At 42.5% G+C, this 72,089-nt stretch overlaps 1 protein-coding gene and 1 pseudogene across 3 annotated transcripts in view; one reads left to right on the forward strand and one right to left on the reverse strand.

The window, feature by feature from the left end:
• Nucleotides 1–19,594: 19,594 nt before the first annotated feature.
• LOC147636753 (uncharacterized) lies at nt 19,595–50,788 on the forward strand. 2 transcript variants are annotated; one of them, XM_086800273.1, is made up of 9 exons: nt 19,595–20,698; nt 31,643–31,860; nt 31,955–32,081; nt 32,344–32,412; nt 32,527–32,676; nt 32,958–33,050; nt 33,138–33,439; nt 34,809–36,495; nt 49,645–50,788. In XM_086800273.1, exons 1-9 carry the CDS (start codon nt 19,733–19,735, stop codon nt 50,326–50,328), a joined length of 4,296 nt encoding a protein of 1,431 aa, XP_086656399.1. In that variant the 5' UTR covers nt 19,595–19,732; the 3' UTR covers nt 50,329–50,788. The 2 variants fall into 2 exon arrangements, with proteins under 2 accessions (XP_086656399.1, XP_086656400.1); XM_086800274.1 differs by having other exon boundaries at nt 19,601–20,698; nt 32,350–32,412.
• Nucleotides 50,789–66,805: 16,017 nt separating this feature from the next.
• The window catches only part of LOC147636754 (uncharacterized), a 23,628-nt pseudogene continuing 18,344 nt past the window's right edge, over nt 66,806–72,089 (reverse strand). The window contains exons 2-8 of the transcript XR_015266201.1: nt 68,445–68,631; nt 68,233–68,366; nt 67,976–68,088; nt 67,748–67,863; nt 67,471–67,643; nt 67,310–67,389; nt 66,806–67,211 (exon numbers count right to left, since the gene is read on the reverse strand). The product of XR_015266201.1 is annotated as an uncharacterized LOC147636754 (transcript). The remainder of the gene's footprint in view (nt 67,212–67,309; nt 67,390–67,470; nt 67,644–67,747; nt 67,864–67,975; nt 68,089–68,232; nt 68,367–68,444; nt 68,632–72,089) is intronic.

Raw genomic sequence — 72,089 nt, forward strand, 5'->3', positions numbered from 1 at the left:
GAGAATCGTCAAGAGCATGTGAGCAACACTTGGAGCAAGGGTTTAACCTTTTGAGAGAAAATGAATTGTATGTCAATCTTGAAAAGAGTTCTTTCTTTCAAAAAGAGATTGAATACTTAGGCCATATAGTGTCAGCTGAAGGAATCCGTGTGGATCCTAAGAAGATTGAGTGTATAGCCTCTTGGCCTACACCTCGAGACATTCATGACCTTAGATCTTTTCTAGGTCTATGTAGTTACTATAGGAAGTTTGTCAAGAATTTCGCTTATATTGCACATCCTTTGACGGAACTTCTCAAGAAAACTACATTTTTCCATTGGAACGAAAGTCAAGATAAATCTTTTCTAGTACTCAAGGATGTATTAACTCATGCACCAGTTCTTACACTACCTGACTTTCAAAGACCATTCTTTGTGGTAGTAACTGATGCTAGTGGCAAAGGTTTTGGTGCTGTGCTTATGCAAGACAACCATCCTATTGCCTATGAAAGTCCAAAGCTAAAACCTGCTGAAACAAATTATAGTACATATGACAAGGAATTAGCAGCAGTTGTGCATGCCTTGAAGATTTGGAAGCATTACCTAATGGGTTCATAATTTCTTATCAAGACTGATCAACAAAGCATTAGGCATTTGCTTTCGCAACCCCTTATTTCAGCACATCAAATGGGCATCTTTCATACAAAGTTTCCAACCCATGATTCAATACCAACCTGGAAAGGAAAATGTTGTTGCCGATGCTTTAAGTAGAAGACCACATATCAACAACGTTTCCGCTATTGAAAGTGAACCATTTGTACTTATGAAAGAAACTTATGAAGTAGATCCAGATTTTTCTAAGATATGGATCAAATTGCGTGAAAACAATTGGACACCTCAAATAAATTATTCTCATAATGATGGCTATCTTTTCTTTGCGAAAAGATTATGTGTTACTCAACCCTATAGACAACTTGTCTTGGAAGAGATGCACCAACCACCATTCATGGGACATAGAGGAGTTTCCCGAGAATTCTTTTGGCCTCATTTGAAAAATGATGTAGCAAAATTTGTAGCTAAGTGTAACATTTATCAAGCAATTAAAAGCTACAAAGGCAGAGCTTTGGGATTGCTTATGCCTTTACCCATTCCAGACCGACCATGGGAACAAGTGTCTATGGACTTCATTACAGGCTTTCCTACTACTTCCAGTCATCATGACATGATTTGGACAATAGTGGACAGGTTTAGTAAGCAAGCCTATTTCATTCCATGTAAAAAGACACTGACTTGCTGCGACCATATTTGTCAAGCAAATCTTTGTTCATCATGGTCTACCCAAAGCGATAGTTTATGATAGAGATTCCAAATTTTGTAGTCACTTTTGGATTGCTCTTTTCTCAAACTTAGGAACTAAGTTAGATTTTTCTACGGCTTTTCATCCTGAATCAAATGGACAGACCGAAGTCACGAATAGCACTATCTTGGATATGCTTAGAGCCTATGTTTCCCAGCAACCTAGTTCATGGGATAAATACATACATCTACTCCAATTTTCTTATAATAATACTCCTCATTCTGCTATACTGGTCGAGCACCATTTGAGATTATCTATGGTAGAGCTTTGCCTATTCCTGCTACTAAACTCTCCCATAAGATTGAAGCTGCTGACCAATATACTGGAGACTTTGATGGCATTTTATCTGAAGTGCGTGATTGTATTGCAAGAGCTCAAGAGAAGTATACATTTCAAGCAAATAGGAAGCGTAAAGATTTTTCATTCCAAGAAGGTGATTATGTACTTTTGAGAATTGAGAAGAGACGATCGAAGAGTGTGGAAAAATTCCCTGCAGTTAAACTTGCACCTAGATACTATGGACCATTTAAAATTATTGAAAAGATTAATGATGTGGCCTATAGACTAGAGTTGCCATCTAATCGGAATATCCACAACTCTTTCCATATTCATCTCTTGAAACCCTTTCGAGGAACACTTCCTTCTCACCCAATTTATGAGGAACCACCTCTTGTTGAAGGAGAGGAAGAAGTCTTAGTTCTTGATCCTATTATTGACCAAGAGACGACAACAACAAGAACTGGGAACCAATACATCAAATATCTTTTGACATTCAAAAACCATCCTCAAGAAGATGCAAAATGGATGCCCGAGAAATTTTTCCGAGCTTATCCTGAGATCCTTCGTTCTTTTCAAACCCAGCAAACCTGCAATTGAGGGCAATTGCAAACTCAAGCAAGAGAGATGTCATGAGAATATATTTTAAGTCCTCTTTAAGAATATATTTTAAGTCCTCTTTAAGAATATTATTTTCCCTTCTTGAGTAATTTGGGGACGCCTAGGTTACTCTTGCGTCATGCCGGCTAGGTTAATATCATGGGTGACACCACTATAAATATTAATACGTGCGGTATATGATGTATGCTTGGGGTCGTCTATGATTATTTCAGTTAGGTTTGTAGTATGGCAGGGTGATTCCTGGGGTACTTACGCCTAGTAGTCATGAGTTGGTGATGGTTTGTGCCTGTTTAATATTTGTGGGATTAATTTAATTACTAATTAGGCTTATATTTTCAGGTGATGAAGATTACGAGGATTGATGAATAATGTCGAGGAGAATGTTTCTTATGCGCATCATATTTATTTTTACAAGCGTAGCTTGTAACCTTAGTAGTTGATTTTTCCATTTTGATACATTGGAAAAAATACATTTATAATGTTGAATTTATTAAAGCCTAAAGGCTTTACCCTAGCCCCAATTTTTGGGACACTCTATTTTTGTTGTGGAAGAGTATCATGCTCTCTAAAAGCACACTTTGTATATTTTTGGGGACTATGGCCTATTTTTGGTTGAAAGCTAATAAAAATACTCTTGTGTGGGGGAAGGCCACGCACAAGGGGAGGGAAGATTGCACCCAGCATGTTTGTCTTGGAGCTAAGTATTATATTTGCTATGCTTTTGTTCAATTTATTTGATTTTGTTGAAACCTGCAAAGCATGTGTTTTCATGGTTGAATTTATGTGTTGAATTTCTCAAGTGTTCCACAAGCTATCCTAGAGAACGATTCCGTTTTCATGATTGCACTTTCTGTCAAATGTAACATCACCCCACATATTCGTTCAGCTAAAATAGCATAATAGGCTTGGGATATTCTAGCTGGTTTGTATGCAGGTCGTAACGAGGCAAAAATCTCTTACCTGCGTAAAGAGCTAGAATCGAAGATTATGCAGAAAGATGATGACATGAATGTTTTTCTTGCTGAGATTAAAGATCTCAAAGGAACAATTGATTTCTGCAGAGGTGAGATTATTCCTTATCATTCTCTTGTGCAGACTGTTCTTGATGCTTTACCTAAGTCATATCAGACTTTTGCTTCCACGTGGAGACTTGTACTGAGGGGATAGACCTGATGTTGTCAAGTATGATACTTTAGTCAACAAGCTCTTGCAAGAAGCGCAGTCCAGAGGCAAAACAGGGCTAGGCAGCGTGCAGTTGATCAGGCATTTATTGTTGCCCAGCAAAGAAGAAGTGGTAAGGCAGCCCCTTCCACTGTTTCTTCTCCTATTAATAGGTCTGCAACTTCTTCTCCTTCCATAGGTAGCAACAATAGGTCTGAGAAGGCTCTTGATAAAGGCAAGAAAAAGATCAGGTGCAACTATTGTAAGGTAACTGATCATGTCATTAAGAATTGCCCTAAGCTAAAGGCTAAAGAGGCAAAGAAGAAAGAGTCAAATGCAGCCACAATAGCAGATGCTTCTACAAATGCAGATTCTGCAAATGTTGTGCAGGATACAGAATGGGCGTTTAGCGTGTATTGCCAGTTTGACCCATTTGTACATGATGCATGTTTGGCAGTTTCTGTTGACTTTGATGTATGGTATTTTGACAGTGGTGCTACAAAGCACATTACCTCGCATCGTGATATGTTCACTTGTCTTGAGGCTGTCCCTAATGGGAATACTGTCACATGTGCCAATAATACTTCTTACCCAGTGAAGGGCGTTGGTAAAATTATGCTTACCTACTGCAAATGGTAGCGCTTTCACACTTTCAGATGCTTTGTATGTGCCAGGGATAAAGAAGAATCTATTGTTTGTCTCTGCGCTTGCTAGACTTTGACTTGTAGTCAAATTTGTGGATGATAGATGTACTGTTCATGATTTGACTTATGGTGATACGATTATTATATCTGGCACCTTATTTCGTGGGCTGTATAGGCTCAATTCTTATGACAAGTGTGTGGAAGATTCAGCAAATGCAATTTCTGATGAAAAGGCAGTTTCAGATGCAAAACTATGGCATGCTCGTTTTGGTCATCTGAACTTTGCTAGTTTGCTGCGTTTGCAGAAATTTGATATGGTTGCTTCATTGCCCCCTCTTGAGGCACCATTGAAACATGTTTGTGAAGGCTGTATTTTAGGCAAAATACAACGTTCTGCGTTTCCAAAGGATGGTTCTGTGCGGGCCACTCACAAATTGCAACTTGTACATAGTGATGTATGTGGGCCTATGCAAACTCTGTCATTTGGTAAACACTTGTACTTTGTGACTTTCATTGATGATTACTCAAGGCATGCATGGGTATATCCACTGAAGGCAAAGTCCGAAGTGTTTTTGTGCTTCAAACAGTTTTTGCTTATGGTTGAAAATGTATCCAATTGTACTGTGGGCACCCTCCATTCTGATCGAGGGGGGGAGTACATGTCTAAAGAGTTTGATGCATTTCTGGCTAGTCTTGGGATAAAACACCAATGTACAGTGTCGTATACACCTCAGCAAAATGGTGTTGCTGAGAGAAAAAACAGGTCACAGATGGCATGATGTATGGTCAAGAGCCAAGCTTTGCCACATGCGTTTTGGCTTGAGGCTGCTGCATATATACTCAACAGGTGTCCCACTAAGGCCTTGTAGTCTATTACTCTATACGAAGCTTGGCATGGCAGGAAGCCTTCTATTGGTCACTTGCGTGTCTTTGGTTGCTTGGCCTATGCTTTAGTGCCTGTGCAACAATGTAGAAAATTGGATGATAAGGCTGTCAAATGCATTTTTGTTGGTTACAGTGCTGAGAGCAAGGGTTACAGATTGTATCATCCGCAGTCAAAGCGTATCTTGATTAGTCGAGATGTTGTTTTTGTGGAAGATGCTGTGCACCCTTTGTTATCATGTACCAAAGAGACAGGTGCGAGCTCACGAGATGTATTTGATACGTTGTTGCCTCTCTTTACAGGTGGGAATTCAAATGTAAGTCCTAATGAGGCAAATATTCAGCCTATGCAGATTTTAAACGACATCATAGATCAGCCTATTTCTGATGCAGATTTACAGGATGTAATTCATGAGGATAGGGCTGAAAATGAGCAAGCTAGAGGTATGCCTAAATGGCTGGTGCAAACCTTGCGTGATAGTAAAATTGATGCACCTGACTAGTCGTACTCGTTCAGGTTTTCAGCATGCCTCTTATGCATCAGATTGTTATGCTTTGGCTGTGTCTAGTATGTGTGAAGAGGAGGAACCTCTTTCATTTGATGAGGCACAAAAATCAGAAAATTGGTTGGCTGCAATGCAAAGTGAATATGATGCTATAATGAAGAATGGTACATGGTCTTTGTGTGATTTGCCTATTGGTAAAAAGGTCATTGGATGTAAGTGGGTTTTTAAGTTGAAATGAAAGCTAGATGGCAGTGTTGATCGCTATAAGGCTAGACTTGTCGCAAAGGGTTATGCTCAAGAACAGGGCATTGATTTTGATGAGACCTTTGCTCCCACTTGTCGTATGACTACCATTCGTAGCATTTGTGCATTGGCAGCTCATAATGGTTGGAATGTACATCAGTTGGACATAAAGACTGCGTTCTTGAATGGAGATTTGCATGAGGAGGTGTATGTATCGCAGCCTCGTGGTTTTGTTCAAAGAGGGCAGGAAAACAAAGTGTGCAGGTTGAAAAAGGCTTTGTATGGTTTAAAGCAAGGTATGAAAAGATACATGCATATTTGACTGCACATGGTTTTCAGAATAGTCCAACAGAAAGCACTTTGTATGTTAAATGTGTGGATGATGTACATCTAATCGTTGCTCTCTATGTCGATGACATGCTGCTCACAGGACCAAATGAGAGTCATATTGCTGATTTTAAGGCTGATTTGAATGCCTATTTTGAAATGTCATATTTGGGGCATTTGCATCATTATTTGGGGATACAATTTAAGCAGTGTGATGGAGGTATTGCTTTGTAGACAAAGTATATTGAGACATTGTTGCGGAGATTTGGCCTTGAAGACTGCAAGCCTGTTGCTACTCCAATGGAGACAGGTTTGAAGTTGAGTCTTCATGATGCTGGAGATCACTTTGATGTCACACTCTATCAGACAGCTGTTGGTTGCCTCATTTATGTATGCCTATATATATGTGTGTGAACACCACCATCACTCCCACCAGGGGGGATTTGTTGCCATATATATAGGCAGTGATGTGTGTGAACACACTTAGGACCGCCGGGGCACTTTTTCCCTCTTTAGGAGGTTTTTTTCCCCAGCTTGTATATACGCCCATCATTCTAGGGCTAACTTATATTTTGTACATTGACACAATCTAATACATTGTGTGTTGTGTGCATTCTTGCTTCTTCTTCTCCAAGCTTTGTGTGCTTTCCTGCAACCCTAATTCCAACATCTAATAGTCAAGAGAATTAGACTAAGCACATTATTGGGCATTCTCTAGTGCTAACATTGGCTTTACTCTATCTCTATGTATAAAAAGTATGGTCTCCATGCAATAGTCCTTTCCATGCAAGGTACATTGTTATAGCTCATAGATCCACTAATGAAAAGAATTATGTGTTGCCAACCCATGATTGTGCTTTGACCATCACCCAAACATCTCTTGTAACTTGCAACCAAAAGCTAGTGTTGACTTTGTCAAGATCTTGACAAAGTTAACAAGGGAGTGATGTAATCTAACTTTATGGGTGAGTAGTCCATTGATGTCCTCTCCACTAACTATCATAACTGCAACTAGTTTTCTTATATTTTATTTAAGTGGTGTTAAGTTAAGAAGGGAGTGATGCAACCTAATTTTATGGGTGAGCAGTCCATTGATGTCCTCCACCGACTATCATAACGGCAACCATTTTTCTTAAATTTTATTTAAGTGGCGTTTATTAGAAAGTGTGGTTATATGAGTCTTTACCTCATAATGTTAATAGTAAATACTTGTTTGTGTATATACTAGGTGTTTTATGCTTACCACATAAGTACATGTAGTGAATGAGATATACATGTACAACTAACCATGCTTCAACATACTCCTTTAAATCCATGATTTTATGAGCTATCACATCTTAATAGAAAATTTACAAATTTATGTCTAATATTCCCCCCTAATTAACTATCTTTATAAGTTATAGTCATTAACTTCCTAACAAATATCCACTTTATACATGATACATTGTGATACAATAGTGGAATCATCTCTCATGATAATAGTGACAGTGCATAGGAATCTCAAAAACATGAGAATATCATGCGAGAGAACACAACAATGAGAATACCATGTGAGAGAACATAAGTGCAATCAATTTACAACTAGAATATTTCAATACACAAAAAATATCCTCAAGATTTAACACAAAAGTGATAAAAAATGAACCAAAATTTACAGTAGACATACAAAAGATGATTTGCAAGCTTTAGGCATGTGCTTTGTGATTGTTGATGCTTAAATGGCTTCTGAATTTCTTTGGCATAAAAGGTTGCAATGCTAAAGAATAAAGGAATTTTTGGTTATACCACAATCCACAAAGAAGAAGTGTGTTGATTTGTGAAATAATGGCATTTATGGGTCCTTTTTTTAAGGATCCCAAATTACCCTATTTTAGTCTATTATACATCTCTTTTATTGTTTCATCTTGAGCATGAGTTATAGTGTTCATGTAAAAAGTGCATGTGTATTCAGAGTCTTTCTCACATGGTATTAGAGTCAAGGTTGTGGAGCTTTGTCTTGGATACACATCTTCTCTGCTAGTTACTATCCAAAAAATAATATTGGAAGGAATGGCACAAAGGATACATCCACCAATAGTTAGCACTAAAGGAATCTCAACAAAGTTTTGTCACATGCAAGAAGCCTTTTAGTATGAAAAACAGAAGGAACCGTCATTATTAAAAGAATGAGAAGATGCAATACCAATGTATCATGCACTTGTGTTTATGAAAAAGAATGAGAAGATGCAATACCAATGTATCATGCACTTGTGTTTATGAAAAAGAAAGGCATGATAATATTCTTTTGAGAAATCTGCTACAAAAGCTTTTAACTTTTATGATAAGCTTAATCATTTGTACAATAAAATTTTGGATTAGCAAAATTAGCTTTGAGACTTTAGTAGAAAGTAGTCCAAGGTTCTCTTTCTACTAGCATTATCTCTATATCTTAAAATGGATAACAACGATAACCCACAAGCACCTAAGCGGGCAGTAGGCACCTAAATGATCTTGGATAGGCTTGGAAATTGCACCAAGAACCAAATGGCCTTCTATTTAGTCCTAGTCAAGCGAAGTGGTTAATTCGGTATATTTAAACTAGTTGTAGGAGGGTGGTTGACTTGGACTGACCTTCAGTATGACCAACCTTTGACACCATATATACACTACATTAACCAACTTCAATCAATGAAAGTTCAAGTTATGGTGAATTTTGTTCTCTTATGAGTTGTGGGAGATCATTATTTATATATTCATATGTGGGGTACGATACATAGACCAGTAGTCTATATATCATTTATGCCACATGGCATGCTAACTTGGAAACTACACTACCACATTAGAAGTCATATAGAACAAAAGATACACTACCACATTAGCACTCCTATAGAACAACAGCTTGCCAAAAAAAAACTTGCATGTTACAGTCTATCATCGATGTGCGACATGGACAAAGGTACATTCCATAATAAAGGTGCCTTGGTAAAAAGTTTCAATCTTATATCCTTTAAAACCAAATTAATACGGTTTAAGCCATTGTTGCAAGATAGAAATATATGTTCCACTGCATTGGTCTTGAATACTTCATTGTCTAACCAATCAAAAGTCTCTTTTGCACTAAGAATCTAAATTTTATACATAAGGAAGGAAGCGTGAGCTTTATGATGAGAACCTTTTAAGTTCTTGCACAATATACTCAAACGACACCTTAGCCCTAGTGATGCCAATAGCATGAGACAAAGATATCTAATATAGTGTCCAAACACTTCATTGGGAATAACTAGGGGAATTTTTAATTGAGAGCTTCCATGAGATTTTAAATTTATAGTTTTTTTTTCAAGACATATTCACATTAGGTTATGGTAGAGCATATAATCGATTATTCTCTCTCTCTCTCTCTCTCTCTCTCTCTCTCTCTCTCTCTCTCTCTCTCTCTCTCTCTCTCTCTCTCTCTCTCTCTCTCTCTCTCTCTCTCCAAATCACACACCATATTGCATGTTGGCTTGCAACAAGTGTTGTGATAAAACTTTGCATGGTGGGGGCTTTCATCTATCTTTCATTATTCAAATCTCGCACCACATAAAGCCTTGGCCAACCCAACGTGCTCAAAAAGATGCCCAGGGTCCTTGAAAAGATGTTTAAGGCTCGCAACATCCCACTCCCATCAGGTGGGCATGAGTCTACATTCAGTCTAGCTTGTGCCATCACACATGAATATGGTTAAAACGATTGTAAAAATAAGTATGTTCCAATGTTAAAGAAACAAGGTTTGGGAAGCCCTTAAACCTTTTTTTTAAAGGAAAACTAACACAACACACATAAGTCAACATTATATTTCAAACTTTTTTTCAAGTGTAGAATTTTAGAATTTTGACATAAAAAATGGACTCCATGCGTTGGTTTTTGAGGGCTTCCTAGACTTTTAAAAAAATATTTTAAATCCATAAAAACTCATCGAAAGATACCATATATTGGGCCTTTTGAATCCATTTTCGATGCCAAAATTTTGAAATTCCACACTTGAAAAAAAGTTTATAATGTAATTATGACTTATGTGTGTTGAAAAAAGGTATGGGAAGCCCTCAAAAGTTTGGTGATATCAAATATTAAAGAAACAAGGTTTGGGAAGCCCTTAGACCTTCTTTTAAATAAAGGAAAACTCACACAACACACATATACACACAAGTCATCATCATATTATAAACTTTTTTTCAAGTGTAGAATTTCACATAAAAAATAGACTCAAAAGGCCCAAATATGGTAAAAACGACTCAATGACTTTTATGGATTTCAAATATTTTTTAAAAAAGTCTAGGAAGCCCTCATAAGCTTTTGAGGGCCCCTCATAAGCTTTTGAGGGCTTCTCATACTTTTTTTTTCAAGCTAGCTTTTGAGGCCTTCCCATACTTAATATTTGTGCCATTGGAGATACCCGTTATTCATTGGCGATATTCCCCTCTGTAACTTCATGATTGTGCCATTGGAGATACCCATTATTCATTGGAGACATTCCCCTTTGTAGCTTCACCATTATGCCATGAGAGATACCCATTATGTCATTGGAGACACTCCCCTCTTCTTCTCTTTCCCTCTCTCTATCTTTACCATTTTAAAATTATATGTTTAAAAAAGAAATCTTATCCTTACTAAAGTACCTCAATTGCCTTAGTTTTGTTTATGTAACCACCTCACAAGTACATATAAATTAACTTCCTAAAAGTTTTTAGCATATCATACCACCACACTTTTTTTCCCTTTGAACTCGATTTATTTACATGATCATATTATTACTTTTTTATTTTTTTATATGCTTTCACTATCCAATTTTGTTGTCTTGTATTCCTATGACTCTTTTTAGTTAATAATACATCATTTTTTTTCTAGGAAAAAGATCCTTCTATTAGTTACTGGAAAACAGCCAACGAAGGGCTAAAAACAACCACGAATGGGCTATATACAAACTCACTTCATGTACAAGGCAGGGATCAAGTAATCAAAGGAGGGGAAAAAGATGGTCTCCTCCAGCTAACAGCTCTATGAGAAGAAGGCTATCTCATACATGGGGAGGGGGGGACCAACCACATCAGTGGTCTATAATACTAAGTAAGGTCACCACCTCTATGAGTGAGAAATGGGCCAGGCTGCCAAAGCCTCAAGAAAGATTCTTGCCACTTTCGCATGCGGTTGGATCCACTTTCGCATGTGGTTGGATCCACTTTCGCATGCGGTTGGATCCACCCTGCAACTTCCCCCATTGGCTGATATCGAGCCAAAGGCTCCTAATAGACTCTGCCTACTGGCAAAGTGTGGGTTCCCTCAATGGCTTGTTGGCTGCATCGATCCCACCATATATGCTAGGCTGCAATGCTGTTGCAAATCTCCCATCTCTGGCTTGAACCATCCTGCCGAAATGCTGTAGTGGTTTGTAGGTGGGGCAGTGAGACTGGTATTGCCGAAATGCAGTGATGAGAGACCTAAAGAGCTAGCCCTCTACCATCCTCCTCATAAGCCCTGAACACCCCAACCTCTGTGCCCCAAGCGACGATGCCCCATGTGATGATCCAAGTCGAGACCCTATCCATAGTGAAGATGCGGAGGATCCACGGCCAAACCTGTTGTGCCTTCGGGTAATCACAAAGACAATGTCGCTGAAACTCTTGGGGGTTGCCACACCTCGAGCAAGCAGCTGGCCAACCTCCAATTGCCAACCAAGTGCCGATCACCAAGCTCATGTGTGCCAACAACCAAGTGCCGATCACCAAGCTCATGTGTGCCGATCACCAAGCTCATGTGTGCCAACAACCAAAGAAAGAGGGTGATCTTTCTAGGCTGAAAACTGTCCCAAAGCCTCTTCCAAAAATCTAAGAGGAAACGCTGTGAGAGGCCTTGTGGCTACCAGTGAGTTTGCTGTTGGTGACGAGGTACCATAAATCTATGGCATCTGGAGCGTGCAGCCTAACCACACTATATATACAAAGAATAGGGCATCCAGAGTCTCCTCCCAATCAGGAGGGTCATGCCAAGTCCACTCCCTGGGTCCCATTAAAGGCGCGTGAGAGGTCGGCACTCCCATATCTATAGTGGCGAGAATCTCTCCCTTGCCACCTTGGCCGGTGGTGGGTCTATGTACTACTCACGTGCCTGAAATCCAATCACCCTCACCCTCTATAGGGTTCAGCCACTTAAATCCTCTAATGGAAGCTTGGATCTCTCTAACTTGCCATGGGATCCAATAGAAAAGGTGAGCAGACTAGTGCCCTCATCCGCTCCATGGATAGCCATAATATCATGCTTGGTAAACACACCAAGCCATACTGAGGGAGTCGGGTCTGGGATAGGAGTCAGCCACTCCTACGGAATAGCTAAGTCGATGTCAATGTTAAGCCGGTCTCTACCTCGGATCTCTCTCTTGCACCTCCGGGGTAACTGCCTGTGTGTGATCGAGTCTCCAAGGGACTTGGCAGGTCCTGTGCTCAATGCTCCCCATGATACATGAGCCCGGGCCCCCAACATGTCACCTATGGGGATAATGGGGCACCAGTGAGAAGAGATTGAAAAAAATGCGTGGCAATGGCTCTCACATGGGGGGATTAGAAATAATAGCTCCATCTCTTGGCTACGTAACCTGCAAATGCCGTCTCTCCTCTTGTGGGGCCGGCTATCTTGAAGATATCCCCTTTGCCTCTGTCCAGCATAGGTCTAGAAGGAAGCTCTGGCATGGTACCTGAACTCCACCCTCCTCTCCTCTACGGATCTAATCTCCATATGCGGGCGGCGACTATCTGAATCTCAATCCATGGGCTACTCTCCTGAAGCCATTATAAAGAAGTCACACCCCTCCTCATAATCCTCTCCTACTCCTGAAATCCCTCCAATCTGTTGTGGGCTGCCTCTTGTAAGAAACTGCTAATCTCCCCCAAGCCCACATCCACTGTGCATACAACAGAGCCTGAAATAAAGTCTAGTCCCGCCTATATTTGCTATATTCTGCTGCAAATCTTAGGGTCCTGAATGGGGCTGTCTGGAATCATAGAGCTCACATGCATGTCCTACCTCGAAGGGTCCTCCAAGGACATAATAACTGAGGTGTGATATGAAAAAGTGATGCTTGCCAAGATACCAATCATGCCCCCCACGGCTATAAGCCCACTCATCAACACAAAACTTGTCTAGTCTAGAGAAGTTGGGACCGATGCTCCTCCTATTCGATTGCGAGAAGCTAAGGCTCCCAGGGCTGCTCCCAAACTCTGGAAGATACCAAGGGTCATGTCCCCTAAGTGCCAGTATCATCTCCTCCTAGGTAGAGTACTATGCTCCTGAGACTATGGCCGAGCCTCCTCCAAGTCTGTCCTCTATTCATGTTAAAATCTCCACCCATGCACCAAAAGTCTGCTTGTTGGAAAAGGACCTGCCGAACTGTGATCCAAAAGAGGACTCTACGTGCACTGACGTTCATGACATAAACATTTAGGAAGCCAACACAATCCTCACCAATCAAAATGGTAACCCACTGTGCTTGCCCCAGAACTATGACTCCTGAGTGTATCACTGCCAATAAAAGCTGCTTCACTGAGACAGACATACAAACTCCTCCTTACGTCCCTGACAAGCCGAAGGATGGAGATTAGAAAGTGTGACTCCTTCCTGGTAAAATCTTTCTACAGGGGGCGACGGGTGCGCCCCTTGGAAAGGTGATGCTCATGGAGGAAACGAATGTTTATAGGTCCCCCAACTATAGCTCTTGGAAGCTCTCCTCTAAGGACGCCTCATCTCTAACAACATTGAGGCACCCCTAAACCCTGAAAGTTCCATGAGACTATCCACATATCACTCTCTGTGGGAGGCAAAACTAGAGGAACTGCCCTCTACTCGAAGAGTCTTGGGCGAGGGTTTAGACGGGGAATAATCACAATCCATCCTGGGACGAAGGCACAGCGGGGATCCTATCCTCCATGTGATGCCACTCTATTCAAGCGCAAGAGTATGCATACTCCAAACTCCATTGATCACAATGGAGGTACCTGTATGTAAGAAGGTGGGAGAGGTATTGCTGAAATATGCATGAACATAAAAAGCAGTACCTCCAAGCTAGAGGCCACCATCTCCCCATTCTGATCTCTGTGGCTTGATCCTCCAAGCTCAATTCTAGCCAGCAGCCATAGGTGGGTGAGTACGTTGGTGATACGAAGGTCGTGAAGATGGTGGGAGAGCTCAACTGCCTATCCCTCGATGGCAAACAGTCACCGAATCTGAGTTCCACTCCGTCCCTGGGACTGCACCCAAGGAAAAAGAGAAGATTATCACGTCATTTTTTGGCGTAGAGATGCTCTATTAAATGCTCAAAACAGTTCTTTGACAAAACTCTTGTAATCTACCAGCTTGGCGTGCACAACGGCAGCGCTCAACTCTAGTGGTCAGCTGACGGCCCGAGCGCGGCCAACCATCCACCATTCTCTAGTCATTGGGTCATCCGCAGTCGAGCTTTGGTGCCTCGCTGCCTAAAAACGTGCCTCTCTCCCCACCCCCTAGTGTGGATCTGATCACGAAATGAGGGGGGAGAGAACCATGGAATGCGGTCTCTTGGACTGACGTCGAGGGTAAGCTCAGGCTAAATGTCCCATCTGCTTACAAATGAAGCATTGGTGTGGAAGGCTTGAATACTCCACTCACTGAAGGATAGGTTCGCCCCCACAAACATGGAATAGATATAGCATGAGGTACAAAATCCGACGAGGCAACACAGATGTGAAGGGATGGAATCCTGATTGCTTGCGTGAGAGCCGAGGCAGCAGTGGGGGGGATTCCATCTGTCTCCCGATGGCACCACCGATCAGATGTGAAGGGATGGAATCCTAACTGTTTGCGTGAGAGCCGAGGCAGCAGTGGGGGGGATTCCATCTGTCTCCCGATGGCACCACCGATCAGATGTGAAGGGATGGAATCCTAACTGTTTGCGTGAGAGAAGCTTCCTAAGGCCCGGGAAGCAGACTATCACACCGGGAATCCCGACGACAGACTAACAAGTGGATCAAACATAGGGTCGAAGCTATGCTACCACACCGTGCAAAGAAGGTTTGGGCCATATGTAATGCTACGGAGCTCAGCTGCATGACTCGGTCTCACATTGTTGGCGTGTTGAACTCAACTTGATAATAGCCACATCCCAGAGGATGAATGTATGTAATCTTTGTAGGCCCACCGATGAGGCTGGCCTGTAAAAGATCCTTGAGCTATCCGCGTGTTGGGCGGCTACCGACAATCTTGCATACCAGAGTGGATGCCTCCAATGATGCAACATTCGTAAGCAAGAAGCTGGAGATCCGCTTACGAAAAGGATAAGCAAATAACGGCGGCCTCGGTTGGGGATGACGGAGCGACTGCCATGGAGTCCTCCTGAGGGTGAAGATTGGAATGAAGCTAAGACTTGCCGAAGGAGAAGAAAGAAATCCCAGAGCTAACAGAACTGCGTGCAGCAGGCAATAAAGGGCATGAGGGGACGGAGAAGAGGCTACAAGGGGAAGGAAGGTGAGACGCGGCCGCGAGCGGAAGACGGGAGAGCAATAGAATGGCAAAAGGGAGGGGGGGTGTGGCAAAAGGGAGAGGGGGAGGGGCGGGTTGAGCAGAAAACAAGAGGGATGGGGCTAGGGCGGGGGTTGCGGGGGGGACGGAGGGCACAGGTGGAGGGATGGGGGGAGGGGGGGGAGAAACTGAGGTGGAGAGGCGGGAGGGGGGCGGGTAGAAGGGGGAGGGGGGGGTGGGCGCAGGCAGAGAAGACGAGGGGGAGCCAGGGGGACGCGTGAAGGCGGGGCAGAGAGGCGGAGAGAGAAAACTGGGGGGGCAAGAGCAGCGACGCGGAGAAGGCGGAGGGAAGCGTGAAGTGTAGGGACGTACACAGGGGATCATGCTATTCCATAATACAGCATTTTGTTAATTATATAATTATTTTATTGGGATAAAAACTACTTATGCATTAAACAATAGATCAAATAGGGGGGGTCTTCTTTTTCCCCAAAGGTAACCTTCTTTGTACAATGTAAGAGAATATGTAAGATACTAGAATACTAAGATACTAGAATACAAAAGAAAAGTAAGAACAATAAAATCATATTTGTCTTGTGAATAGGGTTTTAGATTATTAAAAGAAACAGTCTCTCCAATTGTAAGATAAGAGAATACACAAGAAAAGGAAGAACAATAAAATCATATTTATCTTGTGAATAGGGTTTTTCCAAAATAAGATTATGAAAAGAAATAGTCTCCCCATATCACTCCATGAGAGTGATTAGGCTAGTAGTATATGTAATAGGTAGAGATACAAATTTGCTTTAAACAAGTAACGGAAGGGGGGAGGGGGGTCCTTCTTTTTCCCCAAAGGTAAGCTTCTTTGTACAATGCAAGAGAATATGTAAGATAAGATATACACAAGAAAAGTAAGAACAATAAAATCATATTTGTCTTGTGAATAGGGTTTTTCCAAAATAAGATTATTAAAAGAAATACTCTCCCCAATTGTTTAGAAGGACACTTGTCAAGAGATGACAAAACACCTCTCGTAGAGGCTCATCCAAATATGCAATACCAAATGGGTTCTCCAGGATATCCACATTTGGCTCATAAGAAAAAACTGCAAGGAAGAGGAATCCTGCAAGGATCTCCAAAGCTTGTTTCAACAATGCAAGGGAATATGTAAGATAAGAGAATACATAAGAAAAGCAAGAATAATAAAGTCTTGTGAATAGGGTTTTTCCAAAAGAATATAATCAAAAGAAATAGTCTTCCCAATTGTTTAGAAAGTTACTTGTTAAGAGATGACAAAACATCCCTCAAGTTACCTGTTAAGAGATGACAAAACACCCCTCATTGAGGCTAATCCAAATATGCAATACCGAATTGGTTCTTCAGGATATCTACATCTGGCTCATAAGAAAAACGTGCAAGGATCTCCAAAGCTTACTAAGCCAAGATATAGAGTACAACTCTCCTAATAACATATGATAAATATCAGCACTAGAAGGCTGCAAACGGTATACCATTTGACCAATTGTAATCCTTGATAGGATTTGAGTCAATTCATTCTTACATGTGGGGACCTCATTAGATCCCATTTTGCTCTCTCTCTCTCTCTCTCTCTCTCTCTCTCTCTCTCTCTCTCTCTCTCTCCAGGAGGTCTACAGCAGCATCTACATGCACTCAATGATTTCTGCACACAGAGGGGTCTTACTGTGAACCTTGGGAAAACCAAGGTTACGGTCTTTCATACATCGAGACGACAGGGCAGGAGTCAGCTGACATTCACTCTCGCAGGACGCCAGGTGGAGGTGGTGACATCATACGTGTACCTAGGGGTTACCTTCTCTGCAGAAGCAGCAGCCACACGCTTCACCATGGGTTCAGCAGCCAGAGCTAGATTGACACGGGGATATGCAGCATTGGCTATGCTAGAGAGACAGTGCCACCACGCGCATTTTCAGGATCCCCGGACGAAGGGGTGGCTATTTGACACATTAGTCACACCGGCACTGATGTATGGAGCAGCGGTATGGGCGCCAGGACTTGCTACCCATTGGTGCACACGGATAGAGAGACCACAAGCCCTCATGATGGCACGCATGATACGCAGCAAACTGTCAGTACCTCATGACATTATCCGAGCAGAGTTTGCTGCGCCCCCTATGATGGTAGAGGCCATATTCCAGACTATATGCCTGCTAGACAGATTCAGAGAGATGCCACAGGACAGATTGTCATACAGAGCTTTTGAGGCATCTAGACAGCTAGCTGAGGCAGGAGATAGAGGATCATGGTATGCAGAGGTCACACATTGGTTCTCACAGCATGGCCTAGACATGGATCATCTACCACCATATGACAGGGATGCACCACATATTCGTCTCTCTCATAGTGAGAGGAACAGAGTATTGAGACACGACCTATGGCAGCTCAGAGACATGGATATCGCCTACACAGCCTCTTCCACCAAAGATGCTATACTACAGAGAGTATCACTGATGATGGATTTATAGAGAGGCCTAGATACATGGAGGGCTTTTTACCACACGGCTCTCGAGTGGCTATTGGTGGTCAGCTTAGAGTTTCATCACATCGATTGGAGATCGAGACTAGCAGAGCAGCATGGATCCCCCGAGAGGAGAGGGTATGCAGATTGTGCAGAGAGGAGGTGGAGAGTGAGGAGCATTATGTATGCAGATGCAGAGCATATACAGCCATCAGAGAGAGATATCCCATTTTGTTCAGAGAGCCACATTCCCTACGCTAGATCTTTGAGGCAGCAGACCCAGGGAGATTCATTCTAGACATACAACGTCACAGAGAGACATCATTACAGGCTCAGACAGCTCCAGAGGGGGAACGACAGACACAGATTACTACATTTTTTTAGAGATCCATCCCACTCCCAGCCCCTACACGGTAGGGAATTACTCTCCAGAGAGCAGAGACACTCAGAGCCTGTAGGAGACAGAGGACACCTCGCTTTCGGACACCACGCCTATACCAGAGAGAGATGACAGAGATCAGAGCTCAGTTTCACAGAGAGGATGCAGAGCGACTGGCTCGCTTCAGAGCAGACCTAGGCATGTTCTTCAGGGAGCTGTGGACACCCCCTTCATTGATGTATACCATTTTATACCCCCAGTATGATACAGGATGGAGCTAGCTAGGTTGCATATCATGATTGTATACTCCATGCGTATAGCTTTGCATTCTCCTAGTAGTAGAGCTCCATCCCTCAGCTTTTTAGTTCAGTACTTCTTCATTTTGTTGGGATGACAGAGGATACTCCATACAGGTACACCGATTTGTCTCATATTCCGAGTTCGGTCTTTTGGAAGACGTTAATAAAATCTTTCTTTCTTTCTCTCTCTCAACCTTTCTTATGGTTTTCTTCCATTATGGATTCACACATTGCAGGAATACATAGTCTGCTTTTTTTTTTTTTGTAGAGATTCACCATATGACTCTTCACTTGTGGATTTGAGTAGATAGGTGTGGATGACTCACATTTATCACTAGATGTGGATGAAATCCGCACGTAACATACAACATTGTAAAGATTATGCATACTAGGTTTAGGGAGTCGATGAATTTGCTTTTTCTCCTTTGGTCTGACTAGTAGCCATCATATATAGGACATGGATGCATCCATGTAACGATGTTATCAAGGCTCATCACACGAGAAAACTCGCCTAGTGACTAGATGTCTCAAGATGGAGACTTGGTATTAATCACCCACCATAGAGTTCATGTAAAGTAGAAAGAGTTAGAGGCTCGGAGTCACATGACAATGTTTTCACCTAGGTTTCTTGCCCCACTCGTCAACAACGGGGACAAGAAGAACTCATCTGTATTCGTTTTCCTCATCATTGACCTAAATAGTTGAACTCATATGTGCATCATCAACATAAGAGGTCGAAATAAATTCTATTGTGTACATAAAAACTCTAATAAGAAAACCTCCTTTCTCCACTGACAATCAAAGCCTTGCCTGTGTAAGCTACTTTATTAACGAAGTGCCGTTACACACTCCACATGTAGGCCGCCCACAAACAATTTCTTTTGCCCAAGTGTACACCCTAAAGATGGACCAAAAAATAAATGAAAGGAGGTGACAAATAATATCTTGTGCTGCCCAGAAAAGACCAGCAGAAAACGATAGGAGAAGAATGACTTGTATCTGGCGTTTTCGGCGCTGCGCTACCGCTCTCTCCCCGCCATGGCCTCTCCCCTTCCCTCGCGCAGATGTTTCCAGAATGCGCCCGGGAAGGGATAAATTTAGGTTCCCGTAGTCGTAGCTTGCTACCAGAAGAACCTGCGAAAATGGCCATGGCGATGGGCGAAGACGATGAGTTCGGTGATCTCTACGCAGACGTGGCTATGCCTGGCGTCGATGTCCATACCGGATTCGGCTCTGTGTGTCGGTTTTATGAGGACGAATCAGACGCTTCAGCATGCGACCCTAGTCCAGCCAGGAAGGCACTCCTAGACTCTTACGAGGAGCTGCAGCCAGGAGCCCTGATCGCAGAGGGTTATGTAGATTCTAACGAGGAGCGCGGCCAGCAATCAGGTGCACAGTCTCAAAGTAAATTTAAAGCTTTTGTTTCACCTGTGGATGTCAATGGCAGAATTGATGGGAGAGAGTTGGAAGAAGAGGAAGCTTTCGGTTCTCTTGATGGTAGAGAGCATCACATGCGGAAAGAGGCAGAAGCTCCGTTTATCCACTCTACTAAAAGCTTGGCAGGAAGTCCAGGTTCTGAAGATATTGCCTTCCATGGAATCTCTACAGCCCCCAATAAGGCTCAATATGTTTTAAAGCAGGAGCCCCTAGAAGAAAAAGATGGTATTAGGCAAGGCCTTACAGCAGGTTTACAAGCAGAAGATGTGGACACGGACAGCGAAGATGATTTGCGTATTGTACTCAATCCTCTACACCAGAGCTTACAAAGAGCAGTCAGTGGAGGCATGGGCGAAGATAGCGAAGATGGAGAGGATTTAATCATACTGGCAGGCAACGAAGCAGCTGATGATCAGGATTGGCGGGAGGGGACATTTACGCCAGTTGAAGATAAAGCTCAAGCTCTTACTGTGGGAGGAGAGAAGCATGGAACACTTGGAGGTGAAAAGGGACAGAGTGGGAAGGGTGCTGGGGTGCATCAAGGAGCTCCAGGCATTGGCTATGGGGGTCATGCATATCACCACCATTATCGAGTATATATTTTTCTCCATCTAGTGAGAGGAAACTTTCACCTGCTGTATACTTGTAATGAAAAGAGAAGTGTAGGGTTTGTTGAATTTGAGTGTACTGTTTTTTGAGGCCTTTTATGCCTGCACTGCTTTCATTTTTGAAATCTTGTGTTAGAGATTCCAGGTTACGAAGATTCACAAACCCCCAAGCTGTTTTTTACTTGCATAATGTACATCCACAGTTTGGGCTTAATTGGTGCCTTTGTTGGCACGATCACAGGATCACCACGCAGTACAAGCAAGTGTTTGCTTGGGTAATAGAAAGGTGTTTGCTTGGGTAATAGAAAGGTGTCTTCATCCTTGTTATCTATGATGTTTTCTCCTGGCTCGTATCAATTCCCCCCCTTATCTTTTCTTGCAAACCATTCGGGATTGAGGTCCACAAAACGGGTGTTTACACACATTACACTTCCGTTACTGGTGTTTCCTTCTCCGTTTTTTGACTCAGGGGCCACATGGTTTTCTGTAGGATTCTTGGTGCATTGCATGAGGATGATGGCGGTGATAAGTAGATGGGAATAACTATTTCTCCAAATTAGGAAATGATTGTCATTGATTACATTTTCTATTTATCTACGTATCTTCACCTTTTTCTCTCCATGTACTCTTAGGCCAGGGTCAACAGGGTTTACCTGATTGATGTACCCACTAAGTTGGCGCTCCCTTAGTGGTGCAAAAGTTCACCAGATGGGTTTGCAAGTTCTCAAGCAAGTGGACCCATTGACACATTGAGCCCACCAAAATGGCTTTGTCAAACTGTAGAGCGTATTTGTGTTTTGGTCACCCATTTAGTGGACATCTGACAAGTTAATGCAAGCTTTGTGTCCAGCCTTCAATGTTTAGGTTGCTTTTGGGCTGAAAAACTGCGCTTAAGAGCCATCAGGCCAGAGGTCCGAGTTCAAATCCCTGAAATCGGGTTTATACCTGTCTATCAAATCCACATGTATCAAGGAACTAGCTCAATTGAAGCTGTTGTTCCTCTAGCATATTATCGTGGAAGCAAGACATAAAAAATAGAACCTTCTTAGGGTCTTGAAGAACATAAACCATACTTCAATCCTCCAACTCCTCATGGAATTGGAAACTTGAAATCACCGAGACAAGTATTTGCTAGCTGCAACATAATACCCATCCTTTTTAAGATCTGGTAAATCCTCGTACATAGGGGATATCATACCTCCCTCTCACAGACTCCTAACTATTAGGCACCACAGTTGTGTCCCCTTCAAGCTATCAAAGTCTCAAGGAATCAGGGTTTTAACCTAACTTATACCAAACACTATCTAGCTATTGTCAAAACTATATGCTTGATAGTATCATAGGCAAACACGATGGTAGGGATGTACCTCTCCCAATAAAACGATCTCCTAGAGCCGTATGCACAAAGCATAACCTTCACAACTTGATTCCACCCTCTCCATGTGCCCATTAGACTAAGGATGATTAGAAGAACCACAAGTCTGTTGAATCTTCGGATGACCTGTTGGAGGAGCATCACGATGATCATAAGATATCTTTTCCCTAATCTTAGCACAATCCGACATAGATTGTATCATCATGAAACAACAGCTGGTTTTGAAAAAAGATACTAATTACCTTCCACCCTAAAATGTCATCTCCAGCCCATTTTACTCCATTTTATGCCTCTAGATATTTATCTGATGTAATTAGGTATTTTCCCCATATTTTTCAGCTATTTTATAGCTTAGTTTTAGGATTTTCTAGGCATTTTATCATTTGTCCAAACTAGTAGCTTTTTTGCTACAGCCCACTGGCTCTACAGATATGTATATAAGCATGGACATGTTAGCATTATTCATCTCCTGGTAGTGTGCCCAAGTTGTGTATCAGGGGTGCCTAGATTTATCCCGGGCAGCACCTTATTTTTTCCTCATGTTTAGGCCCTTGGTTGTAGGGTTGGCCACCCATTATCACATGTTTATTTTTGTCCAGTCGTGAGACTTTTTTCTAGAGCAAGTCGGCTAGCTTATCTTGGGGCTATATAAGGCTTGCCTCCTTCTCATTTGTACTCACTCTGACAGGGGCTTCTAGGCCCGGGTCCTCCCTTAGGGGAGTAGTTCATCATGCCCACACATACGGGGACCACCCCTTGCACAGGGCTGATTGTAGGCCCGGGTCCTCCCTTAGGGGAGTAGTTCATCATGCCCACACATACGGGGACCACCCCTTGCACAGGGCTGATTGTATCATTGCTTCTTCATCATTATGCAGATTTGTTTTTTTTCTCTCTGTGCCTATGTCTCACGCTTTCTGCTGCGTACTTTTGACAGGACATTGTTCATTCATAATTCATTCAATACATTTCAGATCTTGGTTGTCTACTCTCTCTTTTGTGATCTCTACTTGCTTCCGCTTCATATTCACATATTCTCACATGGAATCAAAGATCTCGTGGTTCCACAGTTCAGCAAGGAGAGTTTTTAGCTTACGTTTTTTCTCCTCTGCTCCTTGGTGGCTGTGTTTTGGAGATCTACTTCAAGCACAAATCAATGTTTTTTCTGGCACTGATTTGGGGCTGTTTTTTTGCCTCTTGCACAGCACTTCATTGCTGCCTTTTTTCTCTTACAGCAGCACCTTGCTGGGTTTTCCTCTATATCAACCTTTTTTTGTGTTTTTTTTTTCCAGCCCTCTCTTCTTGCTGTGCTTTGTACTCTTTGCCTACCCCGGACTAATGGTAGCACTGTGCACTTGCTCCATTAGCCTCTCCCTCCCTTACTTCATCGCGCATCGGGTTGGCTTCCGTCTTCACGTGTGTGCTTGGTCTCGGGTAGGAGTACAGTTCTGCATCTTTCTTTCACCTCACCTAGCGTCTAGGGAGGAGTGGGCAACCCCCGCGTACCTATTTGCAGCCTTTCCGCTGTAAGTTTCAAGAGGAGGATTCCATGGCTTCTACACCGACTTCATCCATTCCTCAACTTTTCAAGGAATCCATCTTAGATGGAACCAATTATCTTGATTGGACACTAGAGATGAAGACTCTCCTTCGGTATCATCGGCTATGGGGTATTGTTTCTGGTACTGATGCCTCTCCTGATACTACTTCTCCTTATGTTGAGATTGATGCTTGGGTTGACAAAGATGTAAGGGCTCATGCCCTTATCATCTCCAACATAAAACCCTCTATTGCTCATCAATTTGATGATAATGATGAGGAAACTGTAGAAGAATTGTCCGATACCATCCAGAGGAGGTATCACCGTGAGAACTCTGCCCAGAAGGCAGCCTTTGAGAATCAACTCTCCAACGTGAAGATTGCCAATACTGCTATGCCATGGAGGATCAACGCCTTACCCCGGTCTCACTACGGTTCCTTGCTCTTCCTCGGTCCTATTGGAAGCTTTTAGCTTCCATAGGGGCATCCTTTGGCCAGGTTCTAGAGGTACCAGTCCTTCCGAGCTCTCCCGCCTAAGCTTCTGATTGTCGCAAGAAGAAGAGAGAAGGTGGTTCTACGAAGAACCCCCCCCCAATCAAACCTCTTCATCCACCAACCAAACTAAAAAATTCTCTTCCACCAAGGAGACTGTCTTCATCGCTATTGATGAGCTTCCCTCTGACTCTCCTGTTCCTTCCACCTCACCTCTTATGGATTGAGTGGTTGATAATGGGTGTACTACTCACATGACTCCTGACAAGACCATTCTTCATGACATTCATCCCAGCTCTTCGACGGTGTTTATTGGTGATGCTTCCAACTTGGAGGCCTCTTCAGTTGGTAATGTGCGATTTAACTTTTCCCCGGGCCAGCCTTCTACCATTCGAGATGTGCTTCATGTTCCCAAGCTCTCTAGCAATCTCCTCTTAGTTTTTCGGATTGTGGAGAAAGAATGTGATGTCTACTTTGACAGTTCCGTCCTTGAGATCATCGACACTAGCACCTTGGAGATTGTGGCCACAGGTATCTTGGAAGGTGGTCTTTGTCGGTTGAAGGACTTTGATGGCTCTTTGAATGAGTTCCAATCTCATGTCTTTATCGGTTGAAGGACTTTGATCCTTGGTGATTTCTTGCGATGTTCACTTTGTTGAGCCCTCATATGATTCTCGCTCTCATCCCGAGCTTACCATCGAGGTCCTTCCTCCTTCCTCAGCCACCCCAACTCCACCACCAACTTGTCCACCATCAACTTCTTTATCCCCTGCCTCTCCACCCCCACTTCCTCCTACCCCGGCTTCTCCTTCTCCTGTTGCTTCTGTGCAACGGAGGATTGCCCCTAAGATTCCACGATGACTAGAAACCACTATTCGTGATTCTCATCTCTCTGATATGGAACTTCATCAGCTTGTTGATTCTTTAGCACAATCTTTGACACGAGCACGGAGATTATAGCAGCTTCATCATTCTTGTAACCTCGCCGTAATGAGTACAATGATATAGTCATATGAGCCTACCACAACTAAAGAGGCTCTTGCTCTTCTTGAGTGGCGGGCAGCCATAGAGGCCGAGATTGATTCCATTGAGAGGAATTTTACATGGGAGCTTATGGACCGGCCTCTGCATTGACAAGTTATTGGGGTCAAGTGGGTCTTCAAGACCAAGTTTCATACTGATGGATCTTTGAACAAACACAAAGCGAGATTGGTTGTGAAGGGATACTCTCAGATTGAGGGTGTGGATTATGAGGAAACTTTTGCTCCTATTGCCAGATACACCACCATCTGGACAGTTCTTGCTCTTTCTACTCATGAGCATTGGCCAGTTTACCAAATGGATGTAAGTTTGCCTTTCTTAATGGTGACTTACATGAGGAGGTGTATGTTGAACAACCTCAAGGTTTTCACGTTTTCGGACATGAGGGTAAGGTGTACAGATTGCACAAAGCCCTTTTTAGTTTGAAACAAGCACCTAAGGCGTGGTGTGATAAGACTGATGCATTCTTTCTTTCCCTTGGATTATAGAGATGCTTTGTAGACATCTTTGCTCAAGATGTTTGATTGTCTTATATGTTGATGATTTATTGATCACTGGCTCACATTTTGCCAAGATTGAACAGCTCCTAGCTCTCACCTTTGAGATGACTGATTTAGGACTTCTCCACTACTTTCCTGGGATGGAGGTCTATCAGTCTTTTGATGGAGTGTTTCTTAGCCAGTACAGATATTTGGAGCAGCTCGTGGAGACATTTGGGATGACCGAGTGCCATCCAATTTCTTGTCCGATGGATTCTAACTCGAAGCTCTCCTGTGATGATCCCTCTGAGGATACTGCTCAGTATTCCGCTTTCTACTCCTCTTTGATTGCTAGTGGTAGGCTCAGCACCATTACCTGGGAGGAGCTTGTGCCCATGGTCTTGGACTAGGAGGAACGATTCACGAACCCTCCTCACAGCGGAGGTTCAGAGGCCTTAACTGGCCAATGGCCGAAAGGCCGGAATAACAACAAGGGCAAAGGGAAGGCTTCACTGGAGAAGTCTTCTGAGAAGAAGCTTGACACAGAACGAGAGAAACTGAAGGTCGAGAGGTCCTGGAATGATTGTGGCGAGAAAGGCCACTATTGGAGGAAGTGTCCTAAGCGGGCTAGGAAGAGTGCTGATTCTTCAGCCTCAGCTACACAGACTCTTGCATTTGTGCACTTAGAGATGATGGACTTTGATGCTTCATCGTCTTCGAGCGAGGAGGCAGTTGGCTTCACCGCAAAGGATACCCGGGAATGGATTCTTGACAGTGGTGCTTCCAGGCACATGACTCCGTCCCGTGACTTCTTTTTGGATTTGAAACGGCAGTCAGGTCGCATTTTCATTGGTGACAACTCCACCATTCCGATACACAGTGAGGGCCGGATGGAGATTATTCTCGACGGCAAGGGGGGCAAGCATGCCTCCCGTGTTCTTTACGTCCCTGCTCTTGGTTTTCATCTTCTGTCAGTGCATGAAGTATGCAAGACTGGCTTTCGGGTTGGAATTTGAGGAGCATTAAGTTGCTCTACGGGACCGTGAGACTGGCCAGGTTGTTTGGGAAGGCGGTGTGGAGAATGGTATCTACAAGCTCTCTACACTCTCCTCGTTGACAGGTTCTCAGATCGGAGACTTGTGGCACTTTCGTTTTGGCTACTTAAATGTGGATGCACTGCGGCAAGCTTTCCGGGACCAGATGGTGGTTGGCTTGCCAGATGTTGGCAGCAGGCAAGGACGTTGCAGTTCTTGCATACGTGGTAAGCAGCATAGGGAATCCTTTCCGAAGCAGGCTTCCAAGCGGGCTTCAAAACCATTGGAGTTGATTCACACTGACTTGTGTGGACCTCAACAGACACCATCATTGGGAGGATCTCTCTATTTCATGCTGCTTGTTGATGACTGTACCAGATTCACATGGGTCTACTTTCTTTCACAGAAGGACCAAGCTTTTGCACGGTTCAAGAATTGGCACGTGATGGTGGAAAAAGAGTCTGGATTGTAGGTAAATACATATTCCGAAGAAGCAGAGGGGGAAGCTTGATTCCAAATCCCGCAAGCTTATATTTGTGGGGTATAATTCTCTTTCCAAGGGATACAGATTGTATGATCCAGAGAGGAATGAGATTGTTGTCAGCCGGGATGTAGTCTTTGATGAGCATGTTCCAGTATCCACTGTCGAGGAGCCGCCACTTCTTGGAGATCCAGAAGAGTCTGATGATGATTCCTAGACCATTGTTCCAGTTGATCAACCTCAGTCAGTACAAGAGGTTGAGCCCGCAGCAGCTGGAGAATAGCCCCCGCAACGGTAGGAGGCTCCACGATCTGTTCGAGTACCCAGGTGGTTGATGGACACCCTTCGGGAGTCAAGTGTCACAGAGCTACCCTCCGAGTGGACCACAGAGGACGGCCCTCGAAGATCGCACAGAGTCCGCGACAAAAGCAATACAGCGGAGCTTCTTCAGGTAAACTATACTTTGATGTCTCGTATTATGCGGGACAAGGAGCCCACTTCTGTTAAGGAAGCTCTTTCATAGGATACTTGGAGGAAAGCCATGCAAGTGGAACTTGATGCCATTGAGAAGAACAACACATGGGAGTGAGGCTGTCGAAACGGTCAGTCATTGGTGTCAAATGGGTCTTTAAGACCAAATATGCGTCAGATGGGTCGGTGGACAAACACAGCCAGACTTGTGGCTAAAGGTTATGCTCAGCGGCCAGGCATCGACTACGAGGATACCTTTGCACCGACAGCACGGATGACCACGATTCAGACCGTTCTAGCCCTTGCTTCTTCTTAGAGGTGGCCCGTGTATCAAATGGATGTAAAATCTGTGTTCCTTAATGGTGACTTGCAGGAGGTGTATGTTGAGCAGCCTCTAGGCTTTGTTGTTCGAGGATCAGAAGGGATGGTTTACAGGTTACGTAAGGCCTTGTATGGTTTACAGGTTACGTAAGGCCTTGTATGGTCTTAAGCAGGCTCCCAGGGCTTGGAATCAGAAGATTGATGCCTTCTTTGTTTGGACTGGTTTTCAGAGATCGGTTGCAGATCCCAACCTGTATCTCTTTCGGGAACGCGGCATGGTTACGATTATCATCCTTTATGTGGATGATCTCATCCTCACCGACGGTCATGTGGAGCACATTGGCGTGATGAAGGCTGCCTTGTCAAAGGAGTTTGAGATGACCGACCTAGACTTACTCCACTTCTTTTTGGGATGGATCTGGCAGACCCAGAGGGGGTTCTTTGTCTCTCAGCAGCGGTATGTTCATGAGTTGCTTGAGGCCTTTGGGATGGAGAACTGCAAGCCTATTACTTCGCTAATGGACCCAAATACAAAGTTAACCGTTAATGATCCTTGTGAGCCAGTTGATGCCTCGCAGTATTGGAAGTTGGTTGGTTCATTGATCTGGTTGCTGAACACCAGATTGGACTTGAGCTTCTCCGTGGGGCTGTTAAGCTCTTTTATGCAGACGCCATTGAAGTCTCATTGGGACGCAGGATTGCGGATCTTGCGGTATCTGCAGAGTAGGACTCTTTTACACAGGAGGGGATGGAGTCAGACTCCAAGGTTGGAGTGACTCAGATTGGGGAGGAGATCTAGACACAAGGAGATCTACTTTAGGTTACAGTTTTCCCCTCCGCTCAGGAGCGGTTTCTTGGAGCAGTAAGAGGCAGCCAACTATTGCCCTATCTTCGACAGAGGCAGAGTACCGGGTTGCTTGTGCTCCTGTCTTTATCAGACACTAGGGCCTTTGTTGTGGGTGTGTCCGCCCTTTGTAGGTGTTTTCTCATTTTTCCTCACTCCCCGTATTTTTTCCCCATTTTTTCCTATTTTTCCCATGGTGTGGGAGAGAGTTTTTTGCACCCCGGCTGATCCAGATGTTGGCCAACTCCTGGTTAGAGGATCTCGATGCTGGCCGACTACCCTTTCTGGTCCCCGACCTCTCTTGCTTGCTGGCCGACTGCTGGATTGGGCTGGTCGTAGACATGTAGGCCCAGTTGTAGGGTTGAGCTGTTAGGGTTAGGGTTTTGGAAGGCACACTAACAGAAAACGTGAGAGTGAGAGAGAGGAACACGTTTGCTCATATATTGATAATGATAAAATGAAGTACAATAGCCACATATAAAAGATGTGACCTAAAGTGTGTTCACATGGTCCGGTCATAAATAGTGCCAGGTGGACCAAATCACTTATAAACCTTTATAAGTGAAACTAAGCTAAACTGGGAGAAAAAACCTCCACTAACTGAAGTAAAAAGTGCCCCAGTAACCTACTGATGATCACTAGCACTCCCCTGGGTGCATACACAGCATAAAACCCAACAAACCCCCCTGGAGTGATATGTGATCACTGTACATCATCCACCAAAAGGAAACAAATTCAAAGCAGTGCGGAATGTCCACCCTTCCATGAGACTTCATTAGCATGCTAGGAACTCTCACCAGGGTATCCTACTATCCACCCTTCCATGAAGCCCTTCCACATGTACTGAGTCATGCTAGGAACTCACACCAGGATATGAATCCTTCCATGGAGCCCTTCCACATGTAACCAATCATGCTAGGAGCTCACACCAGGATCTCAATCCTTCCATGGAGTCCTTCCACATGTACTAAACCATGCCTGGAACACACACCAGGGTCTGTACCTACCCTTCCATGGTGTTCCTCCACATGTGCATAGTCAGAAATATGACATGTACAGCCAGTGCACAAAGGAGAGAGAGAAATGTACGGCCAACGCTGAGAGAAGGATGCTGTACGGCCAGAGAGGGAGAAGAGCTGCAATCAATATACCAGATGAGGTGCAAGCGCATGATAATAAAAACAACCCCCCTGCCTTGCTTTAATAGAGTCGACCAGCTCTATAATAGCTAAACTTTACAAAAAATATTAACTTTATGCTTTTCCCAGGCTTGTAGCCCAAGTTTGCTCTAGGCGCCTCCTTATGTCCACATATACATGCCCAAAATAATAAGAAGTCTAGCCCGTCATTCATGATGTGTGAACACATTGACTTATAAACATTATAAGTCACTTTGATGAATAAAATCCCATGTTGCTCATGCTCTGTAGCCATCTTTCAGGCCAAACTTTGCTAGTAAGTGCTGCAGCTTTCTTCTGTGGAAAATCCTTGTTCACACCTTGATTCCGCTCAGTGTGTGAAACACTGGTCAAGATTTGTGAAGGAACCAAATGGTGACATCCCCTCTGTCTTATAAAGCAATTGTCTGCAACCTTGTAAGGTTGAAATATTCTTCAAGTATAGCAGATGCACTGTCAATCTGGAATATTTCATAATTTCGGGCATTAAAGCCATAATTCCAGATCGACAATCGAAGTCAGATACGTGCACAAGAGCCAACCGTATCAAAAAAGAAACTTTATCCATATCCTGATTGAACAACTCTGATAATAACCAGGCACAGGTACAAGAGCCAATTGTGTCTCAAATACCCATAATTCCATAAGTAGCTTTAAGTACCTGCAAAAGAAAATTAAGTAGAATAGATAGCCACAAAACATCTTGCCATGCCATTGGACTGCATAAGAGCACTACTCCTATGATTCATACGCATGCTCAAGCCAAACATGCTTCACATGTCCATATGGTTCAGCAGGGCAACGACCCTTCCATGAAACCATACATGCCTTGCTTAGCACCTTATTACTGACCCATTCCATTGGCCTTCCTCACCTGCAAGCTCTAGAGCCTTGATCAAGGGTAAGGTGATGACTGCAAAGAGTAGTGGGAGTGGGCAGTAAATTTGCCCACCAGCTTAGATTGAGCTCGAAAACGTAAGACATTGATGCAAGGAGGTAACAATTTTCCCAAATCCCATTTTGTGCAGCACTTTGGCCAAGAAGGACCAATGTACTCTATCATAAGATTTTTTGCAGATCAAGTTGGATCATTACACATTTTTGACCAGATGATTGGGCCAACTCTTTGCTGACTAAAACATTTGGAAATTTTTTGGATTATCCAAAGTTTTTCCAAAACACGTTTTTGGTGTTTCTTAACTCGAATGGCACAAAAATAGTGTACTTTTTTTGGGTCAGTCAAGGGCTTGCATTGGAACAGCAGGGAGGAAGGTCATCCCTAGTGCTATGCTTCCATTGGTACATCTTCAACTCTCCAATTAAAGATCTGACCCAGACTTTACAATAACCTCTTGAAGAGACTCTTACAAGAAACCACACAAACATTAAAGACAGCTCAATCATCTTGTTCTGGTTGGTTCATGTTACAGTGTGTGCCACGCAAATTCACCCTACAATGTGTTGTATAATATACATCATTACTGATTGCCCAAACATACATAGCAAAAACTTGCTTAAATTTTTTGACAGCGATACAAATCTTAAAGAAGGAAAAATCAGTGGTCACACGAGGATTGACATTCCTAGATTGGTAAATCTAGTGTTTCTCAATATGCCACACTGTTCATTTGCTTACTTATAAAAATATTGTTGCTTTCTTTTTTGGGCTTGCAGTATGTCAGGGAAAGTGCTCTTGGAGGAGTGGGAGCAACCTCAAGTGCTCCAGGTGTAAGCATTAGGGTTACTTCATCGAAAGGTGGTGGTGGAAGAGGTGATCGAATTGGGCCTGGTCGAGGATTTGCTAACTGTCGAAGGATAACGTTACCTCCTCGGGGGAATAGTACACCCCGAGGTTTTCTGTATGGCCTTGAATACAGTATGCCTTTAAACAAGTGAGTTGTAATACCTAGTCAAAAACTGAAGGTGCTGAAGTGGGAAATCTTTTCCATGAATGTATGTAAGTTGCTTATCAGAGTCACTGTGCAGGACAGTGTTTGATTTAGATATTGATTCTTTAGAGGAGAAACCTTGGAGGCATCCACACGTGGATGTGTCGGATTATTTTAATTTTGGGTTTGATGAAAGCAGCTGGAAAGAGTATTGCAAGCAGTTGGTATGGTTTCTTATTTTTTGAGAGAATGGTGTTTCTTTCTTTTATTCGATTATTCCCTTCAAACATGCCATTTGCACTTCCTATATTCTGGGTGGCTGCTGTCAGGTTTTCTTAAAGGTCCTATTGGAATTCCACACTCTAGGCAGGGTTGTAGCCTTGAAGATTTTGAAGCTTTTGTTCAGAAAGTCTACAGTGAATGTAGATGTGTCTCTAGTTTGATGGCTGGACTCTAAAGTTTACTGACTTATGTTAATTGAACTAGGCACAGTTTCATTTGGAAAGTACCATGCAGAGCAAAATTAGAGTGTATGAAAGTGGGCGGTCTGGACAGGTCAGTATGCTTGAATTGCCTGGTTGTTATAAGGCAGGTTTTGATTGAGGAATTCTGCCTGTTTAACAAGTACTGTCATTATGTCTGCTTGATAAATCAGTGGCCATGTTGTAGGAGTTTGATCCAGACCTGCCGTCAGAGTTGGGAGTGTCTGCGGGTTTGCTTGGAGCATCTGTTGATGGTATACGTCATCGGACAGCTGCCATCAATGCTGCTGCTGTTGGAGGCTTTCAAGGTGTTGGGAGAGGACATATCAATACATATGTATGTCACTGCTACCTCGAAACTTCAAGCAATAGATGATGCATCAGCTTCTAATCTTTATGTGTATAGAAAAGTTGATGACCCCATGATGTTGCATCTCCTTTTTCATGACATATGATTGTGCATGGCTTAAATCTTTATGAGTCTGCAACAACATAGACCAGGACAGGGGTTCTGAAGTTGTGAGAAGTAGTCACTAATGCTGTCACCTTTTTATATCTGCTACGAGAGAGCAGGGGAAGGGTTTTGATCCTAAGTGGTGGTGCTCGTCTCTTGTGCAGCTTACAGCACATGCTATACAAGTTGGAGGAGGAGGTTGTGAACGGCACCCCTCTGCTGATACCCAAGGATGGCGGATTCGCGAATCTGATGCTGTAATTAAATATAAGTGCAATTTTATGCATTTTGAAATTTTAAAGCAACCAAGCAAAACACAATTACCTGCTGTTTTCTGTTCACAGATCTTCCTGATAGACGTGGCAGATGATGACTCGGTCAAAGAGAAGAGTGGCATTGATGTTTGTCAAGGGGAAGAAGGGGGGGATATCAAAACTTTGCATGATCTCAGTCCCAAAAATCAGCCAGATTTGTGGAGAAAAGCAGGTGTACCCAACAAAGCATGGCTGACATTAGATTCGAAAGCCCAAGCTAGTGGGAAGGGATCAGGTTCTGTATGCAGAGCTGATGCAGGCACTGAAGTACATGGAAGGCAGAATGTTGCAGTCTTTTCAGGGGAAACCTTTACTCCTGTATCTGCTTCCAGGTGCATATTCTGATCAGTTCAACCATTCAGCTGGTTGGTTTTTGCTTAGAATCGTGTAAGCAATTGATGCAGGCATTTTGGTATCATATCTGGATTTTAATCAGCTGGATAAGTCATTGTTTGGCACCTGCATATTTGTTGACAATTAATGTTTAGAATAAAATAGGCATGTGGCTCCTGGTTTGGCTATCGTTTACCTGATTAAGCTAGTCGGTATCCTTCATGATTAATTAAATTAATCATACTCTTGGTCTATGCATGGGAAAATTCTGGTTCTTGATGGCCGTGTAGAATGACATAAAAGTGCCGGGCTCAAGAGGGTACTTGATCAATTTAGTCATCATCGTCAGTATAACTAGTCTATACATGGGTATGCTGGCCTGCAAGAAAGGAGTCCCAGTTGATGTCAATCACTAGATAGATGGCTTATGAAGATTTTTATGCATCAAAGTTCCTGTGAGCTCAATTTTTCATCTTGTAGTTATTTTTTGATGGAACTCAGTAGCTTTGCTTGGAAATGTGTTGCTTCGGCCACATGTTGGAAGCACTGTTTGGGAAACTTATTTTTAAGAAACATACACCTTTCCTCTTTATTTTCTTATGAAGCCGGAAAATTGAGAAAGATAGCCTTACTTTTTGAAATATTTGCACTATTATTTTCGGTTTCATTTCATTATGAAGCCAAAAAATTGAGAAAAATAGCCTTACTTTTTGAAATATTTGCTATTATTTTTGGCTCTATTTTCTTATGAAGCCAAAAAATTGAGAACAATAGCCTTACTTTTTGAAATATTTGCTATTATTTTTGGCTTTGTTGTCTTATGAAGCCAAAAAATTGAGAAAAATAGTCTTATTTTTGCACTATTATTATAAAAAATTTAGTCCCCCTTACCTTGGGACGTTGTAAGACTCAAAATGAATGTATATTTTTAGGAGAGTTAGCTGCAGTTTCGACCTTAGGCCTCAGTCAATCAAGAAGGAGAAGTAGCTGGTATAGAGAATGAGGGTTGCACTTCCACTTTCTGAAGCATTGTTTAGCTTTAGCAGAGGGTGGGGGTAAGTGCTCTACAGTGCTGCTGCAGGTCCACTGAATGTGCTGGGCTGTTGAATGAGAGTGTGAACGTGGTTATTTGTTTTTTAGGCTTTATCCTGACATGAAGCCAATTGCAATTGGTAATGCTATTTTTTGGGACCAAGTAGTGTTAGTTCATTATAGTATTATCAACCATTAGAACTGCATTTATTTTTTGTAATTGGAAGTGGTTGTGTGCGTGCATGCTGTACCTTTTGGTTTCAGTCATGAAAGGCTTGTGCCACTTAACATTCATTTGAATAAGCTCATGACAGTGTGCCAGCCTTCTCTTTTCAGGCGTAAAACACCAAGGCCATCAACTCCTCCGGGCAGGATGCCGACACAGGAAAAGAGAGATACACACAGAGGACAGAGTCACAGCAGTAGCTTGAATGATGGATCTCAACTTGTGCATGAGGACCAGGTTTTTGGGGCTCTCCACAAGTGTGTTGGAGAAAAGGGAGAGAACTTGCAACTCAACCATTCTGCAAAAGTTTGTGCTGGAGGAAATTTGGATCAGGTTTTAAAAGTTTCTGAAGGAGACAAATTCAGTGAAAAGGTGGACATCAAAAAAGTCGGATTTAATGAAATCATATCACATGCGTCCAAGAAACGAAGACTGGGCTTATGTAAAGTAGATAGGGCCACACGTCATGAAAATCACATTTCCAAAAAGTCATTAAGAGCACAACACACTTTAACAACACATCTGGATGCTAATGAAGTACATGTAGAAGCAGAGAACAGGCAGCACAAGAAGCATCTTAGTAGGAACAATGGAGTTCACCATTCTTTTGATGAAAAATCAAGTGGTGTTTGGGTATATGAATCTAGTGTGCATATTGTGGAAAAAGTGGAAAGACAGACCGATTTTTCTTCTGCCAAGGTGGAGGAGAAAAGGTCAAAAATTAAGAACACATTTGAGTCAAAGAAGATTAAAAATCAAATGCCGGGCATACCTGCTGAGGATCAATCAAAGGAAAAACTTAAGATTAAGAAAACCAAGAAGGGTCATAAACTTAAAGAAAAAGTAAAGTCCAAAGACAAAGTGCACCTCCCAGGCTGCCCAAATCTGGAGAGAAGACAAGAAGGTGGTAGTGATAGAGCCATGCTTGGCTGGAAGCAAGGAATGAGGGACAAACCTATAAATTGTTTTTTATTGGAAGATGATTATTCTTCTTGGAGAGAGATCGAAAGCATGTCTATGAGGGAGAATAAGGATCAGGATAAGAACTTTCATGAGCTTTCAGAAAGAGGGAAATTGCTCCTGCAATGTCTTGAAAGTGAACAAAAAACTGAGGACAGGAATATGGCAGATAAATCTGAAAGCCATCAGCATGGCAATGGAAGGGACATACAAACTATGGACAGGACTGTAGAGTTCTTTAGAAGGGAAAAATATGAAGGCCATCACCTTGGCAATGGAAGGGACGGCCAACTGCGTGATAGGAAAGGTGTGCATTCTTGGAAAGGGTTGCATATCATAAGGAGTAAAAAAAAGGAGGTAAGGCACATGCTATTAGGAATGAGGCTAACTTCTGACAACACAGGGTTGCATTCAAGATATGAAACACACGCAAGAGATAACATGCAGGTTTCTTTTAGCGATCAAGAGAGCATGAGAGAGAGAGAGAGACATTCGGAAGTCAAGGAAAGGGAAAAAGACTATAGAGAATGTTCTCCAGAAATAGAAGATCAGGTCAATTGCTTAACTACTGTAGAAGGTTCAAGCGTACAGAGACACAAAAAACACCGGCCTAAAAAGTGTTCTTCTAGGAAGCGCAATCAATCTAGCACTGCTAATTTGGCTGATGAGCAGAAGCAAAGCAGTAAATTAAAGCTGCTGTTACGGAACGCCACAGAGTTAACAAATGATGGGTCTTCTACTTTAATAGATGGAAGGGAGAATGACAATCCAGATCATAATGATAATAACAATAAAGTTGATTCTGAGTGTCATCAATCAGGCAACCATCTTACAAAGGTACTCCTCATAGTGTTCACTCTGCCTTGAGACAGACATATGTTCAAGTTTGAGTGCATGGATTTTTAAATCTTTCATTACTTTTTCTTATTTGTTTACGAAGCTGCATAAGCAGGCATTGGTGGATACGAAGTATGAGAATGTTTGATTTTTTTTGAGTGTGCTAATCTCCTTTTGTAGCATCTCTTCTAGCACATTGGAGCTCACAAATACATGTTTTGGATGTCAGACTGTAGTTTTTGGTGATGCCAATAGTTGGAGCCTTGGTAGTTTCCAGCTTTCCGCCTTGTCATGCATGCTTAGTTTCTGGTGTTTCATGATTTGAAAGGCTTTATTATAAGTAGATGGTCTTGCAAGTAGATGGCCTCACAACACAGGTGTCCCCTGGTAAACTCTGGCCAATGTGGACAGGCTGTAGTGGCTAAACTTGTCAGTCCACCTGGTAGTTAATAAAAATGAAAGGGCCCGTGCTGGCATCACCAACTCCTCTCGGGTGATGTTACTCCATTCGACTCTGTCTTTGGTGGTTGTGCCCCTGTAAGTTCCTTTCGTCAACCGCAGGGCATTGGTGAACATATGGTTGGTCGAGTTGGGGGAGATGGAGGGCGTCTCTGATGAGGTCCACGTTGAGATGAACTGTTTGCCGCTGCCCCTCATTGTCCAGCACCTCTCTTGTTTGCTAGTTGGCATCATAAGTCTCTATAAAATATAAACAATTGTAGAGGTCTGGTCCCTACGGCTCCATGGTAGGCAGGCCCCCAAGCCCCAGCTACTCTAGGTGGTGGCGGTGACAACAGAATCCATTGCAATGGCCCTGTAGCATGGCCCAGTTAAGTATAACAGCTTATGCTCCACTTTATGATTGCTCTTCATGAGTGACTGGACTACATGTCCATGGACCTACTTCATCAGTTGCAAGTGTGATAACTGAGTTGGGTGGCGACCGTATTCCTCGAAGTGTCCCCCCGTCGGGCGCTTCTTTCTGAGGGTGGGGTGGTGGAGTACCTCCAGGGAGTATTGTTGGCCATGGGTAAGGGAGGATGGCAGTCTTACGTTATTTGAAAGGGTTTATTATAAGAAGATGGTCTTACAATGATATCTGCCATGATTTGAGGCCTGAGATGACTAGTAGTAGGTATAGGTTGTTGTATATGCTTGCTGTCTTTTTGAATATGTAGGTACATGAAAGAGGGCTCAGGTCAGTTCTTGTCAGCAACCCTGGGTTATTAACAAAACACATTAATTGTTTTGGTCAAGGCTACATAGAATGTACAAATGGATTATGGAACCACAACATTCCAAGGACTGTGCTCAATCTGAAGCTCTTTTGCATGTGATTCACCTTAAGCAAAAAATTAACACAAAGTACATGTGTTAATGCATCAGATGGGTACTGATAAGCGCAAGTTCTGATACTAGTTCAACAAGTCCTCCATACTGCCTGGCCGCATACATAAAATCATTGCCAAGATGATCAGCCTCCCCTCTGGCCCTCCAGGAAACTCCAGTCAACACGGTCATTGGCCACCTTGAAGGACCACCATATCTGCTACCTCATCTAGGCCAAGGCAATCGCCTCCCAGAAGGTGAAGATGTTATCCAAGATGCTCCTATCCCGAATGAATCATGTTTAAGTGCCATGGATGAGATCCGAAAGGTGCCGTATGGGCTTCTTGGCATTTTGGTTCGGGGAGTCTGGCCCTTTATTCATCGGCACACAGCATGTTCTCATTCAGGGTGCTCCTGGGGAGCGCTTTTCCATTCCTGCTCGGTGCACCTGGGCTGCCCATTGGCTCCTTTTCTCTTCCTCTTTGTTGTGGAGGTGATGAGCAGCTTCCTATGAGCTCATAATACTGGCCTCTAGGGCTTCAGCCTACCCATCCGCAGCTCTTGGACGACGTGGAGTCTGCAGATTTTGTTGTTGCCTACCTGCCCAGCTTGGATAGGAATCTCTAGTGCTTTGCAGAGGCTATTGAGTTGTTCTGCCTTGCTTTTGGCGTGTGGATCAATTGGCACAAGTTGTGTGCTTTTTGGGTGGGGACCCCCCCCCCCCCCCCCCAAAAAGATAAAAAAAATAAAAATAATAAAAAAACGTTGGCACGCCTAGTTGATGTGCTCAAGTGGAATCCTAGGGTCACCATGGCACGCTACCTTGGATGCTAGGCAGGCATCAACATTACATGAGCAGCAGAGCACCCCTCTTGTCCTGAGCATTTGGAGAAAGCTTCTCTACTAGAGCTCGTCACGTGCACCCTGCAATGGGGTACACAGTGACACACTGGCATGATCATCAGTGCAAACATTTGTATAGAAGTAATACCTTTTTCTAGGAATATTTGTTGTACGTTGTGACCCCATTGTGAGCCCTCAGTCCAGGGAGGGACAGGCACGAGCTACGTAGGTCAGTCTCCTAGCCATAGAGGTCAGTCTGGAGTCAGTCCTCTTAACCCACTTGGAGAATTCATGAGATAGAGCATATAGCAGTCAGCCATAGCATGTAGTGTCACTAGCAAGTTTGTAGAAAATTGTAGGTTTGCATATGAGCCAGCCAAAGGACTAGCCCATGGTGTCATCAGCCTGTCCAAGGGTTGTGCACAGCCCTGGACAGCAAACAGGGCCAGCGGACAAGCATCCGGGGCTTGAATGCTCTAGTCCACCATCATTTGCAGCAAGCTATCATCAGCCTTGCGACTAAGAGCATCTGCTACTGGGTTATGCTTACTAGGGATGTATTCAATCATTCCTCCAAACTGTTGGAAGAGTTGACTCCACCTGGCCTGCCGATCACTCCAATAGGCACTTGGCATGGTTTGAAGCCACTTAAGTGCTTGGTGGTCTGTTTTTACTATGAAAACCTGTCCATAAAGAAAAGGCTTCCAATGTTTGAGCGTTGTGATCACACCCAAAAGCTCTTTGTCATATAGTGAATAATTCTTTTCGGCGACAACCAACTTTCTACTGTAGTATGCCATAGGTCTATTGTCTTACTGGAGAACTGCACCTATGGCTACATTGCTTGCCTCGGTAATGACCTCGAAAGGTTCATCCCAAGATGCTAACTTTAATACAGGAGCTTCTGACATAGCTTTCTGGAGTGCACGGAATGCATCAAGCGCCTTGCTTGTAGTTGAGACTTTTTGCTTGCGAGTCTTCACCCCCTTGAGCAAGCCGGTGAGAGGTGCTTCAAGGTTGGAAAACTGGTGAACATGGGTACCATAGGCCTACGAATGAGCGGATCTCTTGGGCGGTCTTAGGAATGTCCCAATCTAAAATCTCTTGAACCTTTGAGCGATCCAAGCGAATCCCATCGGAACCGATGATATAGCCCAAGTATTGAACTTCCTTAACACTAAAGGCAGACTTTTTGGCGTTTATGTAGAGCTCGTTATCTCGCAAAAGTTGTAAGACTTTCTCCACATCTTTCTCATGCTGCTCCACAGTGGCTGAGAAGACAAGTATGTCATCAAGAAAGATGAAGACACACTTACCAATGAGAAGTGCAAAAATCCTTGACATCATTTTATTGAAGGTTGCGGGTGCATTTGTAAGCCCAAAAGGCATGACTACGAACTTGTAGTGACCACGCTTTGTCCGAAAAGCTGTTTTTGGAATTTCAACTTAAAAAATGCGGACCTGATGGTAACCACTCTTGAGGTCGATCTTAGTGAAAAATTTAGCACGGTCTAAACACTCCAAAATGTACTCAATCCTTGGCATAGGAAACTTATTCTTAATGATGAGTTTATTTAATGTCCTATAGTCTACACAAAGACGTGCAGACTTGTCCTTCTTTTGGACAAATAGGATGGGTGCAGCAAATGGTGAGGAAGAAGGCCGAACAAATCCGGCTCGGAGGAGCTCGGATAACTGTCTTTCTAGCTCGCCCTCTAAGGTCTTGGAAAGACAATAGGGAAACCTGCTAGGAGGTTTTGATCCAGGGACCAAATCAATATGATGGTCCTCAAGACAGGATGGTGGGAGACTGGGCAGGAGATCGTCCCTAAGTATAATGTTCTGATGTCTGGATAGGAGGTCTGCTAGCTGTGGGACTGAAGATGAGATGGATGCTACTGATGAGGTAGAGGCTGTTTAAGCACGAACGTAAAGTAGTGCTCCTTCTGCTGCCTTGCGGATAGTTCGTCGGGCCTGGAGATGCGAAATCAATGGGATACCAAGAATGCTTATACCCCCACGAATCATGACAGGCTCAGGAAAACCCTACCCCCAATTGGGAATAGGCTCATACTGATGAAACCACTGAATTCCTAAGATCATGTCACACCCCAACAGAGGTGAGACAATGAAATCTCGTTGGAATGAGACCTTCTGAACTTCAAAGGCAAACTGCTATGCCTTCTGGGAAATGTGGATCCGGAGACCAAGTGTAAAACCGTCCACATCCAGATGATATGGGACTAATGTGCAGCTCATTTTGTTAGCCAACTGGGGAGGAATGGCGTCTTCAGAACTGCCCATGTCGAATAGGACTACAAACTGTTGGCCCTTGGCAGAGTCATAAGCTTGGATGAGGCTTTTTTATGTAGTATCGCTTTTACAGGTGTCAGCTAATTGTGTTTCTCACGGCACATGTATACATTTGTGGTTTGCTGCAGTATATGTATGCCATTGTGGACACTTTGACAGATTTGCATCATTGTGCAGTACACTTGCAGATTTGGGACATTGTGCAGTACACTTGCAGATTTGGGACATGCATATGTATTTCTCGTGGCATACATATACCCTTTCAGTCCATTGGTTATCCTACTATTTATCTCCCGCATTCTTACGGTTTTGTTGGGCATTGCCTACTCTTGGTGACTTGTGACACATTTGCTGTACCATCATGGCCAACAGTAATAATGACCTCTTTGGAATGCTGTCTCAAGAGGACAAGCTCAATGGGGACAAGCTCAATGGTTGCCAAAAACGTATGGCTGTATGTGGATGGCACTGAGGAGCGTTCTCTTGCACTTGCTCTAGCAGAAGGTGAAGTGATTCCCGCTCACCCTCATGCAGGTCCACCTCCTCGTCTTTCTCCTACTCAGCAGCAGCGTACTTGGGATGCTAGGGATGCTCAGGCCCATGCATTGATTGCTCTCTCGTGCCACAGGCATATCATTCCGCACATCCGTTCTTGCACCACTGCAAAGGGTGCTTGGGATACCTTGGCGGCGTTGTATTCAGGTTGCAATGAGGCTCGTGTAGCTTACCTTCGAGGCAAGCTTGAGACTGACCGCATGCTTGAAGGTGACTCTATCGATCAGTACCTTACGCATGTGAAAGACCTACAAGAGCAGCTTATTAACATTGATGAGGTCTTGACAGATAGCTATCTTGTTGAGACAGTTTTGCGTAATTTGCCTCACTCTTATCAGACATTTGGTACCACTATGCGGTTGTTGGCCTAATGCGGTCACTTTTGACAACCTTGTTACTCTCTTGCTCAGTGAAGAGCAATCTCGTTCCAACAGGAACAACATGATGTCTGATGAGTCAGCAATGGCTGCTCCCTTTCATGGGAATAGATTTGGGCCTAAAGCTAGCCCATCGGATCCTCCCAAGACAGAGGACAAGCCTGAAAAGAAAAAGCGCTGTAACTATTGCAGGAAAACAAGGCACACCATAGAGGAATGCAGGAAGCGTATTGAGAGTGAAAAAAAGAAACAGGTGGCATCTTCTTCCACAGGTGTAGATCAGGCCAATTTGGCTACACATGTGTCAGCCTTGACCCTTACATCTTCATCGCCTGCAGAGATGTCTTCTGATGCCGTTGCTTTTGATGACTATGCTCTATAGTCTATACTCCATGGTATGCATTGTCTGGCAGATGCATTTCAGGGGGGGATTTTACTTGCCCACATGCAGGTGGTGATGCCTCATGGATGCTTGTTGACCCTTATGCTGGTCTATGCTAGACACTTTCTCTAATGTGATGTCTACTGGAGATGCCTTTTATGCTGTTTTTCCTTGCAGCGGGATTGTTTCTACAGGGTTGACATTGTCACTTTCTCACATGTGATGTTTACTAGGAGTTCCTTTTACACACTTGGCCAGTGTTGGCTTGCTCTCATGGTTTTGACATGTCACATGTATATTATTCATTGTGGGATTATGCATCTTTACACTTGCCATACATGCCACTGATCATGGCATCGCTGAGAGTTTACCTATCCTCTCATAGCGTTGGCTGATGCCCGCCTCGAGCCCCCACTTTTTCTCCCCATTTTCAGCTTTTCCCATTGCTGAATTTTTACTTTTATCACTGCAGTTCACTCTTACTGTGGAGCATACTGCAGGGCAGCATTCACAGCTTTATCACCCTGCTGCTACCCATTCACACCATTCACTTGAGGGGGGCTTGTTGGTCATGTCCACTCCCAGCTAGTTCAGGTGTGAACCTAGCTTACTCACGGGCACTTTTTCCTTGTGATTGGACACAGGTTTTTTCCCTGTGTGAATACACTTATGTGTGTTGGATACTTTGCCCTTGGCCTTTTAGTACTCACTTGTACTTTCATTTTCATATCATTATTGAGTACATCTTTTCCAGCACTCTCACGTTTCTCTGTTCTTGAGGTTGTGTGTGTGTGTGTGTGTGTGCAGGCTAGCGTCTCTCCTACCCAACATGGATGACTTGGGGATGCTGTGGCAACTGTGGCAGAAGGGGCTTTGGCAGCTTGTTTTTCTTGCCATTTGTGGCAATCCTTCTTACCGTGCCCTATGATGTGACAGAAAAAACATCTGTTTTCTGACTGGTATTTCTTTTGCTCCTCTGGAGGAAGATAACCTCCAGTATGCCTGCTTTAGCCTTTTCATCGGGGGTTTTCTTAGGCTTAGATTCTTTATCTTTCTTACCCCCTGAACTGGAGCTATTACTGCCGTCCTTCTTAGCATCTTTAGAAGATGCATTACCTTTCCTTGGCTGTGCAGCAGATTGCTGCTGCTTTGGTTTGGTACTGGACTGGGATAACTGCTTGGACTTGCCTCCGTTCATCTTTATTTCTTCATTCTGAGCAAGAGTCAAAGCCCGGTCATATGTACTGGGTTTAAAGTTACAAATTGTGAACCGAATGCTGGGATCCAATCCAGGAATGAATTGCTCCATCTTGGCCTACGTAGATAGTCCTAACTGCTATGCTAAAGTAATAACCTTGCCAGAAAACTGAAGCACTCGGGATCTGTACTGTCTGAGTCCATAGAACTCATCTGCCAGACCGGTCATGTATTGGGGCGGGAGGAATTTGGTCTTCATGTCATGGACAAATGTATCCCAGCTAAAAGCTGTGACACATGTGGTCTGGTCTGTATGAAGATTAGACCAATGCTGCCACCAAGTGATTGCCTCACCAGTGAGATGGGGAGCCGCTACGTGGATTCTATCCTGAGGATCTGTGATCCTAGCTAATGGAAAATGAAATTGATGAATGAACTGATTAACTGCTAAATGATCACACTTACCATCATACTTACTGAAATTTGGTTGATTGCGAATGACGGTAGTTGATGCTGCGGACTGCTGGCTAGTGGCACATGAGGCGGGGGAAGTTGAAGAGAGGTGCTGGTATCTAAGATGAATGGCCTCCTTTTCCCTTTGGTGCTCAAGTAACTCTTTTCTCTTTGGTGCTGGAGTAACATACGTTCTCGATCGAGCTCTCGTTTGTGCTCCCGAGTGGCGAGTTCAGCCTGACGCCGGTCTTCGTCGATCTTGCATTGGGCTTCCTCATAGTCTCGTCTATTTGCCTTCTCTTGTTGTTTTCTAACTTCTGCTTCTGCTTTTTCTTCTCCCCGGCTAGCCTCGTCTTGTCTTCTTTGTTGTTTTATCTGAAAGAAGAGGGAGATGTAGTCGGGGGCTGCTGGAGGCGGAGGAGGACGTGTTGCTGTTACCTCCAAGAGTTGGAGACGCTCCATGAGCAGCTGGTTCTGAGCTCTAAGAAGAGCTATGGTGTATGTTGTAGTCTTTTAAGAGATTTGAGAGAGAGAGAGAGAGAGAGAGAGAGAGAGAGAGAGAGAGAGAGAGAGAAACCATACACCGTATGGGGTCCCGAATTACCCTATGAAGGGCCTCCTATCCTTTACCGGAATAGTATTTGCTTTATTATCTTTGAAGAGACTGACGGTGTGACTGACGATAAGCCAAACGCAAGACCTTTGAAAACCGAGAGTTGGGCTGAACTGTATATGACTGTAGAAGCACCAATGATGCTCGAGCCTATGCACTCTTCCCAATGGAATGAGGGAGGGATGCAAAGTTGAGGCTGAGAGAGGGGCTGTTTGGGACTGTTCTAGACTGTGTATGAATGCTGTAAATGAGTATGAATGCTGCGCTTTACCTTCACCAAGTGGCTGGAGCAAAACGATGAGTAGATGAATGCTGAAAATTGTATGGATGCAGAAACCGCAAGGTGGAATGCTGGCTGAATGCTGAAATTTCTGCATTTTGCTGATGTATGCTCATGCGTTGATGCGCCTAGTGCTGTAGGAGGAAAACGCTAAGGTATGATGGATGGAAACTGCAATCGCTTTATGCTCCTTGTGCTGAAGGCTCCAAGCCCTTGAATGCTCTATGCTGAATATGATGAATGAATGAACGAATACCAAGCTTAGCTATTTATATGGGCCAGATGAGCTAGTCGGCTGGCTACAGGGCTGGCCGACTGCTCATGTTCACAATAAATACATTAATGATGTATAAAATGTTGGAAATTATGGGGAAAATACCAAAAAATTTCCTAGTAAATATTTTGATATATACTAGATGATATTTGGGGGTTCTGCAATGGTCTAGATGCAATGAATGAATGATGTGCAATATACAGAATGCTTTCTAATGCAAACCCTGAGGTTTCTACTAACTTTACATGCATGAATGCGTCTCTTCAAGTGGGTTAAGGGACTTGGACTGACTGACTAACTTGCTATGGCTGAGAATGACCTACATAGCTCGTGCGTGACTTATCCTGGACTAAGGATTACAATGGGGTCACGGCGTACGACAAATATCATCCTAAAAGGTACTAATACTGATACAATGTTGCACTGATGATGATGAGCTAGTTTGTCACCATGCACTACAGCGCAGAGTGCATGTGACACGTTGGGTGTGCACATTGTCTTGTAAATAACAATCACTTCAACACTTTATGAAATGGAAACATCAAAAAACATAGACAACGCTGAAAATTAAAATATGCTCAAAGAAACCACACTGGGGCTGACCCCCCCCATATATTATTGGAGTATTTTATTTGTGCAATGTTCCACGGGCTATGCTTGCTAGATTTGCCATAAACAAAAGATGAATACAAATACTAAACAATGTTGTTGGTGACGATTCTATCAATCTAGAGCTTTCCTAGCAACTCCCCATCTAATCATTGGAGTGAAGCAATCTTGAAACTGGTGTTCCAGGTCTCACATGCGTCAGTGGTGTGCCTGTACTAGTGCTTGGATTGCATCCTCACGGTGATGGGAATGCTGAAAACGAAGAACTGGCACTGGTGGTCACTCTCAGGCACAAAACCAAGCAGCAACAGAGTCACAGATGAATTTCTATCGCGTAAACATCAATGGACTGGTCACGGGCACCGCCCATAGGCACAAACAAGCACTATGGATGCTTGGAACAGGCCTAAATCAGCACGACCAGCCCCCGGAAGGATTTAACCAGCTCAAAACAGGTTGTCCAGCAGAATGGGCAGATCAAGGGCAGCACATGGAGGCTGAACATCAGCAAATTCAGCCGCCTGTTGATGACGTGGCACCCGTACAGGCTGCCCAGGTGAAGTAGCCTGAAGACTGACGTGGAGGGGTGTAGCAGGGCGCCCTTCTGATGAGGATCATAGATATATGCCTACATGTGTTCATGTCATGTGCATGGCAACATGTACATGCTAGCCCAGATTTGCAGCCAGGATTTAGGGTTGGTTAGGATCAGGAATGGCACAGGACTTAGGAGAAAGGCCCCAAAGACTGGACAGCAGACGACCAAGGGAACTGAACCACATGTATGATAGTCGGCAGCATAAATGATTTATTATCTTCTGTTTGCTGTCCGACAGTAGGTCAGACTGAGACTATATAAAGGCTTAACAAAACATTGTATGGATCATCTCATTCCTATCTTGGGGATTTGATCATAGACTAGGACTTTTGTGTTAAGACAACCTTTTAGTGTGCTTCAGGCCACCAAGACTTGTATATACTGTTGGATATTTATGAATACACAGCAGGATTTAAGAGACCTCTTGCTCTCTTCTCTGTCTACTCTCCATGTATCTTCCACATGATTGAATGGTGCCCTTGGCTCGCGGTCAACCGTGTTTGACTTTTTGCTTTTTCTTGCTTTTTGACCAAGAATGGTGCTTTTTCTTAATCATACCTTATGGATCCTGTTCCCATGTCTTCTTCCACGTGTCTGGAGTCCGGGCATGGATTTCATCATGTGAAATAGAGCTAGGAGGACCAAATAGTTACATTTCCTCCCTCTTACATCGCAGTTGTCCTCAACTGCGGACTGCAAGTGTTCCAAGCACATCCATGTCCCTGGTACATCCATATGTTCCTGGTTCCTCCTTTTATTTCACAGTACATCTTTAAATACACACGAATATACTTCAAGTACATCCATATGTTTCAAGTATATTCGTGTGTTCCAAGTACATGAAGTACTTCCATATGTTTGAAGCATAGTCGGGAGGAGAAATATTTGCCGCTTGTGGAGTTTGCATATAAGAGTACAATGCATGCATCTACAAGAAAGGCTCTTTTTGAGATCATCCATGGCAAAGTAGTATTACCACCTATCCTTCACACTAAGGATGAGATATTTGTTGCCGATGAATTTGTCAAGAATTTGGATCTTGCCTTTGCTCAAGTGCGGACAACCACAATGTGTTCTCAAGAGAAGCATAAGAGGGCTTCCGGCAAGCTTAGAAGGTAAATGGACATTAAAGAAAATGATGAAATTTGAGAAAGCTAGGCTCCGGAAGAGGCTTGGGAAGGAGGGAATGTACCCCACGCTCTCTACTAGGTACTATGGGCTATTTAAGTAGATGAATGAAGTGGCTTTTAGGTTGGGCTTGCCGGATCATCAGAAGATCCACAATGCATTTTATGTAAGCTTCTTGTGCAAGTATGTGGGATAGGTAGCGGCGAGTGAGCCATTTATGGAAGATCCACCGGAAGTGGATGAATTGGAAAAGTTATTACAACCCAAGCAGATTGTTTTTCATAGGGAGTGTAAGCTAGCTGGTGGCAAGCTTACTAGACGCTACCTTCTGAAATTCAAGAATCATCCACCCATTGATGCAAAGTGGATGGACGAGGACTATTTCAAAAGACTATCCGCAGCTGCTATGGCCAGCTACTAGGAAGCATTTCAGAGTGTTTAGAAGCTGAGGGGATGTCCCTGTTTGGCCGCCCAAACAGTGACACTAGAATGAGCTCTATGCTATGAGCCTTTAGAGTGCTGGATTCGAGCCCTTGGGATCTGGACTAGTTCTTGTGGTAGCTAGGACTTTCTCTTATGTCCTAATCTTGGAGCTTGGACAAGACATTCTAGTAGGCTTCGGGACTCATTGGAATGGTTATGGGATACAAGCTACATGAATGGGAAATTGTCCATTGCAAGATGTGCATTGCATCACATGTTTTGTGTGCCTGGCAAATGTTTTTCGTGTGAACTATTTGGTTTGCATGCTTAGTGTGTCCAGTTCACGGGTCGAGATGCTATCTGTGGTCTGTTTTTTGGCAAGTCTCTGTTACTCCAAGGTGCTCCTGTCTAGTGGGTTGCACTTGTGAGAGGCCCATAACCTTTTGCTTCCGCTCATTCTGTCGTTGTTGGTGATGAGAGGAGAGAGAGGACCTCGTATAGTGCCTAGGGAAGGCCTCTTTGTCTTTGGCCGGCCATGACACATACCTGTGAAGACAAAGACTTGTTTGGGCACTTCGACCTCCAACCGCATGGCCGAATCCGGTCTGCTACCGGATGGTCTTGGAGCTCGGGTGCTTTGCTGGAAGTCCAGTGGTGGGTAGTATGGGATTGGCTTGACCCTGGAGAGTGGAGGACGTGGGGCCGCTCCTTTGGTAGTGGATATTGAGTCTACATCGACACACACTCCCTGCCGTTTTCATGTTTTTCTTGTAATGGAAATCTGGCACATGGTGCCCGTGAAGCTTAAGTGTCATTATTTTCAGTCTCGTGTATTTGTGTTGTACTGTGCCATTTATCATTTTGCTTATTGGTAATAATATTTAAAGTGTAGCAAGATTGTGCTCATCCCTGTCCAGAGGAATTACACCCCCTAGCCTTAGCCTTGCCTACCTTACCCCCCCCCCCCCCCCCCTCCTCACCCCCTCCTCACCCCCTCCTCTGCCCTCCCTTCTTCTCAACATAGTGTCCTCTCTCCCAAAGAGGCTCCTTGAGTCATCTCCCTTTCCTTGACACCCACCCTTCCCTCTCCACGATGGGTCTCCCCCGCCTCTAGTACCCCATGCTGGCAAGCGGCCCCTAACCCAGTGAGTGACCTTCAAAAGGTGACATTTAGTCCAACATTTCTTTGACCCGATGGAGACAGCCTCACTGGCCCCAACCCAGGACACCCATTACAACATGGCTGCCACTATCTTCTCCTCTCCGTTGAGAGTGGCACCGGGCAAAGAGTGGGAACGTGAGGAATGTGACTCTGGCAAGGAATCTGAGATCAGACCACCTCCTGCTCCAAGTTTTTTGGGGACCTCCGCATCACAGACATCATCCGCCAAGCATGGCCTGTGGCAAGAATGAAGGTGGATCGTTCCAGCCATAGTCACAAGGGACAGGGACGGGAATGGGACGGGGGACGGCCGTATGTAGGGAACAGGGACGGGGGTAGGAATGGCACGTAAAAATTACATTGTCAGTACCACCCACTCGCCTATTCGGGCAAAGCTTGCATGTCCATGGCTGTGCACCACCTCCATGAGGGGATGGGGTGTGATTGACCTCTTGAATAATGGTGGTCTCTGGGATTACATGTAATGTGGCTCTGGCTATTCTAGGCTTTGCCTTCAGTAGTGTACATCTCTTGTTTGTTATCAATGGTTATGCAGGCAATGCCTATCTGCTGATTCAATTTCACTTTGAATGAAATGGGGTTTCCTTTGCAGGCTTCTAATGGTAAGTTGTCACATGGATTTACGGAAACACTTAGTGGCAATGGATATGTGGGATTTGCTATCGACAGACTTCAGGAGAATCATTGTGCAGCTGAAAGCTTCTTTGTCAAACAAGATAGCCTTCATGTGACTGTGAGTGGATCATCGCAGGACGAGATAAAGCAGAGAGGCCGCTCAAAATTTGAACGTTGGACAAACCATGATGAACAGGTGAGAGATGATTTATGTCACAACATCACCAGAGGCATGCATCATGGCAGCCGCATCACTCTGAGCAGTAAAATGCCGATTAGCAGATGTCAAATGAACGACTTAGCTCTTGAAGGTATCAAAGCACGAGATAAAGGTATAGAACTGACAATGCAGTCTAGAGCAGGGAAGAAAGGAAAGCTGGCAAGAAAACAGAATCGGAAAACAAAGACAGCATCTCAACAAGATGTAGTTGACTTAAGTAACAGATGGGACGAGCAGCAACATGTCCAGCAACCTCTGAGTAAGCAACACCTTGATCAGCTGGTGGCCAAGTTGGAAAAGCGTAGAGAACGTTTTAAGTTGCCAATGGTAGAAGGGAAAGAGCCCCCACAAAGGCCAGCCACCAATGTCCCACAACTTGCTGACAGGGTACAAGTAAAACCAGAACGGCCAGCAAGAAAGCGCAGTTGGGGTGGTGGTTGAAGCTAGCCGTTAACCCAGCAAAACACTGCCTGAAAATTGGGCATTATCTTACTAGTTTCCATAAGCATCGGAGTCATTTTGATTGGAAATTCTGATGCATCAGCAACTTTCATACATGTGTTGAAATGTTATCAGTAATGGTGATGAGCTGCTGTGAAAGGAGCGTTTTTAGTAAGAAGCATGATTGTTTTTCCTGTGGTAGAACCGGCACTCCTCTTTCCCAAAAAGACTTGTACACATCTACATCTATGTGGTTAGTCTCAAGGAGAGCTTTCTTCACCTAGATAGGAACTATATTTTTTCAGAAAAATGATGAAAACTGGACACTAGAGCTCGTTGAGGTTCTTAGCCATAGATTAATTACTAGGTCCTACTGTGGGAACGAATAGCAAAAGTCTTATTGATGTAGGATAATAACAATGCATCACCATGGAAGGAGGATAGGTTTTTTTCAGAATAATTACAACACTCCATTTCTTGGGAGTCTCTTATGAATATTCTGCATGTAGGGGGTCTTTTCCCCTTTTTTGTGGGCACTTGCCCAATTTGATGGTTTCACTTTTTTCTCGGGATTTTTTTTTCTTGGAATAATTATTACTGCAGTGCTGTACTTACGCTCCCCTACCCTGCTCTGGAGACCTGCTCAAGTATTTAAAAGCCCTTGCTGGACAGGGGTCAGCATTAGCTCTAGAGGTACTGCTACCAGGCCTTGCTATAGGCCATGTCATTTGTCACATAATGGCACATTTCTACTCATATTAGATTAAGTCTCATCTGTCTACTGACAGAATGATCAACTTTTTAGCGAGGCCATTAAACAAGTTGCTGCCATAAAGGAGGGCTTACAAAATCGAACGACCTGTTACCCACATAGTAACAATGACGATGGTGGAGTACTGATTTCCGACATGAAAATGATTCTCTTCTGGTTGCATTGTTCATGTCTCATTCCATCCCCATAGGTTGCATCATTGTATGTTAGACCACTTGGAGAGAGATCATTTTGCAATTTGTAATAGGGTGTTATTTCATTGTGGATCAAAGGCCTTAGAATTATCCAACTCAAAACTTCCTATTTCTTGTGACTTTTTCACTTGCACCTAGTTCATAGGAGTAATCCTTGGCACCAATGGTTGAGGAGGCAATGTTCAATATTGTGGTAGGGCTTGGTGTTGATGGGCACCATTGGTTGTTTGTATGTTCATTATAACATTATGAATTTTTATGGTTTCCAAAGCACAACATAAGACATGTCTGTAGATGAGCTTTTGTTGACACCCCACACTAAACCATGTCGCGTGGGTGCAAATGAGGATTCCCTTGGGATCCCTTTGGTCAACTCACATGCTATTGATGATTCAATTGATAAAGTAGGGATGCACTTAGCTCCTCAATTGTCATGTGTCAAGTTGGTATTCCCTCTTTACTCGGAATTGTGGCTGTTGAAGCGAATGACACCTCGGAGATGACTAATGGTATATTGTTTTTATGCTCCTTTTCCATAACATTATCATCTAAATTGATGGCTTGCGTGCAACATTCATCAAATGTATGGAGTCTTTTGGTGGTCTAGAGATTGTGCAACTAAGTCATTGAGTCCATGAAGGAATCATCACTTTATTTGTTCATCATTGAATTTCTCAAGGCTCTTTTATCTAGAGTTCAAGTACTTCATACGAGTATTGAAATTTCAAATTGGCTATATTTTCTTTTGTTCTGTACTATATAGATGTATAGCCACACTCCATTTTGCATTGCTTGGTGCAAATATGTGACTCTTGAAGAGAGATAATTAATGTTCTTATTATATTTGAGAGATTAAAATCATTGATTGACTTTCCCATCTAAACTCAACCCTAAAGCTTGAACTTTTGTGACAGTATCAATTTGTTTGAAGGCTTCAAATATTTTCCAAATTGGTTGATATATTGAGTTGGATCACCGGACCATCAAAATGATTTAAGAGCCTTAAAAAAATAGGCGATGGTTTTTAAAAATATAAAAAATACTACATTGCTTGTGCCCATCCTCAACATGTTTGCACTATATGCAGGTGGTAGAAGAGTGTATACAAGATGGTGTAAAGTAGTATACCACTATATACGGATTGACTAGGCATGGAGATCTAAGAAAGTATTGGGATCTAGCAGTTACATTGGTTATTTCATAAACTTTTGTTGGCAATGTAGGGTGGCCTAATGGGAGGGGCCTTTGCTAATATCCTAGCCTCTGTTGTTGTTCCTTGGGGTCTAATATTGGGCACTAGAGGTTGCCCATGCCTTACGAGTGGGTCTAGTGGAAGAGATTATTGTCTGAGGGTGAGACCTCCTTGGGGTTCCAAGGTCTTAAGGGGTGTTTGTGGTAGACTTGATGTTCCTCCTCTATATCATAGGTTGTAATAAGCCTTGTGGTGCATGATAGTACAAGACATATGTTTCTTTAAGAATTTAACTTCACTTCCATGCTTGTAAGGTAGGCAATTGTAAGATATCTATACGTGATGCTTTTGGCTCAATTTTGATGCAATATGATGAAAGATGTGTTGATTTCTATTTAAAGAATTTACACTATCTGGCAATGCTCACAAAAATGATTTCTTTGTTTTAAATTTAAACACGTGGCTTTTGCTATTTCTTTGCCCATCTTTTCCAACTTGCATGGAAATAGAAAATCTTATTTGACACATGTCAAATTTTGATTGGTCAATTTTTGATTAAATCTAATTGGTCGATTTCTAATTAAATCTAATTGGTCTACATTGTTGCACATAGAAATGATTTCCATTTGTCAATATAATAATATCTACGTGTCAATATAATGATTTCTACACGTGAAAATGAGTACAAAATTAGCTTAGGGTAAAAAATTGAGGTGCTTTTCTATATCCATATGATACTATACTCCTCATTCTACTTTAAACTACAAATGCTTCAAAATGAGCTATACATTGTAGGGAAAAAAAAAGGGGTTAATGAAGTTTCAAACAAAAATACAAAATATTGACAGTCTTCAACAAGCATATTGCTTTCCCCATGCATCAACAAAGCAAGAACCTAACTCGTGTGATGGGCAAGAACCTTGGTGGATAGATAGTGGTGCATCTTTTGATATGACATTACACAAGGAATGATTTGATTTGACTTGGCCCCTAATGGACTGAGTACTTTATTGCACACAAATAATACTCCAAACAAGAAGATAGCAAAGGACATGGATAAGCATACAAGTGAAATCATATAACTAATAATGTTTTCTATGTGCCTTTTCTTACTTAAAACTTGTTATCTATTGGAATCACAATATAAGAGACACCATTGTCTCATCAAGTACAAAAGAAAGGGTTATCAAGTGGTTGCAAAAAGAGTTAAGTAATAATTATTTTCTTTAATCCCTAAAGTTTAAGTATGGCTACAAATTAGCTCCAAGTGTCACCACTAAAACTATAAAATAAGAGCTATGGACACGAATTTCAAAAGCTTGCAATATGTGAGCAATGGTAACATGGTTATTGGTGGGCTACATCACTAAGCATTCCATGGAAAGGCCTTGTAAGTCTTACTATATGGGGGAAAAAGTAAATCCAAAAATCATAGACTTGAATATAGAGTAGTTACATCGAAACATAGAAGAAGAAGTAATTTTGTATCTCACATTTTTGAAACTCCATTAGCTATCTTGTTTGCAATTGCTAGATTTGAGGGATGGCATGTGTTGCACTTTGCTCAAATCCATTAATATTAAAGGTTTATATGCGCTATAACATATAATAGATCTTGGAATGTGTAGCATGTTGGAATCTATAAGAAATTTTCTCTTTGAGATTATTAATGCAACAACCAAACCTTTAAAAAGTGGAGAGGATTCACCCTACCCTTTGTCTTGGAAGTGGAAAGGAAGGTACGGGATTACACTACTACAAATATCGATACATATTATAGTATGTCATTTGATATGATAGATTTGGGCTCGTTGTTTTTCTCTTGTGATAAATTTCAATTGACCTTACACATAGTTTAAGGAAAGCTACACTTTCTCTCTCCAAAAGTTCTTGCGTTCCTCCAAGAACAGTCTATAGATCTTGCAATGAAGATTGTTTCCACATAGACAGCATCTATATGATATATAGTGTCTACACACTACTAGAAAATCAAGAGTAACGTGCACCAATGAGAGTACCACTCCCAGCCCACGAGTAGCTACATGCCTATCTGTGAGAAAGAAGAGATGAGAGAAGAGACAATGTACTCAAGAACTCATCAATGAACCACTAGCCAACTTGATTAGAAATGAACTACAATGCCTCATATATATAGGAAAGTTCCTCCACCCAAAAATGTGTGTAAATAGGAAAAAATGTGTGTAAATAGGAAAAAATGAAAATGAATGCTATAAATCCCAAAAATGCCTAGAGGCTAAAGAGTATGCCACTAACGTGACACCATCTGGAGATGACACCTATCCAACACCTCCTCTTCAGGTCCAGATGGGAGGACCAACGCCAACGCGCTAAAGAAGATAATCCAAGGTAGGTCGAGGAAGAGGCTTAGTAAACAAATCAGCAACATTATCTTTGGTAGGACAATACTCAAGCTGAATGCGACCTTCAGAAATCCAATCACGAACAAAATGAAAATGAACATCAATGTGTTTGGATCGTCCTTGAATAACTGGATTTTTGGCTAAAGCAATAGCACTCTGTGAATCTGAGTAGATGAGTGTCGGAGTAGATGAACATCCAAGGTGATTCAGAATTTGCTGAAGCCAAAGTGCTTCAGAAGTGGCATCAAGATATGACTTGTACTCTGCTTCTGTCGATGAAGAAGAAGTAATTCGCTGCTTTTGACATTTCCAAGAAACAAGTCCTTTACCAAGCATAAAACAATAGCCTGACATGGAACGCCTAGTATCAATACACCCTGCCCAATCAGAATCTGAGTAAACAATAAGTGTATCTCCACTTGCATAAGAAATGCCATACTCAAGAGTTCCATGAAGATATCGAAGAACCCTCAAAGCTGCCTGCCAATGAGATCGACGAGGATGTTAACAGAATTGGCTGAGAATATTTATAGCATAGGAGAGATCTGGCCGAGTGTTAACTAAATAAAGTAGAGAACCAATAAGTTGGCAATACTCTGTAGAATCAACCTCAGGAGAATCATCATCTTTGGATAATTTGGAATTAGGATCCATGGGACAAGTGAGTGATGCACAATCATGCATGCCATAGTTCTCAAGCAACATTAAAGTATACTTCTTTTGATAAAGAAAGATGCCAGAAGCAACCTTAAAGTATAATTTCTTTTGATAAAGAAAGATGCCAGAAGCAAATTGCCACACTTCTAAACCAAGAAAATAGTGGAGTAGTCCAAGATTAGTCATGGCAAATGATGTTGTGAGTTGAGTTTGAACCCATTTGAGTAGATCCAAATTAGAGCCAGTGAGTGTCAAATCATCCACATAAAGCACAAGAATGCATATATCATCATCCACAATAAGCACATATACTTGGATCCACCAAGCGATTGTACTTCCATAGGTCCTGCAAGATCAGCAATCAAGATCAGCATGAATAAGCTCAAGTATGCGTGTGGCCCTATGAGTACCCTCCTCTGGAAAAGAAGCCCGATGTTGCTTTCCTTGAACAAATGTGATGGCGAGGTTTCTGAAGCTTTGGTAGACCTGTAACCATGTCATGTGAGACAAGATGTTGCAAAGTAGCAAGAGGAACATGGCCAAAGCGGAAATGCCATAGATCACTATCTTCATTAGAAACAAGTGCTTTAGAAGCAAATAATTGATGAAGATGAGACTCATGTGGTGGCAACTCTGCTGTAAAAGAGCTTATATGATAAAGCCCAGCATTTTGATAACCATGTGCCACACAAGAAAGTGACTGTTTATCAATGATTTCAATCACTTCATCATCATCAAAGTAAACCCCAGACCTTTAGAAGTAGCCTTAGAGATAGAAAATAAGTTGGCAGACATCTTAGGCACATGCAAAACATCATGTAAGATAGCATCTCCAAAAGAAACATCACCAATACCAATCACAGGGAGAGACGAAGCATCACCAATGTGTATTGATGAAGAGATAGACTTATAGTTTTCCAATAAGGAAGAACTATTCGTCATGTGAGAGGTAGCACCACTGTTAGCAATCCACTCATCCGCAGTATGCGTATTAAGATCTTTGATTACCACAAGTGATGTGTCACATGAAGTAGAAGACATAGCAACATATGCAATCTTGGCGTTATCGTCTTCCGTCTTGTCTTTATTTTTGTCGTGAGAAGATGTTGATGTAGAAGAACCCTTAGATTTGGATTCAAGTTCAGCTTTTACCTTCTTGGATGCCACCTTCTTAGCAAAACAATGATCCTCCGTATGGCCACTACGACCACAGAAAGTGTACTCCTTGGAAGAATCCTTTGATTTGTCCTTGTCGCCTTTGGTTGAAGAATATTTAGCATTGGAATTAGAGCCTTTGCGTTGATTATTCCCCTTGCCTTTGCCTTTGCCCTTGCCTTGGCTTACAAAAGCCGAGTCCTTTTTGTTTTGCTTGCGATGAGTAAGGCACTTATCATGAAGAAGACCCATAGTCTCTTCAAAGGAAGGGAAAGGAACTCGAAGAAAGATGTTATCTTTGAACGATTCAAAAGAAAAAGGCAATTTACCAAGTAGCTTGTGGACCGGATTGCTTACCAATGTACCAAACTCTTCAAGTTGCCGCTTGATTCGATTGAATTCTCCTAGCTTCTCCACTATGCTGTCGGATTCGGAGATAGAAAGCTTATCCAAATCTTCTTCCAACTTAGCCATCTTAACCGTTGAAAGTCTTTCATATTGCATTTGTATAGCGTGCCATAATTGTTGAGCGTGCCATAATTGTTGAGCCGTACTCCTTGTAGAGAGAAATTGAGACACAACCGATGTAGACATGCCATGCACAAGTAAAGCTTTGGCCCGTGCATCCATATAGGTTTGATATTGAGAAGGCACCATATGAGGAGAAGTGATTATAGACCACACCCCGGCGCTTTCCAAAAGAAGTTGCATAAACAAGGACCAAGTGTGGTAGTTGTGTGGGGTAAGCTTTTGTGAATCGGAAAGACTTGGAAGGCTCAAAGATTGAGTGAATGGGTTAAAGGGCTGATATGATTGAGTGGGGAGAGTAGTAGTGGAAGCAGAAGAAGGAGGAATCATAGTAGATAAAGTTGCCATAAAAGGCATAGATGATGTAGGGGGATATACCATAGAGGGCATAGAAGTATGTGGATAGGAAGGCATAAAGGACAAAGAAGAAAGAGAGAAAGGATCCGTAGAAGAAGGTAATGGATATGACGGAAAAGAGAAAGTAGAAGCACCTACCGAAGAAGGAATTGCACCAACTTCCGTTGTAGTAGTTGCCGGTCCAACCGTTGTAGGAGATGTAGGATCCATAGTATCTTCAAGTTTGCCTTTGTCTTTTGGAGTAGAGGACTTCCGAGATCCCATAGGGAGAGGAGGGTGGGAAAACACAAGGGAAGAAGTGTCGTACCTCCAAAAACGCAGCCAATAGATGGGCTGTCCACCAAGGAAGTATCTCCAAAATATGCACAAAGATAGTGCAAAAACGCAGCCACATATGAACCAATAGACTCCGTAGAATTCACCAAAAGAGGGCTGAGAATGTAGCCTTAGGTAGAAGGAGTATGGAGGAGTTGATTGTCCACAAAAACGCAAACACAAAGTGTGTAGCAAAGTGGAATTTTCAGCCGGTAGAAAGGTGTAGAAAAGAGGATGAATATGTATCTCAAAACACCATGAAGAGGGCTGAAGTTGATGATGAAAACGCAGCCAAGAAATCTCTCCACAAGAAGCCTCCAAAAAAACGCTACTGCATGTAGGGAAAACTAGTTGGCAATGTTTTCACCGCAAGTAGAGTTGTAGGACTCGGATTGAAGTGCTTTAAAAACACACTTGTAGAGGATGGTAAGGGGCTGGTTTGAAGCCTCTTGCATCATTGAATGAGTGCAAGGATGATGAGTAAGGGCTTCTGCAAAAAACGCAAGCAGAAATTCTGCATGCATGCAGTCTGCGAAGAATAACTCAAAAACGGTGAGGAATTTGCGAAAACTTTCTTCTGCAAAGTTGTAGACCACGATGATTCCAGTAGGTTCCACAAGCACAATCCTCAAAAACGTATTCGTTTAGCAGAAAATCAAAAAATAAAAAACGCCATTGAAAGCGGGGTTGTTGAAGAGGACTAGAGGTAGAGAGGAAGAAGGATAAGGAGGCTCTATGTGCGCGCCACCACCTTGCTCTGATACCATGTGAGAAAGAAGAGATGAGAGAAGAGACAACGTACTCAAGAACTCATCATCAATGAACCACTAGCCAACTTGATTAGAAATGAACTACAATGCCTCATATATATAGGAAAGTTCCTCCACCCTTTTCTCCACCCAAAAATGTGTGTAAATAGGAAAAAATGGAAATGAATGCTATAAATCCCAAAAATGCCTAGAGGCTAAAGAGTGTGCCTAGAGGCTAAAGAGTGTGCCACTAGCGTGACACCATCTGGAGATGACACCTATCCAACACTATCCACATGTCTACTCTTGCAACCACCTTGGTTGCTTGGCAAATACATATCTATGTCTGTACAACCGCTATCTATAGTCACATCCAAAAGCTACTAGCACCATCCATACACACCTCTACAAGTGTGGTCTCACTGACACCTCTACTAGGTAAAACAATATTGCAAACCATTTCAATTATGAAAAATGAGTTACTATTAAAGAAATAAATGAGAAATTATTTATCGCTTACCTAGTCTCTATATACATATGCTACGATATGTGGATTAGGTATGCCTCCAACACATCTTACATTGATAGACAAACAAAATCTATCTCTGTACTTTGAAACTATTTTGACATGAATAACACAACCCAATTTGTGTTCAATACCAATGTGAAGTATGGCTAGTTGATTCGAAGACATTCACTCAACAACTATGTCAATCTCTAACTCAACGGTTGGCATCTAACCATGAGTCATACTAGGCCGTGATAGTAGCCTTAGACTTCAACTTTCAATGTGAATATTAAAAACAAAGTTCCTAAAGAAGTTACTCAAAACTTTGTGGTACCACCTCATGGCCATCTACCATGCTTGAGCTTAGCGTGAAAACAATTTCACGCATACTCAAATACACACTGAACACTCACCAAATTGACAAGGTTAAGGCTTTATCTAGAATAACAAGCACCTAAGGTTTGTGCCTTTCCATAAAATTTGAGCTCGTTGGAAGTCAACACCTATATCGGTTAAATGAATCGATCACTTTCTTTCGATAAATTCATCATCCCCATTTGACACAACGTTAAGCGAGCATGAAGGGTCCACCCTTGAGCGCTTCGTTTCAGTACATAACCCAAGAGATTCATCTAATCGCTCTAGATGAGCTCTCACCCTTCTTCTCGTAGAAACCTTGACTAATCACTCTAGATTGGCACACCTTTCTAACGAGGAAGGCGATGATTGCTGGAGAGTGCGTGTGCATACAATACCATGCCAAAGTATAAAAAATGATCAAGATAACTGCTAGGCATTCCGTACTAGCATCAAGATCAAGATTTGTGTAATCACTCTGGCTTAATGCCAAATCTAGTGTGGCTTGTCTCTAATCTCTTCGGATTAGCTTCAAACCTTGAATTTACTTCTAAACCACCATGTTTGGTCCTAAACTCGTCGCCACACATGTTAGAATACTCTGCTAAGCTCTCTGGCTTAGAATTCTTTCTAACAAACACAGTCATGGTTTATAAAACTGTTGGATCCAATGACAATAAATAACCATGCTCATCTGAAGTGAAGTACTTCTTAGTTTAATCAGGTAGTAATCCTATCACATACTGATAATGATCCACTCATTTCCCAGTGCCTTGCAACTAGTAGGTTCTACAAGGACATGATTTTTGTAACACCGAATAGCCCAAGCAAACTAAAAAATTACTTTTTTAATTTATGAAAGTCATTCCATACTTCCATAATTTGTACTGTAGCAGCCAACATGTGCTAAAAAATGAACACTAGTGTTGGATATATCTGAGATTACACTCCCTAAATGTTGTAGGGCATCCCCCCCACATAGAAGAATCATCCGACAATACTAGTCTCCCTGCACTCTCAAAGTAGAAACCACTCTATTAGCACTAGTATAAGATCATGGCTATGCTACCCAGAGCTTCTCTGAAGTTTACTGTTGGATTTCTTCCAAAAAAAAGGCTATTAAGTGAATCTCAAAGCTCAATCTGTCTAAAGCTTGATTACAATGAAATAAGCATAAACACACTTGATCACTATGGAACAAGTATACAACCAATCAAAGGGTCAACCTCTGTGCATACGAGCCTTGGTGTCCCATACCACCAAGACCACAATGACTTTTATGAGCATTTGACATCCCATACCACCAAGTGAGCATGAAGCTCATTGTAACAAACAAGTGGACATTTTCCTCTCCTTGAGAAATAGCTACAAAATCTCAAGCATATGGATGAGTACGCATCCAAACCAAGGGTGTTTGCAACTAGACCAACTATGCAACGTCGTATATGGTGCACATGTTTTTCAAAGTCTAACATCGCTATAATTTAAGGAGCTATAACAAGGTCCACAGCCTCCAATAGTCAATCTAGAGTATTTGTCAAAGTAATCTAGTAAGATCCCAATACTCAATCTAGAGTATTTGTCAAAGTAATCCGGTAAGATCTCAATGGGTTGCTACCTAACTGGTAATCAAGCCAAGCTCTTAAGCTATTAAAGAATAGCCAAACAAGCTAGATTTAGAACAAGATCTCTTAGGGATACTCTCACTTTAAACAAAAGGACCAATGACATGCTTCATAGGTGGGTAGAGTAGCTTCGTACTCTACTACAAGACACGTCGAACAATTAGACCGTTAACATCATGAAAATCCAGGTTTTGGTAAACTCCGAATTGAAAGATCACTACAGACCTCACTCTAAGATCACTACAAGTCTTAGAATAGTTGATCTCTACAAACCATGCACGAACGCTTGCATCTCTACGGACTAAGTATAATACCCTTTGGTTGTTAAGTAGCACAACACTTGGGTTGTTTAGTACATCCTCATCTAAGAGATCGTTTCATGAATCTAGGACCATACAAGCACTATCAGACTCTCCGGCTTAACTTTGTTACGTGCAACGTTCACTAAGCCTCAACGGGCTAGGCTACAACATCACGGCCCCAAAATGCAAGACAAAAATGGGCAATGGATTGATATGCATTATCCTAACAATGGAAGCTAACGTCCTTGTGTGCCTAGCTTTGTGTGTGACTCCGCACACACAAACTAGAAAATGTTAGAGCTCATGCCTTGTGTGATTGTGCACACCTAGAGCCAAAAAAAGTCCAGTTACACTCGCTTCAATCATGTCGAATTCTCGGGACACACACACTAGAGGTAATAGCTATATCTAATCCCATACCACAACTTCAAATGTGTCAATTCTTGTTGTGGATGTTGTGAAAGAGCTACGTCGCCCCTCAAACTATTTCCAGACTTAGGCATGCACAAGAGGTAAAACTTAGATTCCATGTTGATGCATGGCTACACATGCATGTGTAGCAAACCAAGCTATAATGCCATGTTGATGCATGGCTACACATGCATGTGTAGCAAACCAAGCTATAATGCCATCTATTCTTGAGCACACCCACCGATGCAGTTACTTTTGAATCCATGATGCTGTCGTGTGTGACTACACACACATGAGAAATTGATGACAAATACAAGTGTGCACACTCACAAATTGATGATCACTTGTTGTACGGACATGCACTTGCGGTTTGCCTTAGCACGCACATCCTACCTGCTTTAGTATTTATGTCATCATGTGTGTGTCTCACTCATACCCCCAACACACACATTTAAAGTGTGACTTATTGTGGGAACCTCCCCTAAAGCATTTTTTTTAAAATAAAATTTTATTAAGGCTCTACGGCTCTGATGTTGCTCTGCAATGAACACCAGCCAGGTGGCTTAACGCATATACTGAGCTCGACCCATGTGTCAAGCATCAAGTTTCCTTGGCGAGTTGCTCTACTGCGCTTCGGTTGAACCGGTTGCTGAGTGTTGTTTGCTTGGCGAGTTGCTCCCTTTCTCTCTGGCATCGTGATGCTCTCATCCTCAACCACCTTATCCTCTTCCACACACAGGCAAGCAGACCCACACAGAGAACAAACAAGAGATAAGGCTTACCTCTTTTCGGAGCCCGATCACACATGGAGAATCGAGAGAGAGGCTCGATGAATCGAAACGCAGCTCTGATACCAATGTTACATCAGAGCACTCACCCCACCATAGCCAAGGAGGGCTCGCAACTCTGGTCACCACCCAACCATAAAGGAATGTCGATAAGTGTCCACACTGCCGGACTTATATAGTGGCATGTCTGCCCCCACACTGGCCTGGTCACCCATGGTCTTCCGACCCGGGCGCCTCACACCTAAACCTCGAACACACTCGCCACACGCACTCTGGCGAGTGGACTCCGCGTCCGGTTGATCTCTACCGCCACTACAAGCGACTCACGCATGCCATTACACGCTACGTGACAAAAGTACTCTAACTTTCCAATGGTTTAATTTATTTGCTTCTCCCAATTCAAACGATGTGGTCTAAGAAGGTAGCTATGTAAACCAAGAGAAGGTACTTACCTACTAATAGCCTCCCATTGGCATCGTATCTCAAGAATGAAAGAGAACATAAGATTCTACAAAAGATGAGGGCCTTCTTGTTGATTTATCACCATGCCTCCAAGAAGCTTCATATATCTCTTTTGTTATACAAGTTGAAGAACAAGGAAGCAAATAACAAACTAATAGAACATGAGATGAATGAATGAATTATCTTTGTAATAAGTAGGTTTTTTGTGCAAAAAGGTTATTTTAAAATAAAAATTAAAAAAGTTTACTTTATAAAGTACATGAGAAATGACACCATTGATGGATTAATGGATATTACTAGTGCATTCATGGATATCAATGCATTTCGATGTTTCCTCAATTTTAACATATTAATTGTGCTCTATTTATTTGAACTTAGGCCTATGTACTCTATAAAGTTGAAGTATACTCATCTCAATTTTCTTCTAAATTTTCTTGGAACTCGCATACCAAGTTAATAGATTCTTTTAGTCCACTCATCTCTTGTTTAATAAGCTACATAGTTGGTATGACATTTTTTTGCACTATATTAGTGCTCTAACTAGCCTTAAGTTTTGCTTTTAAATTTTCTTGGAGCGCTCATACTACCAAGTTAATAGATTCTTTTAGTCTACTCATCTCATGTTTAGGATTAGGTACTCACCCACTTCTTATAGTACTTTTGGTGTGACTTCTTTTTGTGTTGTCACAGGCTTAGTTTTGATAATAGTTTGCTTCATAGAATCTTTCTTAGAAGGGGGAGTTGAATGGTTGTCGCCATGTCATTTTATGAACTACTCTGAATTGAGACTTAGTTCTTCCCTTTACCCACTTTTCTGACGCTTCTTCTCATGGTCTTGGAGGTCTCTCCCTTTTTGGGCATAGTTTCAGTTGGTAGAGCTTGTATGGGTACCGGAATCACTTTTCATGTTGTACACTTAGCACATTGATGCTAGTGGCATGATTGGGTTTTGGTAGGTTTTAACGGTAATCATCCATAGTGGATAATATTTATATAAATGTTTCACAACTATTGCAATAGGCACTTTGTGACTCTATGGGATCCTTGATAGAACATCCACAATAGATTTTAACGATAATCATCCATAGTGGATAATATTTATATAAATGTTTCACAGCTATTTCAATAGGCACTTTGTGACTCTATGGGATCCTTGACCATATCTCCTTCTTTAATGGCAGTATCACTACCGGATATAACAATTCCTACATTCTCATTCTCATAATTCAAAGCCATTCCTTTCACACCGTTGGCAAATTCTACCATTTATAGTTCTTTAGTGCATGCATGTGTTATTGAATTAATATCCTTCCCTTGGGGTTATACCCCTACTTGGAATGCCAAAGTTAAAACTCTTCCATGATCCCAATAATAACTAGGCAAGGATTCTAAGGGTTGCTCTATGCATGTGTTATTGAATTAATATCCTTCCAAGTAGGGGTTATACCCCTACTTGGAATGCCAAAGTTAAAACTCTTCCATGATCCCAATAATAACTAGGCAAGGATTCTAAGGGTTGCTCTATGTAAGGAAGTTTTGGTTCAATCTTAACCTCATATACCTTGTTGTCTGAAGGTTCCTTGATTATCACTTAATTGGTTTGAGTGGCTCAGGTTGTGGTAGTAAAACAAGTGGAGGTAAGGGAACTTTTTGTACCCTATGCACTCCCCTTTCTATATCTGTATTTGTTGCTCCAAAAGTTGAAGTTTGAGTTAGGTTTGGTGTAGTTATATGTCCTAAGGCAAGTGGGGGTCTTTGTTGGTATGTCCTGGATAGTGGCATGTATTAGTATTATGGTTTCCCAGTGCACATAGTGATTGGTGTTTCATTGGAAACTAGACTAGTAGTTGGATGTACTAAGAGCTTGTCCATTGACATCTAAGTGATTAGTGTTTCCTTTGGAACAAAACTAGGTGCATTGGTGCATTTGTGGCTAAATCCTTCTATCATATTATCATCTAGCTTGCTAGCCAAACTTTCCAAAGTTGGTAAAAAGCTTCCAAAGTTTGTAATCCAAAATGTGATAATAGTTGATCATCATCACTGAGTCTTTCTTGATCCTCACACCCTAGATTTAGGTGTTTTATATATGAGTTATGTGTTTGTGCACAAATTTCTTGTTTTATCTCATATTGTTCAACTATGAAAGAGTAACTATGAAATGGCACTTCATTTTGATCCACTTTTTTTTAGTAAAACCAACCATAAATGTAGTTCTAAAAGTTTCAAATTCCACTCTTTTCTCAAGCTTCAGTGATCTAAACCACTAGCATGCCTTGTTGTCAAAGTCAAGCCAAACACCCTAGCGTGCTCAAGTCATCAAATGCCTATTGGATCTAGTTAAAGATCTCCATTTCTTGCTAGGGAGGATCAATGTAACCTTGGAATTTATGCTTTAGCTTAGCCATTTAAGTTGGCTTCCCCTAGGATCTCTAGTTTTTTGTCCAACTTCTCTTGCAACTATTAAAGTGAAAAGGGTAGTGTTTTGGCAGTGTTCTAATTTGATTGAGTACATGGGTGGGAAGAAAGCTTCCTTCTCTATTCTCACACCTTATCTACAATCTATATATAAACTCATCTATATCCACTGTTTCTAATTTGATTGAGTAGATGGGTGGGTAGAAATGAGACACTCCTTCCTACATAAGAGCCTCTGGATGCAGTTAATTAGGATAACATTTTTTTCTTTTCCAATTCTTGTGCCCTCCACCATCTTAGCTATATAGTTCCACAACTCTTTCAATGTGCAATCTTCTACTAATCCTTCCACCATATTTGGCTATATAGCTCCACGTCTCTATCATGCTCCAATCGATCTCTCCTCTTGTGTTTCCATCTCCTACTACTGTTGATCTCTCCTCTTGTGTCTCCATCTCCATCGCCTCCAATTGATCTCTCCTCTTGTATCTCTATTTCCCACTACTGTTGTTGTAAATATTCTTTTCTTAGTGTTATAGGAGTAGGTAGTCTTTTGGTTGTTTTGGTGTGATCTATATAATCATTTGATTTTAACGTTTCCCCTTGCTTCATCTTGACTAGAGTACATTTTCTATCTTCTACACATCAATTGATCATCTTTTCTTTGTAGCTAGTCCACAAGAAGTCTTTGAACTTCTTCTCTAGTTAGCTTTTTTTTTCCCAGTGCTTTATTTAGAAAAAATCCATCTTCATTATTAAAAATAATTTCTAGGATGCCTTTCCAAGGCATTTGTATGGATGATCTATAGTTTGGTGATATATGGCTTCAAGTCCAAGGGCAAGTCATAGATGGGGCAATCATAGATGGGTTAGTTGACTCACTTTTTGACATGGAAGAAAGATATTAGTTTGCTTCCAAGGAATTTCAATGATGGGTGTGTTTACATATCTACTATCTAAGGCATGATAAGGAAATTTTTCTTCAATTAATCACAACCTAGAAGAACTTTTTCTTCAACTAGGATTGCCATATAGTTTGTCTTGCACTCATTAGAGATTTTAAACAAGAAACAACCTCGAGATTAGCTAAAACTATAATGTCTCAATAATATATCATCACTTGGAAAATGTGTATTAAGGGTATGGGTGCTTCGATGAGGTGTATAGATTGGTCGGATGACCATGGTTTTATGATGCATCTTGGTTGAGATTTTTTCCCATGACACTTAGAAACTATTTACATCTTGCTCAATGGATACACTAGCTTAACGAGTCGAGTTGGTATTGCCAACTTTTTTTTGGCATAAGTGTTTTAGTCATTAAATACGAGAACGTTCATCAATTTTGAACATTCAACAACATAAGTTTAGGGAGGGGGCATGGTTTTGATATGCAACAACATGAGTGTAGCAAGCCATGGTTGGATATCTTACAGCAGGCTTATGCCAAGTCATGTTGAACACCTAGATAGGTGGACCCTTGTGGCACAAGGTTGTGGCTACAAACAAAGCTTGGTTAGAGGTGTTTCTTTCTAATTGCAAGCTACATTTGGATTTTAATAATTGGAAATGAGGCAGCAACCTGCTAAATCTTTTAACGACTTTAAACGAATGAAAATTTTAGTTTTAAGAAGACTTCTTCAAAACCCTCTAGCATACATACCCTCCTTGGTTACCACAGCCACTATGGTGCTAGATATGTCATGCAAGACCCTGCAGTGTATGGATAAAATAAGTTCACAAAGATTAAAGCCGAGAAAACAACCTCAAATTTTTGTGTGGTGCATCAAGCTCCCTTCTTGATAACTTACCCGCCTCCACTCCACGGGTCTAATAAGCCATTAGAAAACACTATGTTGCTCCCAAAGTTTTTTAAGACTTCTCTGATGTTCTGTAGGTGCATCAGAACCTCTATCATATCCTGGTGAAATATAACATTTCTAACACCAAAAAAAAGGGCAACAAACATTACATGGCCTGCAAATTCTTCAATCTCGAAAAATGGGCAACAAACATTACTCTGGATCATCTTCAATCTCGAAACAAGTTAGCGATCCCGTATAGTTGTAGAAAACGTCAATGCCCGCAAAAAATCCGTGACAAAATATCCATACTGCCAGCACTGGTATTTATGGCATTACAGATCTACAATATTGCAAAAACCCTGAATGTGGAGGCTGCAACTCAGCAACGTTTCAAAGACAAAGACCCACTTTCAGCACACATTAGAATGCTTCCCAGAATTTTACCTCTTTGATAGGAAAGGCTGGCAGTGGCATGACAAAATCAGCAGTAGTTGACCATCGCAAGGTAGGAGTAAGCTGAGAAAATCCAGTCTTCCAATTCAACAGTGCTGTTTAGCTCTCTGAACACATCGATTCCACTCAGCACCAGCTCAAAGTTCTGATTTGATTCAATCTGCCCTAAATGGAGGAGCATCCCAAACAAAAGAAGAACCTTATGGAAAAAATAGTTACCTGAACAATTGAAACTTGTCACTTAAACTCTGCAGACCCCCATCTGACTGGCCTACAGCTTCTAGTTTATCCCAGGATTGTCGAATAGCTTCAAAACATTCTATGCTCTCTCGCTGCACACAAGCTCAGATTGTTTCATAACCATACCCAAAAACCTGTGACAAAGAATCCTAGTGAACATGCAACACAACACACACATTTATGTAATACTCTAGCAATGACAAAGAAAAGATGCAGCATAGTTGAGCACTAAAAACCCTAAAACCTTCAGAAACTATTCTGTAGTAAGTGTCTGTCGGAACTAGATCTTCAAACTGCAAAACGGGCGCTGAGGATGCAATTCCTCCAATGGCAACGTGTGGATACTTCAACCGCATCCAAGCAGCTAGCACTGAGCACGATCAAAACAGAGTCAAGAAAAGGTAACAAAAGTTGGGTGATAAGCACATGCTTAGGATATATCTCATACTTCCACCATAAGAGCCTCCGAACAGTATAACTGGACAAGCTTCAGCCGAGATGTTGCGCTTAAGGTCTCTCAACAGCGTCACAAAATCAGCCAAAGCTTGCTCAGCCATCAAGTAAGCTAGCGCATCAGCATCCTTGTAAGCAGCTTCCTGGCTACCAAAAGGCATTGACTCTCCATAATACGGATGCTGCAAGCCAACAAAAGGAATTAGTTTGCCATGGACTGTTCAATGTCAAGAAGATTCTGTGAGGTTTAAGGGCTCCAGTCTCTAAGAAAACTGTCCAAGCAGTTGGCCTAATACAAAAAAGAAAAAGAAGAACAAGCACATTCATTCGTTTCTTTTCACAAGAACCCAAGGTCTCTTTAGTCCCTTTAAAAACTAGTTTAGATCGTGGACAAGGTACTACACCTATCTCTAAGAACCTTCATAGGCTTAGCAAGGTAGAATAAGAGAAAAAGGAGAATATCTGAGAAAATGTCAAATTCAGTCTGGTAGCTCTCCTTGGGCTTCACCAGTTTTACTAGTGCCTAGATTGTTGAGCTTAAAGTAGAAGAATAAATATTAAGTATTTGCCTCACACTCGTGAGCTCTGTCATTAACATTTTATAAAAATAGATTCAATTTCACCATCACCACGTACACATTAGGTCAATTTCGAAAAAATTATATGTCCCTTGGTTCAACCAACACAAAAGCCACATTTGTGAAATTATTCATTGATGAATAACTCCGTTATAAGACTAATTGTAAGGCCCACATAATGAGAACCCTTTGAAGGTTAGGATAACCCGCATCCAACCCAAAATCGATGATCACAATAGAGCCACTAGCCAATCACCTCCCAACCATAGGTTCTGAAAGAAAGTGAAGCAAATAGAAAACACAGATGTAGGTCCAGGTACAAGACTTGTAAATGCTGGAAACTGATGTTTATTGCTGAAAACTGAGCACGAGGGAAGCCCGTAGGTGTTGTACATGGTAAGAAGCAAAAGCAGCTGCTAATGACCTCAACAAGATGCAAAAGAATGAGATGAAATGGGGGAAAGGGGGGTCAGCCCTTATATACTCCCCCATAGTGCTGGTCGGCTAGCTGTAGCAAGCCGACAGAAAACCAATAGCATAAAATGCTTAAAAATGCCTAAAAATGCTAAATAATATCTACTAAAATATGTCAATGCAGGGTCTCATAAAATGACTAGTACAAGCATGAAAAGGTGATGTAGACGCTCTGGAGATGATATAATCTAACACCTCCTCTTCAATACCAGAGGGGCAATCCAGTACCAGCACGCAGAAGTAACACCTCCAAAGTAGCTCTCGGAAGTGGTTTGGTGAAGAAATCAACCACATTGTCCTTGGTAGAACAGTAGGCCAGTTGCGTACAAAATGATAATGCACCTCAATATGCTTGGATCGTCCCTGTATCACAGGATTCTGTGCTAGAGCAATAGCACTCTGACAATCTGAGAAGATAGTAATCGGGGAAGTGTCGGCACAGTACAAATGCTCCAGAATCTGATGAATCCAAAGTGCCTCAGTGGAGGAGAGAAGGTAGGATTTATACTCAGCCTCGGTGGAAGAAGCAAAAAACAGTCCTCTGCTTTTGAGACTTCCAAGAAACCAATCCAGTACCAAGCATGAAGCAATATCCAAATGTAGACCTCCAAGTATCAATACAGCCTGCCCAATCAGAATCTGTGAAGCCAACCAAATCCTCACTAATGGAGTAGGTGATGCCATAATCTGAAGAACCTCGAAGATAAAGAACTCTCAAAGCCGCCTGCCAATGAGACCTTCGAGCGGCTGATGAGAACTGGCTGAGGACACTCATAGCATAGGAGATGTCTAGACAAGTGTTGGCAAGGTAAAGCAATGAGCCAACAATCTGCAGGTACACTGTGGAATCCACCAAGAGTGTATCATCGTCCTTGGATAACTTGGCATTGGGATCCATGGGACAAAAGAGAGGTGTACAATCTGACAACCCATAAAGTGAGAGCAGCTTCTTCACATACTTCAGCCGAGAAATGAAGATACAATCATCTTTTTGCCAAACCTCCAATCCAAGAAAATCATGTAGACGGCCAAGATTAGTCATCTCAAATGTCTCTGAAAGCTTAGATTGAACCGGAGTGACCAACCCACTATCTGAGCCAGAAAGAATGAGGTCATCAACATACAAAACAATGACACAAATATCTCCATCATAAAGAAGCACATAGAGATTGCTGTCAGCATATGCCCTCTCAAAGCCAAGAGATAACAAGAAGGCGTCAATCTTCTATTATCAGGCACGAGATGCCTGTTTGAGACCATAAAGAGCCTTCTACAGAAGATGCACATGGCTGTCATGACCCTGAATCACAAAACCAAGAGGCTAATCAACATAAACTTTCTCCTCTCAATCTCCATTCAGAAAAGCAAATTTGACATCCATCTAGAACACGGCCCATCTGAAGTGTGCAACCAAAACCAAAACAATCTTGATGGTAGTATACCTGGCTGTAGGAGCAAATGTCTCACCAAAGTCTTCACCTGCCTTCTGAGCATATCCTCGAGCAACAAGGCGGGCTTTGTACTTGTCCAACATACCATCTGCATGAAACTTGACTTTGAAAATCCATTTCACACCAATACTACGACAATATAAAGGCCGTGGCACCAAAGACCAAGTGTTATTCCTCTCAATAGAGGCCATCTCTGCTTCCATGGCTTGTCATCACTACAGCTGTGAAAGAGTCTCCTCTGGACTCTCAGGCTCATCGATCTCTTGGAGAGAACTCATGAGAGCATAATTCACTCTGTGATGAGATGTGGAAGCCCGAGATGAACAGCGAGGTCCAAGGATTGTGGTAGAGATCTAATTATGGAGCTGTGCATCAATGAGACCAGAATCTTTAAAGAGTTGCTGAACCCACTGTGGTAGGCCAACCTTCCTCTCAGAGCGTGAAGAAGAAGATCCAGCTACAATAGAGGACTCATCCGATGCTGCTGGAAGTGGTGATGAAGTAAGCACTGGTGAGGGTAATCCTGGAGTCACAGCAGGACTCGTAGAGGGACTGGGAGATGCAGAAGCTGGTGCAACAAGAACGGGAGGCTGTAAAGTAGCAGCTGGCATCAGGGTTGCAGTAGGGGGAGGAGGAGGAGGAGCTAGACGTAAAAGAGGTATTAGATCACTAGCATCTGCCCGGAATGGATCATCTAGAAAGCCGGAAGATGCATCAGATGGAGAGGAATCAATGCCAAACAAGCTCTCATCAAACCGAGCATCACGGAAAATGATCATGTCATCAACCTCCGGTTCCCAAAAACGGTACCCTTTGGATCTCAGACTGTAGCTTGTGTAGATCATCCTCTTTGACAAGGGGTGATGTGAGAGTGCCAGACTCGTTTCTCAGGAATGAAGACCAAGACAGTGTTCACAGTCAGGGCAAGAATGGATTGGGGACTGGATTGAACAGATGCATAGATATTATTCAGAGTCAGAGTGGTTCTGGAGACCGGGCCGGGTTTTCACTGAAAAGGGTTGCCAGAGTTGGATGGATGACAGAGGGACTCCAGGAATAGAGTGGGATGATGACAGTCATCCAAGGAACAAGTTAGAAGCCCGTCAGCAAGTTTCGCAGAGGGGGATGTCATGTGCA

The sequence above is a fragment of the Cibotium barometz genome, chromosome 7, assembly GCF_041138505.1.
Source record: "Cibotium barometz isolate CiBa-2024 chromosome 7, ASM4113850v1, whole genome shotgun sequence".
NCBI classification, from domain to species: Eukaryota; Viridiplantae; Streptophyta; class Polypodiopsida; order Cyatheales; family Cibotiaceae; genus Cibotium; species Cibotium barometz.

Bases quoted from the DNA above. Each gene is read 5' to 3' on its own strand.
- LOC147636753 (XM_086800273.1), top strand. From the start codon at position 19,733: ATGTTTCCAGAATGCGCCCGGGAAGGGATAAATTTAGGTTCCCGTAGT. The intron at 31,861-31,954 runs GTGAGTTGTAAT...GTCACTGTGCAG, and splicing joins TACAGTATGCCTTTAAACAA to GACAGTGTTTGATTTAGATA. The intron at 32,413-32,526 runs GTCAGTATGCTT...GCCATGTTGTAG, and splicing joins AAAGTGGGCGGTCTGGACAG to GAGTTTGATCCAGACCTGCC.